The 72,089-nt window shown below is 34.1% G+C and overlaps 6 protein-coding genes and 2 long non-coding RNA genes across 14 annotated transcripts; 4 read left to right on the forward strand and 4 right to left on the reverse strand.

The window, feature by feature from the left end:
- Positions 1–7,371: 7,371 nt before the first annotated feature.
- On the forward strand, positions 7,372–9,291 carry LOC131599931 (F-box/kelch-repeat protein At3g23880-like). Of its 2 annotated transcripts, XM_058872171.1 has the most exons (2): positions 7,372–8,541; positions 8,618–8,782. In XM_058872171.1, exons 1-2 carry the CDS (start codon positions 7,537–7,539, stop codon positions 8,630–8,632), a joined length of 1,020 nt encoding a protein of 339 aa, XP_058728154.1. In that variant the 5' UTR covers positions 7,372–7,536; the 3' UTR covers positions 8,633–8,782. The 2 variants fall into 2 exon arrangements, with proteins under 2 accessions (XP_058728154.1, XP_058728152.1); XM_058872169.1 differs by having other exon boundaries at positions 7,372–9,291.
- Positions 9,292–24,973: 15,682 nt separating this feature from the next.
- LOC131599932 (F-box/kelch-repeat protein At3g23880-like) lies at positions 24,974–27,382 on the forward strand. The gene has a single exon (XM_058872172.1). It carries the CDS (start codon positions 25,132–25,134, stop codon positions 26,191–26,193), a length of 1,062 nt encoding a protein of 353 aa, XP_058728155.1. The 5' UTR covers positions 24,974–25,131; the 3' UTR covers positions 26,194–27,382.
- A 2,697-nt stretch (positions 27,383–30,079) lies between these two features.
- On the forward strand, positions 30,080–31,595 carry LOC131595491 (F-box/kelch-repeat protein At3g23880-like). Its single transcript, XM_058867842.1, has one exon. The coding sequence runs from the start codon at positions 30,209–30,211 to the stop codon at positions 31,406–31,408; it is 1,200 nt and encodes a 399-aa protein (XP_058723825.1). The 5' UTR covers positions 30,080–30,208; the 3' UTR covers positions 31,409–31,595.
- A 4,339-nt stretch (positions 31,596–35,934) lies between these two features.
- LOC131595495 (WD repeat-containing protein 55-like) lies at positions 35,935–42,369 on the reverse strand. 6 transcript variants are annotated; one of them, XM_058867847.1, is made up of 14 exons: positions 42,174–42,369; positions 41,619–41,715; positions 41,463–41,504; positions 41,232–41,296; positions 41,007–41,094; positions 40,832–40,904; positions 40,484–40,590; positions 39,698–39,740; positions 39,535–39,591; positions 38,684–38,760; positions 38,473–38,521; positions 38,321–38,367; positions 37,896–38,214; positions 35,978–36,070 (listed from the first exon to the last, which is right to left on the reverse strand). In XM_058867847.1, exons 2-13 carry the CDS (start codon positions 41,711–41,713, stop codon positions 37,986–37,988), a joined length of 972 nt encoding a protein of 323 aa, XP_058723830.1. In that variant the 5' UTR covers positions 41,714–41,715; positions 42,174–42,369; the 3' UTR covers positions 35,978–36,070; positions 37,896–37,985. The 6 variants fall into 6 exon arrangements, with proteins under 6 accessions (XP_058723832.1, XP_058723833.1, XP_058723830.1 ...); XM_058867849.1 differs by having other exon boundaries at positions 35,935–36,070; positions 37,896–37,951; positions 41,619–42,363; XM_058867846.1 differs by having other exon boundaries at positions 41,619–42,368.
- Positions 42,370–42,750: 381 nt separating this feature from the next.
- LOC131598070 (uncharacterized) lies at positions 42,751–43,440 on the forward strand. The gene has a single exon (XM_058870708.1). The coding sequence runs from the start codon at positions 42,751–42,753 to the stop codon at positions 43,438–43,440; it is 690 nt and encodes a 229-aa protein (XP_058726691.1).
- A 1,083-nt stretch (positions 43,441–44,523) lies between these two features.
- LOC131595497 (uncharacterized) lies at positions 44,524–46,429 on the reverse strand. The gene is made up of 3 exons (XR_009281902.1): positions 45,901–46,429; positions 45,528–45,811; positions 44,524–45,133 (listed from the first exon to the last, which is right to left on the reverse strand). It is a non-coding gene; the product is annotated as an uncharacterized LOC131595497 (long non-coding RNA).
- An 8,104-nt stretch (positions 46,430–54,533) lies between these two features.
- LOC131595496 (uncharacterized) lies at positions 54,534–56,273 on the reverse strand. Its single transcript, XR_009281901.1, has 3 exons — positions 55,737–56,273; positions 55,364–55,647; positions 54,534–54,969 (listed from the first exon to the last, which is right to left on the reverse strand). It is a non-coding gene; the product is annotated as an uncharacterized LOC131595496 (long non-coding RNA).
- Positions 56,274–64,598: 8,325 nt separating this feature from the next.
- Positions 64,599–67,650, reverse strand: LOC131595492 (indole-3-glycerol phosphate synthase, chloroplastic-like). The gene is made up of 10 exons (XM_058867843.1): positions 67,269–67,650; positions 66,790–67,050; positions 66,535–66,711; positions 65,910–65,984; positions 65,767–65,811; positions 65,503–65,667; positions 65,293–65,371; positions 65,106–65,188; positions 64,952–65,020; positions 64,599–64,811 (listed from the first exon to the last, which is right to left on the reverse strand). The coding sequence occupies exons 1-10, from the start codon at positions 67,404–67,406 to the stop codon at positions 64,728–64,730; spliced, it is 1,176 nt and encodes a 391-aa protein (XP_058723826.1). The 5' UTR covers positions 67,407–67,650; the 3' UTR covers positions 64,599–64,727.
- Positions 67,651–72,089: the final 4,439 nt, after the last annotated feature.

The following is a 72,089-nucleotide window of genomic DNA, read 5'->3' on the forward strand; positions in this document are numbered from 1 at the left end:
AATAGCCTCAAAACCACCGTATACGACTACTTGCCACTGTGAGCAAACCCTCACTACCAAAGCGTGTTATACCCCAACTACGACCTTTGAGTCTCCTTGCCCTTGCAGAAGGAACATTCACACATCACACCTGTGTTTTTTACTAATACAACATTGCTAATGAATGTTATAGAAATATTCAATATAATGCATCAATTTTTAATTAAATGAAAATAATTATTTTAAATCCTTACATGATACACTTTTTAATTAAAAATGCATCAATTTTGTATTTTTTTTATTGTACTCATTTATTCATCATAACTCTTTAATTTTTATTTGAAAATAAATTCTTTTAATTTTTAATAAGTAGTTCGTGTTGGAATTAAACTCAAACCTTTGAGTAACACCTTATCACTATACAATGACAATGAAAAAGAGAGAATTTGGGGAAAAGGTGAATTATGGTTTACGAAAATAAAAGGAAGAAGAAGAAGATTTTCTGCAGAGTTTCTTTCTGCCCACAAATTGTGGAAAACCTTTTATTCACTTGCAACTGCAAATTCTGTGAATACAAGTTGTAATCAAAATAGGGGTTTCTCCCTATTTTTATAGTTTTAGGTTTGCTTTCTTCCTAAGTCAAGGCCCAAAACATAAAAGCCCAAAATACCTATTTTAGACCCAAATTGAAATAATGTGTAAAGCTAATTGCTTCGACAGCTATATACAATTCGACAAACTAAGCTCTTCGACATGCCTTGTGTCAAGTAACATCATTCTTTGACACAAGAAATTATAATTTAACACACCATTTAATTCATTATGTCTAAGTTATATACATTCATCATAGCTCTCAGTCTTCTGAATATTTCGACCTGCACACCTTTCGTCATGATATCTGCAATCTGATTCTCAGTTATGCGGTGTTCTAGATTCATCTTCCCTTTAGCTACCTGCTCTTGAAGAGAATGGAACCTTATTTTGATGTGCTTGCTTCTGTCATATGATATCGGATTCTTCTCCAGATTGATAGCTGACATGTTGTCGATCTTCATGGTAATTGATCCATAATTTTGTGTTGTAATCTCTTCGACCAAGTTCACCATCCATGTTGCTTCACATTCGCAAATAGAAGAAGCTATGTACTCTGCTTCACACGATGATAGTGCCACTATTGGTTCTTTTCTCGAACTCCAAGCAATTGGTGCTCCACCTAGCATAAACACATAATTTGATGTGGATTTTTTATCCTCAACATCACTTCACCAACTCGAATCAGTGTAATCCACTAACTTGCATTCTTTTCCCTTATCAGCTGCAGGTAACAAAATACCATAGTCGAGAGTTCCTTTCAAATACCTTAGTATCCTCTTCATCACTACTAGATGTGATACCTTTGGCTTCTGCATGATTGTACTTACCAGACTCACATTATATGCTAAGTCAGACCTTGTATGACAAAGGTATCTAAATGACCCAATAAGTATTTTGTACTGGGTTGGATCGACACCATCTCATCTGATTCTTTCGAGAGTTGCAGTTTTGGTTCTATAGGTGTCGAAGTCGAGTTGCACTCTTCCATCTCAAATCTCTTGAGAATTTCACTTGCATATCTTCTTTGATGCATCATCAAACCTCTACTACTCTTGTAGAATTTGATGCTAAGGAAATATGAAATGTCGCCCAGATCAGATATTTCAAATTCCTTGCTAAGTTCACCTTTGAAGTCTTCGATCTCCTTCTTGCAGCTACCTGTTATCAACAAGTCATCGACATAGATACATAGTACAAGCAATTCACTCTTGCTTCTTCTTATACGTACTCCATGCTCAGTTGTGCATTTCACAAATTCCTTCCCTCTTAGGAAACTGTCGATCTTCTTATTACAAACTCTTGGAGCTTGCTTAAGTCCATACAGGACTTTATGCAGTCTGTACACCTTTATCTCTTCGCCATGTTTCACAAATCCAATAGGTTGTGAAACATAGACTTCTTCGTCTAAGGGTCCATTCAGGAATGTACATTTAACATCCCTCTGACACATATGCCAATTGTTCATGTTCGCCAGACTAACAACCAACCTGATTGTTTCGATCCTGGAAATAGGTCAAAAACTTCATCGAAGTCGATTCCTTCCTTCTGAAGAAATCCTTTTGCCACAAACCTTTCATTGTGGCGAATCACTTCCCCTTTGGGATTACACATCAAATTCTATACCCACTTCACATCAATTTCCTTCTTGCCTTCAGACAATTTGACAAGTGACCAAGTGTTGTTATCTTTGATTGATGGACTTCAATTCTTCATTCATTATTTTCATCCACTTCGAATCCTTCAATGCCTCAGCCGCATTGACAGGTTCAATATATGCTTAGAAAGCATAATGTACTAGCTCACCATCATCATCGACCACATCATCTGATGTAATCACACATTCTTGCAACCTTGCAAGCATGTGTCTTGTTCTCTAAGGTATGCTCGGGCCTGCATCACCCATGACTTCTTCTTTTCAAACTTCTTCTCTTTCCGCTTCCATAGTTGGTTTTTCACATAAGATTCTCACTGAATACTTCTTGACATTCTCAGTCTAATCCTATTCCTTAAGCTCATATATGATCACGTCCCTGCTGGTTACTACTTGCTTGTTCACTGGGTCGAACAACTTGTATCCTCAAATCGAATGATATCCTATTAGGATCATTTGACTCGACTTGTCATCAAGTTTTCTTCTCAATTGATCTGGCACATGTCTATGTGTTATATATCTAAATACCTTCAGATGACTCAATCTAGGCTTCACACCAGACCAACATTCTTTTGGCGTAATTCCTTCTAGCTTCTTCGTCAGACATTTGTTCAAAGTGTATGTTGTCGTCGACACAACTTCACCCAAAAACTCTTTAGGTAAATTCTTGTCTTTCAACATACTTCTCACCATATTCATGATGGTTCAATTCTTCCTTTCTGCAATTCCATTCTGCTGTGGAGTGTAGGGTGGAACCACCTCATGTAAAATCTCTTCTTTCTCACATAACATGTTGAAGTCTTTCGACATATATTCTCCACCACCATCAGTTCTCAGAACCTTGAGCTTTCGCCCATTTTGTCTTTCGACCATGGATTTAAACTTGGAAAATACCTCGATCACTTCACTTTTCTTCTTGATCAGGTAAGTCCACAGTTTTCTACTAAATTCATCTATGAATGTAACAAAGCATTTGTTACCTCCATTTGAATCCACCTGGATTGGACCACATACATCATAGTATATGACTTCAAGGATTGCCTTCGATTTTTTTCCTGCATCCTTGCTGAAGTTGTTCTTGTGCTACTTCGCCTGCACACATTCCTCACACACTTCTCTTGGAATATCGATATCTGGTAACCCTGAAACCATATTTCTTCTTTTTAACGCTCTGATGTTATTGAAGTTGAGATGGCTTAGTCGATAGTGCCATATCCATTCATATATACTAGCTGCAGTTGCAAGACACCTATGCTCCATCACATTAAGTTAAATCTTGAAGGTTCTATTTTGAGACATGGGCGTCTTCAAGATTAACTTCCCACTTGCATCGATAACTCTCATCATTTTGTCTTTGATCAACACCTTGTAGTTCTTTTCGACTAACTACCTAATGTTGAGCAAATTTCTCTTCATTCCTAGTATGTACAACACATTTGAAATTGACGACCTCTTGTCATCTTTCCTTATTAGGACGTCTCTAATACCTTCAACTGCTAGAGTATTGTCATTTGCGAATTTCACCATGTTCTTCATTGAGGGCTTTACATTGACAACCCAATCTTTCGTTCTAGACATGTATTATGAGCATCCTGAGTCCAAGTACCATTGATCCTTGAATCTCACTTCATCTCTTGTTGTGACCATCAACAACATCTCTTTTTGTTCATGTTTTGCAAACTTTGCATCACTTTCTTGATTCTTATGCTTTTCTGGACAATCACTATAATGGTGGCCACACTTCTGACAATTGAAACCTTGAATGTGACTCTTGTCAGGTTTTTTACCACCACCTCTTCCTCTACCTGCAACACCACCTTTTTGGTTGCTTTGGTACGAGGGTTTTCTCTGATTCGACCAACTTTCTGCTTGATGATTTTGACCAGTCAAATTGTTGTATCCACCTCTACCTTTATTTACATTCCAACTTCCTCTGCCTTTCTTTTCTTTTGATGACTGAGCCTACAAAGCCACATCGCTCTTTGACTTACCTGTAGTTCTTTCAACCATTATTTATTCATGAGATTCAAGCGCCCCTTGAAGCTCTTCTTTTGTCAATTTCGACAAATCTTTCGATTTTTCTATGGCTACCACTATATGGTCGAGCTTAGGAGCTAAAGATCTCAATATCTTTGCAACAATTGATCTTGATGTCAACACTTCTCCACATACCTTGATTTGATGCACCAGTTTCGTAATTCTAGTGAAGAAATCAATTATGCTTTCACTTTCTTCCATCTGAAGCAATTCATATGTTCTTTTGTGAGTTTGTAACATCACCTCTTTCACCTTTTCTGCACCTCCAAAAGACTTTTCAAGAATCTCCCAAGCTTATTTTGCAGATTCTACATCACTAACCTTTTCAAAATTATCTAGACTCAGGCATTGATGAATTATAAAGAGAGTTTATAATTTTTCTTCTTCTATTCTTTGTGTGCAGTTTCTTATTCATCCGTCGTGCCTTCTGCAAGCGGTTATAACCCTTCTTTCACAAGATCCCAAAGATCTTGACAACAAAACACAACCTTCATCTACTTGCATTAATTCTCATAGTTATATACTTTCAGAATTGGAAGACTTGCAGGAAAATGCCCATTCGGATGATTCATTGCCATCGCCATTCTCTTGCCTTGAATCGTTTAACCGGAGCTCTAGATACCAGATGTTAGAATTAAACTCAAACCTTTGAATAATTCCTTATCACTACACAATGACAATAAAATAAAGGGAATTTGGGGAAAAGGTGAATTATGGTTTACAAAAATAAAAGGGAAGAAGATGATTTTCTGCAGAGTTTCTTTTTGTCCACAAACTGTGGAAAACCTTTTATTCACTTGCAACAGCAAATTCTGTAAATACAAATTGTAATCAAAATATGAGTTACTCCCTCTATTTATAGTTTTAGATTTGTTTTCTCCCTAAGCCAAAACCCAAAACATAAATGCTCAAAATACCTATTTTTAGATCCAAATCGAAATAGTACGTGAAGCTAACTGCTTTGACACTCTGATAGCTACACACAACTAGACAGTCTAAACTTTTCGACACGCCTTGTGTCAAGCAACATCTTGCTTCGACACAAGGAATTACAATTTAACGTAATGTCAGTAATTAGTGTACTAATTTTCAAAAAAATAAAAATACTAAAATGTTGTTTAAAAGAAAAAAAAAATCAAGAAATCAAACTCATATAACCATATGATTATTGTTTTCAATCTTGAACCTTATCAATCGAGACTATAACAGTCAGAAATCAGTATATAATATTCAATGTTTTTGAGTTATATAAAACTCTAAAATTATCAAATTTAAATTCAAATATTTAAAGATTAAAAAATTATTAACAATTTATTTTTAACCAAAATGTCAATAAAAGTAAACTTTAAAGATAAATTATTTTGAAGATATAAATCAAATGAATTATAACGGACATTTATATAATTTTTTTCTAACAAAATAATAATAAAAAAACAGTTTTTCATAGATAAATTTTGTGTCTCCAATTTCAGTCAAAACTACTTTAGAGTTTTTAACAAAAACAAGAATAATAAATTGTGAAAAGTGTTGAGAATAAATGCAATTGTGAGTGTGGATAAAAGTCCTACATTGAAAATACATGTGGTGACTTAAATATATATAAGTGGAAGAACTCACTAACCTATCACCTTAAGATTTTAGGTGGAGAAGTGGTGTGTCTCCCACAAAGGTGTGTTGCTCAAGTGGAATGTCCCAAAAATTAACAATACTCCTGAACTCGACCCTCCCCTGATTGTTGCGCTAACTAATGGTATCATGAACCTTTAGTTCGAAAAAGAGACCGGCTTACTTGTATCGAAAGTATCTCTACATGGTCGTTGGTATGTGTTCCGCATGTGCGCAGAGTGTCCCGTGTGTCCATCGGCGGTACAAGTGTAAGTGGAAGAGGAGTTTCCACTTGAGGGAGAGCATTGTGGACTCACACTTGAGGGGGAGTGTTGAAAATAATGCAAGTGTGAGTATGGATAATAGTCCCATATTGGAAATGCATGTGGTGACTTGAGCATATATAAGCGAGAGAACCCACACACCTATCACCTTAAGGTTTTAGGTGGAGAAGTGGTATGTCTCCCACAAAAGTGATGCTCAAGCGGAATGTCTCGAAAATTAACAATGCTCCCGAACTCGACCCTCCTCCGATTGTTGCGCTAAAAAAAATATTTAAATGGAATTTAGAAAATTGAATAAGAAAAAACAGAAAGTAGAAAAATATTATAACTTAGAGAGATGTACATTAGAAAATTATTGAACTTAAAGAGAGAAAGAGAGAAGGAATGCATCAAATAAAAAATAATAAACAATTAAAAGAGTTAAATGCATATTATATTTTTAGGTGAATGTATTAATAGGTGTATGTATGATTATATGAATTAACATAACTAATATATCATTTTCTCAATGACATGGACACATGGTTAATGAAATACAATGGACGGATTTTGATTGATAAGTGTTTGAATAAAAGAATTTTAACGGGTACTCTTCAAATTTCATCTGTAACTTCTATTTTTTTTATTATTTCAAAAATTTTAAATATTTTTTTATTTTTTTATTTTACTAGAAATTTTAAAATATACTAAAATTTTATGTGATTTATTAGAAATTTTTAATTTTGGATAATACTATATATATATATATATATATATATATATATATATATATATCAAAAATGCATTATCGAATTTTTTAAAATATTTAAAAATTTTGAAAAAATCTAATATTTCTTTAAAATTTCAGATAATCACAAAAATAAATTTCAATTCTTTTTAATAAAAGCATAAAAATAATAGTACCATCACAGGTTAATTTCTTTTTGGATAACTTTACCAATTTTTTTATGTGGGTAATGAAGTCATCACCTCTTCATTTTTTTTAAAGGCAAAAGAAGTATTATATAATTTAAACATAGGCAAGACATAAGACAAATGCATATTATATTTTGAATGGGTATCTCTGTATAATTACATGAATGAATTAATATACTAGTTATTTGATATATCATTTTCTCAATGACATGTTTAGCCAAATACAATAGGCAGATTTTGATTGATGACTGTTGGTTTTTTTAAAAGGCAAAGCATAAGACATATTTGAAACAAAATTACAACCCACCAAACGTACCAAAATCTGTTACAAATCTATAACAAACACCTCAACTTACACTACTATATTGAGAAATAACCCACCTGAAGGTAATCCATACAACTGCTTCACAATCCAATTCGTTTGCTAATTAGTATTCATTTGCTAGTTTCTACTAAAACACTTGGGAAGGAATGGCGCTAAGTATAAGTAGTGAGGCTGATGAAGTAAACGACGTCTTTTTATTTGATCTACTATTAAAGGAAACAACCGCCGCTAAGCATTTGAACTCCTTCATCGAAACCCCAACTTCACCATCACTATCTTCCTCTGACACTCCTGAAGATTCCCTGCATACGGCCCCACTTCCCACTCTTCCATTCGAGATTGTGGTAGAAATTCTCTCCAGGCTTTCAGTGAAGTTCCTCATGCAACTCCAATGCGTCTGCAAGTCCTGGAAATCTCTAATCTCTAATCCTAAATTTGCCAAGAAGCACTTTTTCTCGTCAACTACGGCTCAACGTCTCATAAACGCCTTTAGGCCTTTCTCACGCGAGATGGTCCTCATGACTTACCCTATCTCCTCTGTCTTCACAGAAGTGACCGCCACCGCCATACAACTAGAGTACCCTTTAAAAGATAGAATCTACTGTGATTTAATGGTTGGCTCTTGCCACGGCATCCTCTGCTTTCATCTCGATCAAAGTCTCGTTCTTTTATGGAATCCTTCTGTTAGAAAATTTACAATATTGCCCTATTTAGAAGTGAGACGTCTCACAACTTACCACTTTACCTTTGGCTATGATCACTTTAGTGACAGTTACAAGGTTGTTGCTGTTTGTTATGATTTTGATGAAGAAGAAGAAGAAGAAGAGGAGGAAGAAGAAGAAGAAGAAGAAGGAGAAGAAGAAGAAGAAGAAGAAGAAGAAGAAGAAGAAGAAGAAGAAGAAGAAGACTATGTTATCCATGGTGTTAGTAAGATCTATGAAACTCAAGTAAAAGTTCATACTTTAGGAACCACTTCTTGGAGAATAATTCCGGGCTTCCCTCCTAATAGTGTCCTTATGGATTATTCAGGAAATTTCGTCAATGGAACTATTAACTGGTTAGCAAAAAGACAAGATTCTTCGCACTTCATTGTTTCTCTTGATTTTGAGAAGGAATCTTATGGAGGGATTTTGTTGCCTGATTTTGGAGAGGTAGTTACAGTTAATTTAAACTTAGGGGTGTTTAAGGATTGTTTGTGCATATTTTCTCATAATGATAATTTTTCAGAAGTTTGGCTTATGAAGGAGTTTGGAAATGAAGAATCTTGGACTAAATTGTTTTGTCTTCCTCACGCATGGGATTTTGGACATTGGCCATATGTTTCTGCACTTTATGTTTATGAGGAGAGTCAAGTGCTATTGGATTTTGAGCCTAAGTTGGTTATTTACAATTTTATAGATGGTACTTTTAAGGATCCTGGTATTCAAAAGATGGATCGTTGGATAACTTCAGCGGTCTATCATGAGAGTTTGATATCACCTTGTTTTTAAATAATAGTTATGTATGGAGAATTCATCTATTGAATTCTTCAAATCCCTAAAATTGCAACTTTTATGTTGATTTCCATTTGTGTTAAGTATTTTATGTTTACTAGTCACTTCATGGTTTGTTGTTTAATTATTGGTAGATGGATATTGCCGCATGAGAAATTGCTATGTTAGGTTTAATTTATTTGTTAGTTATTTTCTTATCTATGTCATTATATGTTTGCTGATTTGGTTTTATGAGATTGGAATCAAGTGTTATGTTTGGTCACTTGTATGTTTGTCAAAAAATTAGTTGATGGCTACACAAGTTTCTGATAAAGCATTGTCACTGAGATGTCTGTAAGTAGTCTCTTGATTTTGTTCAGAACAATTTTCTACCATGGAATTTTAAACTTTTCATAGAACACTTGTGATAATTTGTAAGTCATTATGGTAAACAAAGTTTATCTCAAGTCATGATCACTTAAATAACGAAGTCCATCTCATGTCAATATACATACATAAAAAGCAAGTAGCAAAGTACTACAATCGTCACCTTTTCTTAATTTAAAATTGATTTAGTTTATATTTATAAATTGATTATAAAATCTATTCTTTAGAAATTTTGGACTTCAAAACTCTTTCACAAGTGCGTATGTATATTAACGATTCTAAATTAATTTATATAGACTTAACTATACATTTGATTTTTCAATGAATTTCAATATTTTTTATGAATTAAAATGTTAAAATTAGAATTTTTTATATCTAAACAAATTTATAATAATTTCAAAACAAATTATTTTTTAATGTGTATTGGTCAAAAAGTACCAGTGTATAAATTATGCAAGGACATGAAGACTCAGATGCCTTTATAGGTATATAACACAATTAGGTAGTGAGGGCTTGCGCACGGCGGCGAGAAGCCTCGTGCGGTGGTTTTGAGGTTGTTTAAGGGACTAGCTCACGTGAGGTGATAGACCATGTTGATGGTCGGCTGCTAGGTTACAGGCGGGCGGTAAGATTAATAGTGTGTTAGGGTTATAGGGAATGTAATGCTCTTTGAGTACTAGAGATTGTGTATGACTCAGAGTCCCTTTTTTAGGGGTGATGTATTTATAGAGGTCTCTAGGACTTAGGATTCCCTCGAAAAAGGTCATCGCCCACTTAATCAAATAGAAGATTAGTTGCATCCCTATTTTCAAGGGAGACATGAGTCAGTAATGACCATGTCTTTTTCTTTACCCAAGACACGTCTTGTCCCATGTTTCCCGTTTTGGCGAGGGAAGACTCAAGGGCGAGTGATACCTCTCTCAGGGTGGCCTTTCATCGTGCTGCTTGTAAGGCTCCAAATTCGTTTAATTTATTTAATTGAATTTTAATTGTTGTTATTTAATTAATTGAGTGATTAAATTACCTTTTAATTATTTATTTTGGTGATGTGTTATGTGATTTTGGGGGGTTTATTAGAATTTAGTAGAATTTTATTCGATTAAAATAATATGATACTAATTAAATAAATAGAAATAGTATGTTTATGAGATATTGGATGGAAATTAGGATATTGGGAAAATATGGGGTAATGAGGTGAGAAATAGAAGTAAGTTGGGTCAAGGTGGAATAACTAAAAATATCAAAATTAAGTTAATAATATTTTGGGAGCATATCAAGTGAGAGCATATTTTAAATGAGAGATGAGAGAAAAAAATATCAACCATTGGATTCATCAAGATAGAGAAATTAATAGCCTCATTAATGTATTAACATTCTCTCTCTTGATGAATCCAATGGTTGATATTTCTTCCTCTCATCTCTCATTTAAAAATGCTCTCACTTGATATGCTACCATATAGAAAATGTGAGGGGAGCCAAATTGTCAGTACGTAAAAATTGTGTAATTTGAGACAAGAGGCAAGTGTTAGAGAAGGAAAGCAAATGCTTGAGGGAGAATAAGAAAACCATAGCTAAACTTGTTTAGCTGCTGCAAATTCAGGTAAAGGGGAGCAAACTATTATAATCCATGTGTTATTGCATGAAGGGTATAGAGGAATCCTCACCCTTCTCCAGGATTTTCTTCGTTGTTGCATTTTATGAGTTATTGAATGTGATTATGTGTAAACTATGTTAATTGCTATGTTTGATGTGTAAATTTGTGTTTTGAGTATTGTTGTAATTTATATATGATATGTTGCTGTGAATCTGAGTATTGTTGTCACCATGGATATGTTTTGGTTTCATGAACATAACCGTAAATTCATGATTATTTGATGAAATTGAGTGTTAGATGATGCATATGTGATGTTTTAATGGTTGTATAATGTGTTTCTATTATTTTCTATGCGAACTGGGTGTTTAGGAGTCCAAATCGGAGTTTCGAATGAGCTCTCATGTATGAAAATGTAGTTTTTTCCTTCTGCAACAGCATGACGGTCGTCACGGGCGTGACGGTCGTCACGAGCATGACACACTGTTCATCACGTGTCTGGGTAAGTTGACGGTCGTCAACGTGTTGACGAAGAGACTGTCATGATCTCTAGGACATGACGAGTTGGGGGACGGCTGTCACCTTGGTGACGAGCTATTTAAAACACCCCAGTTTTTATTAAATTAATTTTTGTTGTTATGATTTATATGTATTTGTAGGTGTGGTAATTAAGTGATTAAGTGGTGTAAGGGTGTGTGACCTTTGTGGTAGGATTGTGGAGAGATTTGAATATTTGTTGGGATTAATTAGAATGACTAGAAAATTAGTATTTTAGTTAATTAAATAAAAAAGAGAAAATAGGAGTAATTGGTAGAAATATTTTATTATTAGATTAAATAATTAAAATCAAATAGAAAAAAATAAGGGCAAAGTAGAGATTTTTGTAGTGAGTGAGGATAGAAGGGAAAAAAGATAAATTAGGGAATTTTTGTCATTATAAAAAGAGGAGTTAGAAGAATTAGAGAATCTTTTTTCCAATACATGAAATAGGATTGAGAGAAGAAGAGCAAAAGACTAGAAGAGCAAGGGCTAGGAGAGAAGAACACAAAAATGACTAAGGATTTGCTGTAAATTGAGATAATGGAAGATATTACTCTAAATAAGGTGCCAACTGCATGAATGGGTAGGGAGAATGCCTTAATCTCCATTAGATTTTTCCCTTTATTTGCAATGGATTGAATGGTTGAATATGATGAATATGAATGTGGGATAATGTTATTAAGGGTTTGTTATTATGTTGGAAATTAGTGTACAAGAATATGTGCATAATTTTGTTTTTGGATTGTGATTGATTGAAACTCAATTGTCGAGTTTTAAAGGTTTTAGGCATAACCTTGAAACAATGAATTTGATGATTAAATTGTTTTAAAACTGTGAATTAATTTGAGATAGTTAGAGTATTGCATAGCTTGTAATATTACGAGCGTCTGACTTTTTACGTAATCGAAAACGGAAGTCTGGAAGGCCTCTAACGGTGAAAAAGGTAGAATTTTGCAGCGGTTTATAGCGTCGCGAAAAAGGTGGTGTTAGCTACAATGACAGTCCAATCATCGCTGATTAGGCTGATTTTGTTAAAATTTTGTTTTTACCATAAATTTTTGTCACGATATGTATGGTTATGTAGAGAACCATTATGGATATATAATGATGAGTTAGGGATATCATGAATTTATATGAATAAATATTGTGTGATATTCGTGTATTGGTAATATGTTTGAGTTGAGATGTGTAGTTTTGGTATAGAATCCACTATGTTGTTGTTGTGCAGGAATACTGCTTTGGAGATATTTTGAGTGTTGTTTATTAATTATGTGAGAATAATTAGTTGTTGCAAATTGATGATGAGTTGCGCATATTTTATGATAATTTAGTGATGATTGATTATGAACTTTTGTCGTGGATGTGGAATAATAATTTGATGGAGGGTTATTATGTTGTTGTCAATGTGTGTTATTTACGGTCAGTGTGGTTATTGTTATGTTGCATTGGCTTGTATGAAATGCATCATATGTCGTTGTTGTGAATGATGCTAGTTCATGAATGATGCCAATGGAAATCCCTTAAATTAGGGAGTATGCGGATGGTAGCAGCTGGTGACCGTTCAAGACAGTCATAATGGATGTAGGTATTGAGGGATTGCTTGTGCATATTTTCTCATGTTGATACATTTTCTGATGTCTGGCTTATGAAGGAGTATGGAAATAAAGATTCTTGGACTAAATTGTTTCGTCTTCCTTTCACTAGAATTATTATTGATTCTTTGCATGTTTCTGCACTTTGTGTTTCTCATGATGATCAAGTGCTATTTGGTATTCAGCGAGAAGATTTGATTGTTTACAATTCTAGAGATGGAACCTTAAAGGTTCCCGTTATTCAAAACATAGAAAAATGGATGGATTTAGAAGTCTACCATGAGAGTTTGATATCACCTTGCTTTTAAATACTAACATGTATGTTAGATCCTATGTTATGCCACTTGTGTATCAAGAATCCATCTACTGGATTCTTTAACTCCCTCATTTCAACTTTTATGTTGATTTCCATTTATCTTATGTATTTTATGTTTACTAGTCCCTTCATGGTTTATTGTTTAGTTATTGGTAAATGAAATTTGCAGCATGAGAAATTGCTATGTTAGGTTTAATTTATTTGTTAGTTAGAGTTTTTTGTTGCTTCTTTTACAATTCATTTCATTATATGGTTACTAATTTGGTTTTCTAAGATTAGAATCTAGTGTTATGTTTACTCATTTGTATGTTTGTCAAAAAAATTGTCGACAGCTACACAAGTTTCATAATATGTTTGCGACAAGGCATTGTTGCTGAGATCTTTGAAGCAATGCGAAGTTTCTTTGAAGTCTAGTTATAGAGTTCTATTTTATGCCAAAAGTAAAGAATCTTCAGCATCATTCCTCCACCATCCCAATGGTAATATACTTCCTCTCATTCTCTCTAACTAAATTTTTTCTTTTTTCTTCTATTTCAGAAATTCCTATGCACAAATTGAATTTCTTTGTGTATTATGCTTTTGACCCAAAATTGAACCCTATTATGGAAATTGCTAGATTCAAGAGCTGAAACTTTAGTTTTATTCCACTGAATTTTTATCCACTTTATCTCATGAAGTTATTGATAATAGGAATTAGGTCCATGTCTTCTGCAAATTATGTTAAGTAATATTTGAATCAAGGGTGGTTGATTTGAGGATTTTACTAAAATGTCTAAATCTAAACAATCTATAGTTTGTTGTCTCATTCTATCTGCATATGGTTTCTCAACGAGGGACGTGTTACTTGGTCTGTGATTTCTCATTTTTTATGTATTCTTGGTTTTCTTGTTAGTACCGATCACCTCCATACATTTTTCTTCTCAAACAGTTTGATGTTTAAGTTTATTTGATTTTGTGGTACCTCTTAATATCAAATACATTTCCATATATATTAGATACAATATTAGTACATGTTTATTTGATTATGATACCAATAGGACTTAAGTGTCATATGCTCAGTTGGGATCACTACTTAAAACCACTTAAGCCATTATGACTTTATGTGGATGTAGGTAGGGGTCATGATCATGATCAGGAAAAAGGCTTCCCTGTGTGTTGTGAAGTGTGGAATATTATTTAGTATTATACCCTTGGTGGAATATATTATATGTTTGCTTGCTCTGTTGTTAAGCATTTTTGTTCTCTTTGAAATAAGTGTTATGTTTTTTATTTTGTGACTAATTACAATATAAAGTGCACTAGATGGGTTTGCTTTTCCTTTACAAAGTGTGTTTTGAGTTAATGAGTTGCACTTTCTATTACCACTTTCTTTGGGGTGTAATGTATGTTAGCTTATTTGGGAAGCAGTAGATATGGTAAATACTAAATAGTATCACGCTGTGAAATTTTCTTAAGTAGAGTTTCTTTTCTCCGGAATTTTTCTTTACCCGCCTCCCTATGGGGGTCACCCCCAGCGAAATCCCCCATTTGCCCCTGCTTCGGAGATGCATCTCCGAAGTATTTTTTTCCAGATTTTTTTAGACTTCGGAAATGCATTTCCGAAAACACCAAAAAATTGGTGTTTTCGGAGATGCATTTCCGAAATGCATGAAAATTCAAAAAATACGTTATTTTTTACAATCAGGTAATATTTCGTAAGTTCCTTTCCGAAAATAAATCTGCATATACAATTTTCCCTCCTTCACTATTTCATCATTTTTCTCCACAACTCTTCCAAACCCTCTCCAAAACTTAATCAATCTCAATCCATTTTCCATCTCAAAATCAAGTTTCAAATTGTTGATCACGTTAAAGGGAACATAGAAAGCTACAATTTGAGGTAAACATCTCTTATTTTATCCCCTATTTCACTACATTGATTGAAGAAATTTCTGCTGAAAACTGCGATGGTTCGGAAGTACATTTTCGAAATAAGTTACCTAACAAATTTCGGAAATGTACTTCCGAAATAAGCCCTGGCAGTAAAAAAACAGTTTTGGCCAATTTTGCTAATTTTTGCATATGTTAGGTATGGTTCATCCGGACAACATTGTCGACGATGACGTAGTAGTTCCGGAAGTTGTCAACGTCAATAACGATCCGATTATCGGCGTTAAATCTATGATAAATGCGGTTGATGTGCGACAACAATTTACAAATGATCGGAGCTTCGGTAGTCGTGAACAATTGCTTGATTGGGTTCGTAACGAAGCTAGTAAACTTGGATTCAGAATTTTTATTTTAAGGTCCGACAATGGAAATAGTAGACGGAAAGCTTTTGTCATTTTGAATTGCGAGCGAGGTGGGAGTTATGTACAAATAAACCGGGTGTTAAAACACGAAGACACGGGATCGAGAAAGTGTGGGTGTCCGTTTAAGTTGCGCGCGACTCGGAGGGTTGATGATTTGTGGCGTTTAACCGTCATTTATGGAATTCATAATCATGTCTTTGATGATTTGTGACATTTTTTGGACTCATCCCGAAAGTATCAATACATATATAATATAAGTATGTTTTATGTTGTCATTGCCTATTTTATGCCTATTTTGAATGGTTTTGGTATTGTTACACAAAACAGGATGCAATGCACAAAATTTGAAATTTGCCTCTGTTTCTGCATAATTCGAAAATGAACTTCCGAAATATACATGTTTTCAGACCAATTTCGGAAGTTCATTTCCGAAACTTCCACTGAATGCAGGATAAGGTTTGTTGGGCCATTATTACTCCAATAAGTCTATAAATACAACACACTCTTCTTCATCCTCTTCACACCACAAAACACAAATGACACAAACCTACCCCCACCTAGCATTCGTCTACTTCACCAGCGGCTACCCAATGTCGTTCCAATTCCGCTTCTAGTGCGACACGCCTTTTACGGACTTGATAACGTCGCTCAACACGCTATTGCAATATCCGGAAAATCGAAAGGTTGTCAAGCTCGAGTACCGTTCGCCATCGCTTAACGATGACAGAGACGTTGAGTTCACACCTTTTGAGATCAAGAACGACAAAGATTTAGCGGTTTTGTGGACAACTTTTGACCGATTTTCTTCAAAGGGTCCGATCGAGTTGGATGCGAAACTTCAAAGATCGAGGGTCGACGTTATCAAAATGTTGACTAATCCTCACCTACCCGTGTTTAACAATATGTAACTTTAATCTTATGTAACGTGATCGATTTTAGGGGTGATCGTATCCGAACCAATCCAAAAGGAAAACCGCAAACCGAACCAATCCAAACCGAAAACCGCAAAAACCGCGTTTGGTTTGGATGGTTTTGGATGATTTTTTGGCCAAACCGCACGGTTCGGTTCGGTTTGCGGTTTTCATTTCACAAAACCGAACCAAACCGCATATTTAACTAAAATTTTGAATTTATATAATTAATTTATTATATTTCCAATCCAATTGCAATATTATACACTCACGTCACGTGACTCACTATTCCTTCATTCTTCCTTCCTATTCAACATTTCAACTTCATTCTCTGATTTCTCTCTCACTCATTCTAGAGAAGCATTTGGTGTATATGTAGTACTGATAATATTTAGTCCTGAAATTGTAATGTTGTATTAATATTTAGAACTGAAGTTATTTGATACTTGTATATGTAGTATGTAGTTTATTAGTATGAAAAACTGTATATAGTATGTAGTATGAATAACTAAAGTTATATTAGGAATTTAGTATGTAGTATATGTAAAATACATAATATGCTACTGTAAAATAGATGATACACTTATATGGTAGTTATTTTGATGTAAAATACATGTATGGAAGAATGAATTATTTTGGTGTAATTAGTATGAAAAACTTCTTTTTAATGGTACTGTAATATATGTAATATATGTATGGAAGAATGAATTATTTTCTTTTTTTATTTTAGTACATTTATTTTATGGTGTAAACCGCAGCCCACCGAACGAATCCTAACCGCATTGGTTTGGTTTGGTTTGGTTTGGATGACTTTTTGAAAATTAACCGAACCAAACCGAACCGCATGTATTTTTATCTCGCGGTTAGGATGACTTTTATGCTCAAAACCGAACCAAACCGCACCGCGAACACCCCTAATCGATGTAATCTTCATCCGTTAAATAAATTGAATCGTTGTTGTTTGTTATTTTTCTTCTGTCCAGACCTTATTTCGGAAGTACATTTCCGAATTCTTTCAAGAGGGTGAATTCGGAGATGCACTTCCGAATTCACTCATTTTCTAGAAGAAAAAAAACATTATTTCGGAGGTACATTTCCAAAATCATTTTTTTTTTCATAAAAAAAAACACGTTTTCGGAAATACATTTCCGAAACAGGGGGTATTTTGGAGATTTCACCAAGAGTGACCAAGAAGGTAAGGAGGTGGGTAAAGAAATTCTCTTTCTCCGGAGTTTTGGTCCACTGTGTAAAGAATCTTCTTTTACTATTGTAACTTATCTTCAAAAGACCCCTCTTGTGAGATTTGTTACACTTAAAAATATTTTTGTTTGCTCTTCTTCCAGAATACTAATATATAATGTGCATTTGTGTTTAATATTGTCCAATTTAATAATACTATATAATCAAATGACAACTTGTTAAAATTCTTAAAAATTGTATATTAAAAAAGTTGAAAGTTATTTATAAAAAAAAAATTGAATCTTCACCTCAACAATAATTTATAGTATTACAAATTCTCATCATGGCAACAAAGTGTGTGTTTGAATTGGCAGATTTTCACATAATTGAATATAATTGAATTTGGTATAATTGAATTTGGTATAATTGATTTGAATACGTTTTTATAAAAGTGGGTTGAATAATAAATTTCAGTCTAAAAGTCACGTTTAAATTCAGAAGTTACAAATTGTAGCTTCAAATAGAATTAATTCTAAAAGCATAATCAATTCTACTTTAAAATAATCAAATACTTCAAAATCATTTCAGAATCAATTCTACACTTTTAGAATTGCTTTTGGCCCTTTCAAAAGTAAATTCAAACATGTTAAAAGTTTGACTCATGTCACGATTACTTGAAATAACAAAGTTTATTCATTTCACTGTATAAAAAAAAGCAAGTAAAGCACTGGATGATAAAATAATGGACTAGAATATTATTGATAGTTTGAATCCAAATTACCAATAGTCAAAGAGTTATAAATTGTCAGTTCTTCTTCCCACCCCTTAGTGTGTAGAACCACCCTTAAGAAACTCGAAAATACTTTTAGAATAATACATATGCTAATTTTAGAATGTTCCCATGCACACTAAAATATTTTTTAAAAGAGTCACCTCTGTTTTGCTAAAAAAATAGTACATAATTAACCCCCGTATTTATGACAATGAGATGTGAATGAAGTGATAAGTATAGAAGATTTATCCGAAAGTTGAAACTGGATGACATTGGTTTGGGGAAATGTTAGTGTCCTTTTAAGTTATGATGGTACATTAAGGCGAATAATACATGGACATTTAATGTGGCTTATGGTATACATAATCATGATTTGTGTTAAAAGTTAGTGGGTGACATTGAAGATAAACCCAAAAACATACTTGCAATTTTGAAACATAAAAGACCTCATATTGTCTCAAATATTAAGCAAGTATACAATATTCATGCCCAAAACAACTAGGCAATAAAAGGTCCAAGAACTAAAATGAAACAACTATTAAAGATTTTGGATGATGATTATTATGTATCTAGGTACAAAGTGTATGAGGATGGAGAAATCGTTTGAGATATATTTTGGACTCATCTCAATTAATTCATCAAGTTGTTAAATACATTTCCCACTTTTCTCATAATTGATTCAATATATAAGACCAACAAATACATGTTTCCACTTCTAGAAATTATTGGTGTTACTTCTATGGAGATGACTTTTTCAAATGTGTTTGCATTTTAGGAATGTGAAAAAGAGAACAATATTACTTGGACTTTGGAAATGTGTCAGACTATGTTGAAGGACCAATAAAACATGCCACAAGTAATTGCCACCAATCACTATATTGCACTGATGAATTTGGTTGCAAATGTGTTTCCTACATCATATGCATTACTTTGCAGGTATCGCATGACAAAAAAATGTGAGAAGTATATTTAAGCCGGCGGTAGGAATCAAACGAATCAAGGGTGAAGATGGGAAAATGATCAAAGATGATGTGATATTGAAAAGCATAATGGATGCTTGGAATCAGAGCCGACCCAACACATCTTGAGGCCTAAGGCGAAGCTTTAAGTTAAATATTTTAATATAACAAAAATATTCTAGATTAATATATTTTAATTTTAGATTTCTTAAAATGTAAAATCATTAAATTATTTTAATCAATTTTAATTAATATTTTTTCAGTGATAATAAAATAAATATATCTAAACACTTTTCTTATCATTTAAAAAAATCGTAATCGAAAAAACAATACCAAATTTCTTTAAATAAAACTTAATTGAAGTATTCTTTTTATGTAGGAGAACTTAAAAGTTTATTATTTATAAGAATGACTTTTAACAGGATTGTTTTTTAGAGCATGCAAAGCGAGTTATCGCACAGGGCTCAAAAATTTTCATGGTTAAGTCGTGGTTAAAAAGAGCCTAAAAATATTGATTGTAGTTAAACAAAAACAAAATAGAGCTTCTTTATTTTCTGCAGTTAAACTATAATAAACCTACACATAATTTCCGAAAATTTAAAACATTATTAATTTTTAAATTAACTAATTATACAATACATATTTTAAACTGTTGTTATTATTAATATTTTTTAATAGATTTAATTATTTGACTAGCTTATAAAATAATTTTAAATATCAATTACTGTCAACCAATCACGACCTTGTTAAGCGCCAAGTCATACTGTAAATTTTAAGTTACTGATATGATATGGCAGAATAAATTGTTTCTATTGGATAACAGTGTAAAAAAAATTTACATAGTCAGTGCACTACCTTTTTACTATATATACTCCCTCCGTTTTTTATTATAAGTCGTTTTGGAAAAAAAATTGTATTTAAATATAAGTCGCTTTACAATTCCAATGAATAATTAATGCTACTTTTCCTATTATATCCTTAAATATTTATTATTCTCTCTCCTTTCAATTATATAAATTTATCTTCCATATGTCATTAATGAAGGATAATTTTGTAAAAAGTTTCATAATTTCTCATTTTCATACAACAATTATTATTTTTCTTAAACTGTGTGAAAAGTCTAAAACGACTTATAATAAAAAATGGAGGGAGTATATATCAAAACAATGAGGTCCTAGGCGGTTGTCTTGCTGGCCTACTCATAGGGTCGGCCCTGCTTGGAATGTTATAATAAATTCTTCTACGAAAAAGTTACATGTGGAATCTATAATACATTACTGGAGGATGTGTGAGAAATATCTAAATTTCTTTAAATATGTTGAAAGTATAATTCTAGACCAAATGAAGGAGAAGATTGTTTGTTCTTGAATCGATCAGGTTCGACACTTTTGAAATACAACACCTAATAGAGTTGAATGTGCTCCTGCTACATTGAAGAATTGGTTGGGAAATAGTAAAGGTGATTTATGTAAATGTTGGTACTTTGTGAACCCAATAATCAACTCAACAAAACAATTTTGAATTTACAAAAAAGTTTATCAAAACATGTCAATTGCACAATCACGAATTTAAAAATTTGCAATTGAAAATAAATGAGAGAGATAGAGAGAGGGAGGGAGAGAGAGAGGACACAAGGATTTATTTAGGCAGTTCACCAACCGTCCTCACTATGACAACGTCTTCCCCTATTTCCAAATGGAATTGAGATATCTATCTTACTTCGCAAAATTTGTTTACAAGAGAAAAGTAGCAACACAATCCTACAGATCCAACGCTTGATGTTGATTGTAACTCTTTCTCTTCCCTTGATCTTGAGATCGATCAAGTAACCCGGTAATACCAATTGATCCTCTAGTTACCGCTACTTTTTTTTATCGAACCGACGTTCTTCAAAGCTTTCACTCAGCCGAATCCAATTGAGAATTATCGTGACCCAAGATTTCCAAACGATCATCCGGTTACCGTTACTCCTTCGACAAAACTACATTCTTTGAAGCTTTCACTCGGCTAAATCCAAATTGCAAAATCTTGTGTAAAACCCCCAAATCAACACCTTGATCTTGGAGGACAAACCCTAGCTGGTTTTTTCCAAATGAAACCCCCAATGATTCTCAACCCAATTTACAATTTAACAACCTAAATTGGACGTTATCAAATTTGAATCAACATGGCACCCAACAAGAATGATTATGTGTAATTGTTGTGTGTATGAATAAATGAGAGATTGAAGATAAAGAGAACTATTTGTATGTTTATGTTTTCATTATGTTTGAAATGATGCATGTATGAGGTATTTATATGTGTGCAAGTTAGAGGAAAAAAACTATAGGTTTAGAAAAAATACAAAACTTCAAAAAAATTTACACATGTGTTAACACATGTAAGTCATGTGTCAATTTATTTTGACACATGTTGACCTATATAGGTCATGTGTCGACTCATAGAGGCAGGGCCGGCCCTAGGGGTAGGCTAGCAAGGTTACCGCCTAGGGCCTCATTTTTTTGATATCTATATAGTTCTATTTAATTGATATTTAAAATTATTTTATAAGATAATCAAATAATTAAATATATTAAAAAATAATAATAATAACAACAGTTTAAAGTTTAAAATATGTATTGTATAATTAGTTAATTTAAAAATTAGTAATGTTTTAAATTTTCGGAGATTATGTGTAGGTTTATTATAGTTTAACTGCAGAAAATAAAGAAGCTCTATTTTATTTTTTGTTTAACTATAATCAATATTTTTAGGCTCTTTTTAACCACGACTTAACCATGAATTTTTTTGAACCATGTGCAATAACTCGCTTTGCATGCTCTCAAAGACAATTCTGTTAAAAGTCATTCTTATAAATAATAAACTTTTAAGTTCTCCTACATAAAAAAAATACTTCAATTAAGTTTTTTTTAAAGAAATTTGGTAATGTTTTTTCGATTACGATTTTTTTAAATGATAAGAAAAGTGTTTAGATATATTTATTTTATTATCACTGAAGAATATTAATTAAAATTGATTAAAATAATTTAATGATTTTACATTTTAAGAAATAAAAAATTAAAATATATTAATCTAAAATATTTTTATTATATTAAAATATTTAACTTAAAGCTTCGCCTCAGGCATGTGTTGGGCTGGCCTTGCATAGAAGAAGATTTTCTTTGATGTGTTGACCTGAAAACTATCATGTGTCGACACATGCATTATAGAGCCTATATGCTTTAAAAATCATCTGCGTGTGTCGACTCATAAGTCGTATGTGTGACTAATAGAAGAAAATGTTCTTCTATGTGTCAACCTAAAAGCCATCATGTGTCGACACATGCAAAAAAAAAGCTACAGGCTTTAAAAATCATCCACGTGTGTCGACTCATAAAACGTATGTGTCGACACATAGACTTATTTTTCACATAAAATATTAGTTTTAATGCATAAATCTTTTCTAAACACATTCTAAGTTTCCTAATTCTAAGATGCATATTAAGACTCAGAGAATACCATCCAATATACAAAAATGCTAAAATTGTCCTAATTTTGACATCATGCAAAATATCTCTAATAGAAAAGTGAACTCACAAGCCTGTCCATCATCAAAGATTTGTTAATGAATCTGTTCGCAAAGAATAATTCATGAAGCCAAGAGCTAAGGAAAGTGTTGTTATGAAGGAAATTGTTGAAGAAGTGAACAAAACTGTCAAGGATGAAGTTATGAAAAAGAATGTAATTGTTGATGATGGGAATGTATGTAATACTCAATATATTTTGGGAAAGCATAGTGACTAATCCCAAAAAGAAAGCAAAAAATGTCTTGGTAATACTATCTTAATCCTTTGTTACATGATTAATTTTATTATTTTTCAATCTCATTGTTAATAACTCAATGTAGTTTTTATATGTTTTGAAGCACTTTCCCAAAAACATAATCAAACATTGTATCAGGCCTAAGTTGTAGGAGATAAAAATGTATGATCTTGAATCTAAGAAAACTTACAACTACTGCTGCATTCATACCGCTAAAAGGAACAATGCTGAAAAGTTTATTGGACGTGATTGATATGAATTCGCCAAAACAAAGAAGCTTCGTTAGGGGAATGTTTTTGGCATTTGGGATCCGCCGTTTTTTCAAGAATTGTTTATGTTCGTTTGAGGGGGAATTAAGGGTTGGTGTTATAAGTATTCTTTTTGGGTTTAAACTTTAAAGTTTATTTGTTTTAAACTCAATTCTGAATATTTTAAATATGTTTGGACTATTGTAATCATATGAAATTTTTGGAATGTTTAATTTATGTAACATTTTGGTTGTTTTGGGTTGTAGTACAATGTTAACACTTTAACCATATGCTAACATTTTAACCATATATCAAATATGGTATATAATTATGGTTGGTTATTTAAAAATTTGTTTTGAATCTATATATGACAAACAAAAGCACTTGCACAAACATATCATGTCATAAAACCATCCCCGTGCGTCCGCACACATGTTTATTACTAGTTTGTGGTAAAGACTCTAATAAATTCGTGCAACGCACATGTCATATATCAACAAGTTTTTATATAATCACAAAACTTCATCACATTCAAACATACTCCCTCTGTCCCACATATTATAAGATAAATTTACTTTTTAGATTCATTGAATAATTAATGTATCTAATCTATATATAGACCAAATACATTAATTATTCAATGAATCTAAAAAATGAATTTCTCTTATAAAATGGGATGGAGAGAGTATTATCATATCAAAATACAAAGTTCCTAGAAATCGAAATAATAATAATAATAATAATAATGATAAATTATAATTTGGTCCTCTTATATGTCTTTCTCACGAATTGAGTCTCCCTATTTTATTTTTAAATAGTTTTGGTCAAAAAAGCACAAAAGTGTAAAAAAATTTAAGCAACATACTCATTTTGGTCTCTTAATTTTATTCTTAGATTTAGATTGGTTCCTTAATTTTTTTTCGTGTTACTTTGATCTCTTAACTTCTAAAACGTTTCATTTTAATCCTTTTTATGTAATTAGAGACGAATTTATCAATTACAAAGTTTTTTCGTCGCTAATTAAATAAAAAAACTAAGATGAAACATTTTAAAAATTAAAAAAACAAGTTGACATGAAAAATAGTTAAAGAATCAATCTAAACACAAGGTATAATTAAGAGATCAATATAAATATTTTGTCAAAACTTTAATATATATATATATATATATATATATATATATATATATATATATATATATATATATATATATATATATATATATATATATATATATATATATATATATATATATATATATATATATATATATATATCACTTTTTGGATGACGTGACTAAGAATAACTCATTTTTTATCATCACGTCATTTTGTGAACTAATTATTAATTGATTTTTTATAGAATAAATTAAGCGGGTTGGATTAGAATATATCTAATATTTTTTAAATAAAATTTATTAAAAACATATTTTATAAAATATTATTATAAAAACTATAAAAAATTTAATTAAAATATAAAGAAAAATATTAATTTATAAAAAAAATAGATGGATAAATCTGTCCGGCGGACTAAGTTTTTTATGCTGCGGGCAGCATCTCTGTCACCCCTCCTTTACACTCATCTCCTCAACCGGGAATGAATGAGGGAAGAAACAATCGGCGCCAAGCATTTTAGTACTCCTTCGAAACCCTAACTTCACCATTACCATCTTCCTCCGACTCGATGCCGCTTCCCACTCTTCCATTCGATATTGTAGTGGAAATTCTCTCTAGGCTTCCTGTGAGGTTCCTCATGCAACTCCAATGCGTCTGCAAATCCTGGAAGTCTCTAATCTCCGATCCCAAATTCGCGAAAAAACACCTTCGCCACGCGAGTCAGAGCCTCATCTTAACCCTCAGGAAACCCTCACGCGATTTCGTTCTAATAGCTAACCCTCTCTCCTCCGTTTTCACAGAAGCGCCCACCACAGCCCTACAGCTAGAGTACCCGGTAAATAAACAAAACCATCACATTTTCATTGTTGGATCTTGTCACGGCATCCTTTGTTTCCGTTTTTCAGATATGCTTTTTTTGTGGAATCCTTCAATTAGAAAATTTAAGAAATTGCCCTCTTTGGATGAGGAATATACCACACCACACGGATTTTTCTTTGGCTATGATAATTTGAGTGACACTTACAAGGTTATTGTCCTTTGTTGTGAATCTATTCTTAGAGATTTCAAATTTCAAGTAAATGTTCTTACTTTGGGAACCACTTCTTGGAGAACACTTCAAGTAAATGATAATTTGAAAAATAGTCTCATTATGGATAAATCAGGAAAATTCGTTAGTGGGGCTATTAATTGGTTAACATATAGACATAAACATTCTTCATGGGTCATTCTTTCACTTGACTTGGAGAAGGAGTTTTATAGAGAGCTACCGCAGCCTGATTATGGAGGGGTAAATGTTGTTGATTTCAACTTAGATGTTTTGAGGGATTGTTTGTGCATATTGTCTCATGCCCATACTTTTTCAGATGTGTGGCTTATGAAGGAGTATGGAAATAAAGATTCTTGGACTAAATTGTTTCGTCTTCCTCACACCAGAAATCTTGGTTCTTGCCCTCATGTTTCGGCAATTTATGTTTCTCATGATGATCAAGTGCTATTTGATATTCAGCGAGAAGAGTTGGTTGTTTACAATTCTAGAGATGGTACTTTTAAGGATCCCGGTATTCAGAACATGGGTGGCTGGGTGGATTCAGAAGTCTACCATGAGAGTTTGATATCACCTTGCTTTTAAATACTAACATGTATGTGCGATGCTATGTTATGTCCCTTGTGTATCAAGAATCCATCTACTGGATTCTTCAACTCCCTCATTGCAACTTTTATGTTGATTTCCATTTGTGTTATGTATTTTATGTTTACTGGTCCCTTCATGGTTTATTGTTTAGTTATTGGTAGATGGAATTTGCAGCATGAGACATTGTTGTGTTACGTTTAATATATTTGTTAGTTAGAGTTTTATTTGTTAGTTCGTTTACAGTGCATTTCATTATATGGTTAATGGCTACAAGGCATTGTTGCCGGGATGTTTGAAGCAATGTGAAGTTTCTTTTGTCTCTAGTTATAGAGTGCTATTTTATGCCAAAAGCAAAGAATCATTATTCTAGAATTTCTGCATCATTCCTCTCCACCATCCCAACGGTAATATATTTACTCTCATTTTGTCTCACTAAATTTTTTTTTGTTTTCTTCTATTTCACAATAGCTTTCTATGCATAGGTTTGATTTCATTGTGTATCGGTGCTTTGGTCCCAAACTTGAACCCTTTTGTGGGAATTACAATATTCAATAGTTGAAATTGTAATTTTATTCAAATGAATATTGATCCACTAAAGCACGGACACTTCTAAAACAACCCCGACACCGTTAATAATTTGAAAAAATGAATAAATTAAATGTAATTGCAAGTGTCGGTGCAGGTGTCTGTCATCGACACGGACACGCCTGATTTCAGAGGAGTCGATGCTTCATATTCCACTTTTATCTCATGAAAGTATAGAAAGTAGGATATAGGTTCATGACTTCTGAAAATTATGACTAGTACTTGAATTAGTGGTGGTTGATTTGAGAATTTTAGTGAAATGTCCAAGTCTAAACCATCTATAGTTTGTTGTTACATGGTTGCTCAAAGATAGAGACATGTAACTCTGGTTTTTGCTCTCTTTTTTCATTGTATTTTCTGGTATCCTTGGTCTCTTTATTAGTACCCCACCAACACCATCCATCTTTCTTCTCAATTAGTTTGATGTTTAGTCTATTTGATTTTAGTCGCACCTCTTAAAATCAAATATATTTCATTGTGTTAGATACAATATTTATACATGTTTCTTAGCTGTGAAGACAAAACTTTTAGATTTGGATACCAATAGACCTTAAACGTCATGTGCTGAGTTGGGATCACTGCTTGAAAACGCTTTTTATTATAAGCTAGAATTGCTTCCAGGGTTTATTCATGTTTTTGGTGTTAAAAGTTACCCTCATTTTTGTCTTCTGGCAGTGTTAGTTCTTTTACTGAGAATTTCATATATGGTTAGTCATTTGGTTTTCTAAGATTGGAGTCAAGTGTTATGCCTAGTAACTTGTATATTTGTCAAAATTTCGGTTGATGGCTACACAAGTTTCATAATGTGCGCGACAAGGCATTATCACTGGGATGTCTAAAGCAACGTAATGTTTTTTTGACCTTTAGTTATAGAGTGTTATTTTTATATCAAAAGCAAAGAATCGTTATTCTTGAATCTTCTGCATCATTCCTTCACTATCTCAAATACATAACTTAAAATTAGATGAAATATATTACCGATGAAAATAAGATAAAAATAATTGAATAAATGTTTGTCATTGATGTAAATACGGGAATAAATATATTATCGATGAAAATAAGATACTAATATGTATTATTTATTAAATTTATATAATAATTTAGTAATGTTTGGATAAATGTTTCATTATATGAGGAAAATATATATCGTTGATCCACGTATTTTTTAAGAGTAATGTTATATAATAAAAATCATTTGAATAAGAAAGACAAGAATGTATACTTGTCATTGTTTTAGAGGATTATTTTAAATTTATTTTAAGTTTAATTTCTTTTTTAATATGAATAATGAGGTATTGGTAGTAATAAATGGTTGGGAATTAATTCTTGTCTCTCTTGCTTTCATACTTTTTTAGTAACAAAAAATTTTCTTTTTTTAAACGATGTTATTTTTATATATGAGAGTAAATTTACTATTTATTCAAATATTTTTGTAAACAATACTTTGACAAAATTAATATTTATATACGGATAAAAAATTTATTATTGATTTAAATATTTTAATATACGAATTTTTTTTATTATATATATATATATATATATATATATATATATATATATATATATATATAATCTTTTATTAAAAATAAATATATTATGTTAACAAATTCGGGTACGAAACCACAACATTGTTACTATTTTAATCTAATAGTTTGCGGTAATAAGCAACTTTTACTATTTTCACTCTTATTAAGAAATCCTAGTTTTGTTTAAAATTTGAGTTGTAAGGACTAAATTGTCCTCATACAGCATTAAATGAAACACATAAAAGAGGTGGACCACAAGTACACGTTTCCTGTAATAGATTACTTTTATGACTAAAGTAATTGATTGCATTAACACTAGAACAGTACAACTAGTAATAAATTAATGGGTCATGTTAACGAGTGCCCCAGGGGCACTCTTTAAGCATTCTAAATAAAGAAAATATTCTTTCAAAAGTTCACCATTTCAATTTTCGATGCATTAATTACGCATATTTCCAAAAAAAACTTACTTTTTAAAGCTATTAAAGAGTGCTCCTGGCGCACTTGTTAGCATTTCCCTAAATTAATTTTTGAGTGAAGACCCATTTTGCTCCCTCACAAATATTACATGAGTCAAATTAGTCCTTCACAATAAGATAGACCCAATTTAATCCCTTATATAAGTCCTTCTGTTAATATTTTTTCAAACCGGTTTTTTCCTAGTTTTAAACCGTGACTGGATTGCCACGTTGGATTTTATTTTATTTTCATTTTTAAAATTTTTATTTTTAATTTCATTTTTAAACAATTATAAATTAATAATATAAAAAAGCCAAAATTGTTTCTTATAAGGAGTTGAACTCAGACACATGTGGTTAATCTTAAACAATTCTAAATTTAAAATAAAAAATACAAAATTTGTATCAATATGGTCTTGAACCTAAGTCTCTTCAGATTAAATGACAGTCAATTTAATAAAATAGAAATTGATTTGTCTATTTGTAAATGATATTCACTTTACTAACAATAGAAATTGATTTGTCTAGTTGTTATTGATAGTCACTTTACTAACCGTAGAAATTGATTTGTCTAGTTGTAAATGATAATCACTTTATTAACAATAGAAATTGATTTATCTAGTTGTAAATGATAGTCACTTTACTAACAATAGAAATTGATTTGTCTTGTTGTAAATAATAGTCACCTTCCTAACAATATAAATTGATTTTTCTAGTTGTAAATGATAGTCACTTTATTAATGATAGAAACTGATTTGTCTAGTTGTAAAGTGAAAATCATTTAACTTGAAAGAACTTGGATTTGAGACCTCATAGACAAAAATTTATGTATAAAATTTGTTAATATTAGTAGAAATCATGAAAATTACTTATTTAAAAATTACTTTATAAGAAATAATTTTGGCTTTTTTGATATTATTTATTGATAACAGTTTAAAAATGAAATTAAAAATAAAAATTAATTTAGTATTTAAAAAATAAAAAATAAAAAAATCCAACGTGTCAGTCCAGACACGGTTTAAAAGTATGAAAAGAACCGGTTTAAAAGTAGGAAAAAACCGATTTGAGAAAAATATTAGCAGAAGGACTAATATGATCCGGTTAAATTTTGTAAGGGATTAAGTTAGGTCAATTTTTTTGTGAGGGACTAATTTGACTCGTATAATATTTGTGAGGGACCAAAATGGGTCTTCACTCTTAATTTTTTATATGATTGCAACTTTTAAGGAAGATGACATTTGCACGTTAGATACTCCAATTTATAAAATGTAGCTTCAATAACTTTACATATTCTTAACAAATTTGGAGGGTTGAAAATTTTGGTGGTAATATTTCCCGGTTAAAATTTTTTATTTCCGTCCTTAATTTTTTACTCAGTCATCTATAAATTTAAAAATAAAACTAACATCAAATGGAATATAGTTTTTCACTACTCGGGAAGGAATGACTCTAAGTAGCGAGGCTGATGAAGGAGACAATGTCTTTCCGTCTGATTCACTGACGGAAGAAACAACCGCCGTCAAGCATTTGAACTCCTCCATCGAAACCCCAACTTCACTATCACTAATGTCACTTCCCACTCTTCCATTCGAGATTGTGGTAGAAATTCTCTCTAGGCTTCCCGTGAAGTTCCTCCTGCAACTCCAATGTGTCTGCAAGTCCTGGAAGTCTCTAATCTCCGATCCCAAATTCGCCAAGAAGCACCTTCGCCATGCTAGTCAGAGCCTCATCTTAACCCTCAATAATCCCGATTTCGTCCTCATAGCTAACCCTATCGCATCCGTTTTCACACAAGTGACCACCATCACCACCATACAGCTAGAGTACCCTGTCAAAAAGCAAAACCATTCCGCTTTCATTGTTGGATCTTGTCACGGCATCCTCTGCTTCGCTTTCTCAAAAGATGTAGGTCTAGCTTTTTTGTGGAATCCTTCCATTAGAAAATTTACGATATTGCCCTCTTTGGAATGGGGATATCTCACATCATACTTTTTTTCCTTTGGCTACGATGATTTCAGTGACACTTACAAGGTTGTTGCCGTTTGTTATGAACCTATTTTTATTGATGGTGTTTTTAGCCATTGCGAAAATCTAGTAAAAGTTCATACTTTGGGAACCACTTCTTGGACAAGAATTCAGGACTTCCCTCATAATACTCTCATTCGGGAAGAATCAGGAAAATTTGCTAGTGGAGCTATTAATTGGTTAACATATATGCATACACGTTCTTCATGGGTCATTCTTTCACTTGATTTGGAGAAGGAGTTTTATAGAGACCTACCACAGCCTGATTATGGAGGAGTAAATGTGGTTAGTTTCAACTTAGAGGTTTTGAGGGAATGCTTGTGCATATTTTCTCATACGGAAACTTATACAGATGTTTGGCTTATGAAGGAGTATGGAAATAAAGATTCTTGGACTAAATTGTTCCGTCTTCCTTTCACTAGAATTATTATTGATTCTTTGCATGTTTCTGCACTTTATGTTTCTCATGATGATCAAGTGCTATTTGGTGTTCAGCGAGAAGATTTGATTGTTTACAATTCTAGAGATGGTACTTTTAAGGATCCCATTATTCAAAACATAGAAAAATGGATGGATTTAGAAGTCTACCATGAGAGTTTGATATCACCTTGCTTTTAAATACTAACATGGAGTATGTTAGATCCTATGTTATGCCACTTGTGTATCAAGAATCCATCTACTGGATTCTTTAACTCCCTCATTGCAACTTTTATGTTGATTTCCTTTTGTGTTATGTATTTTATGTTTACTGGTACCTTCATGGTTTGTTGTTGATATGTGAAATTTGCAGCTTGAGAGATTGCTATGTTAGGTCTAATTTATTTGTTAGTTAGAGTTTTTTGTTGGGTCTTTTCCAATGCATTTCATTATATGGTTACTGATTTGGTTTTCTAAGTTTGGAATCAAGTGGTATGCCCGGTCACTTGTATGTTTGTCAAATTTTCTGTTGATGGCTACACAAGTTTCATAATGTGTGCGACAAGGCGTTGTCATTGGGATGTATGAAGCAACCTAATGTTTCTTTCACATGTAGTTATAAAGTGCTACTTTTACACCAAAAGCAAAGAATTGTTAATCTTAAATCTTCTGCATCATTCCTTCACCATCTCAATGATAATATGTTTCCTCTCATAATTTTCTTTTTCTGTTTTTTGTTTACTTTAGTTTTCAGAATAGCTCTCTCTATGCACAGATGGGATTTCACAGTGTATTGGATCTATCGATGCTTTTGTCGCAAACTTGAACCCTATTGTGGGAATTACTTGATTCAATAGCCGAAGCTATAATTTTATTCCAGGGAATATTTATTCACTTTATGTAGGTTGCAGTTTTTTTACTTTTCCATTCGACTTGCTTGTTCTTGTTACTTGTTCTTGGTGATAATCATGAGATTAGAAAGCTTCTGTTTTGTGCTTTGATTTTTCTTCTGAAGAAGGGTGATACTGTTTTAGATTTGTAGTGTTATTGAAAGAGCTAGCTAGGTTTGAGAGGTGGGTACTAAAGTGATAAAATGCCTTGTAACATAGCATAACATTAACACAATAAAACCAGCCATAAAGTGATTTTATCCAAACCTGAAAATGCAGCTCTTACTAATACTAAAATCCTAGTAACTCACTTTGATTATGACAAGTACACTTGCAAATCCAAGTAAGGCATTGCTAAGTTTAAATTTAAATGATCCTAAGTAAGGTGGGGTTGGTAATGTTAATGAAAGTATGAAACATTGTTGATAGCTCATTTAGTGAAACCACCGATTTTGTTTTGTGTGTTGAGAAGGAGGATTTTATGGTGTGAGAATTTGGGTGGGTGGCTTTGCTGTTCTCATTTTGGAAATGATTTGTTTTGCGAATGCTTTGCTACGTTCGAAATCGTTCCATAGTAGAGTTATTGGTGGTGGTGAGGTTGGGAAAAGTGAGGCTGAGATTGTTTTGTAGTTAAGGATTGTTAAGGCTTGTGATGTGTTTGGTTTTCTTCCTCTAACACCAATTGAGAGCCAGTAGTTTTTGTTGGGGTCTTGATCTGTTGTGAGAAATACTGATTAGGTTTCACCTGAGTAGATTAGATGTTTATGTCAGCAACTGAGAATGGGTGCATGTAGTTTCCATCTACTTCCACTACAATAAGTTTGTGAATCTACAAGAAGAGAAATAAATAATGAAATTATATGGTGATACTGTTATAGACTTATAATTATAACTTTAGTGTTATTGAAAGAGCAAGCTAGGTTTTGCATTGTGTCCTGTTTCCTCTGAAATGGAGTGTCCATGATTTGAATTGCATTTTGATGCTAAACCTTAGTTTATTCTAGTTGTTGAATCATGTTGGAATGTTCTTGCTGTTTGAGTGCATCAGTTGAGTTCATTCAATAAGCTTGGTTATCATTTTGCTGCCCAGTTTTTTTACTGTTTATCTTGTGGCCATCTTTTCCATAAAGTTTGTTTGGAGAAGGTTGGGCTTTTGGAACCTTACTGACATGTCCACTTTGTAGGACTCCTTTAATTGCTGAAGATGATGCATCTTGCTTTTGATGAGCAATGATTAAAGTAAGCACAAATATCAAATAGAGAACTTCATGTACAGTGTATTATAGCATGTATATCTGTGACAATTTTTGATGTTCCTATGTATCCGACTTCTTTATAGCTTTCTTAGTGCTTTGCCTTTTATAATGTAGAGTTACCATATGAGGTTTGGACCTTCTATACAGATTAGGTCACTTTCCTTACTATGATAGTTATTTTCTTTTTGTTTTATACGTATTCATGTTTTGTGTGTTTTACTCTTATACTGTTGTATGCACACATTAATATGGATGCCTTTGTTACAAATTTGTCTTCTTAGAACTCAATCAAGTGTAGATATCTACTCGAATAAGCGAAAGAACAACACAAGAAAATGGTTCCTGTCATTTATAAATTAAGACTAGTCCAATCCTTCCAATGAAAAATAGGCTTAAGAGACATGAAATTTTGAATGCATTGGGGTTAGTTGTTGCAGCTGTAATGTTACTTATTTACATAAGTGATTAGTTGGTTTGTGGTCTTATAAAAATCTCAAATTTTATTTTTAGTTTCTCAATATTTTCTTTAAAGAATTGTTCTTCTAAAATTTTTCATTCACATTTTTGGTCCTTGCAAGATAACTTAGGTCTTACTTCAATGGACATTGGATAACTTAGGTCTTACTTCAAGGAGGAAGAATAATGTTTTTGGTTGTCTTGATGTTTGAGTATGACATCGAATACATATCTAAAGGAAGCATCAAATCACATGAACTAGCGAATTTTCTAGAATAGTTCAATTTGCCAATGGGCGAGTAGTCTCCACCCAATAGTTGGTATCTCTAACGTGAATAGAAGCGACACATGAATAGTGCTAGAAGGACCACATAAGTTGTTGATCGAGCAATTGTTGAAGTTCCAATTCAAAGCCAACAACAATTAAGTTGAATGTGAAGTTTGTTCGCTGACAGAGCCCTCGCCTAGAGGTAGGCACATCAACTCTAAAAGTCAAAGTGATTTACAAAAAATTTGCAACAAAAAATTCTATGCTTTTTATTATTGTAATTTTGATCCTTTTATTTTTTAATTTTTTTCAACATTCGAGTTTTTCATCTTTTATTTTTATTTTTTTTTAAATGCTAGTCCTATTTTCAATTTAAGGTTAAATTTTAATGACATACATATCACTTAAGATAGATCATTGTTTATCACATTTGCATATACTCTAATTTATTGTTTTATTAATAATTTATGATTAATTTTGTTTTATTAATTATAAATTATTAGGGGTGACAAAATGGAGTTGTCCCGCGGGAAAAGTCCGTTTTACCCGCACTTTTTCGCAGGATAGGGCAAGGTTTTAGACCCACTCTCTTTAATGTGTCCGCCCTGTCCCGCCCCGCTCTCTTAAAATTATTATATGTATAAAAATAAAATAACATTTTAAAAAAAGATTAAATATGTTTTTGGTCCTTTTAAATATCTCAAATTTCTTTTTCAGTCCCTCAATATTTTCTTTAAATAATGGTTCTTCTAAAAATTTTAATTTTAACTTTTGGTTCCGCCTACTAAAATCGTCGCTAAGTAAAAAAACCGTCGCTAATTCTCTTGTTAAATTGTAAAAACCGTCGCTAAGTTGCGAGAGAGACTAATAGTTAAAATTAAAGTTTTAACAGGACCATTATTTGAAGAAAATATTTTGGAGAACTAATAACAAAAATTGAAATATTTAGAAAGACTAAAAATATATTTAACCCTCTAAATAAAGTTAGTATGACTTTTTAATGAATTTTTTTCAGAACTTGTTTTTCAATTGAATATCATTTTTTTATAAATTTAAAGAATAAATTACATATAAAATAATAAAAATTAAATTCAAAGGCACATGGGAATTCAACCCCCTGCCCTTATTTATATTTATCGGTAAGAAGAAGCATGGCAATAGAGATTTTTTTTACAGTCAAAGTCTTCTCTTAACTCTTTCAAAAGAATCATTTTGATCCTCTTTTATCCAACTAGCGACAAATTTAACCCTCTTTTATCTAAACTAATTTAACGACTATTTTTTAAATTTTTTGGCACTAATAAGGTACCATAAGGTATCTCCAAGACAACGTACTAATTTAACAAGAAAGTGACACCTTAAAATTGAGGATGCTTGTAGATAAGAACATCACACTTGCAAGTGTTCTTGGTAGATTATGAAAAAAGTTGCATTCAAATGTCCTATAAATCTGCAAAGAAGTTGTTTGAATCACCTACAGAATGACCGTTACTTGCATTCTTTGTCTTGTTCCCTGCAAATGTATCAGCAAAAAGTGAATTCCAAAAACCATATCATCTTTGTCTTGGCTCTACATATAAGCAGCCGCTTGTTAAAAAGCATCCCTCAATATAAACTTTATTTCAAATTATAAAATAGTGCACCCCTATTTAATACTATTAATATCTTGGATGATGAAAAATATAAGTTGAATTGAACATATCTATATACAAAAGAAAAATGGTATTCTAAAACTATTTGTACACAAAATAGATACATATGATAAAATACATACTTCTAGTTCTATTTAAGTGAGAAAATTGTAAAATGAGCTTATAATAAGAAACATAGATAGTATATGAGCCAATCATAGCTTACCTTTAGTAGATTTAGAAGGATTGTTATCTACATCCATCTCATCTTCGTCGTCACTATCGACATCATTGCCACCCACTCCATTTTCATTTCTCTGTGTGCTTCTAGAACCTTGCAGTATATTATCCAAGTCCCATAGCTGCACAAAAAGGAAAAAATGTTGGATGATCAGACAACTAAAGTTATCAGCGTACAAAATAATAAAGTACAGACACACACGTTCCACCCACCCACATTGTGATGAAGGGCATCTTAACGGTTTGGCAATCAACATTTTGAGCCAACCAGTAGGTATAATTGTTTTTTTTTTTTCTTTAAAGGTTCTTTATGACCATAAAGTATGGACCATATGATGAACTAATATGCTAACATAACCATCTTATTATGTGTTTTTTTGTTGAAGTTGGTATTTGTGAGTTTGTTTGAAGTCCCACATTGATTAGGTTCCCGGACTGTTGGGTGTATAAATATATGAGGACAACCTCACCTTTTAAGCTAGTTTTTGAGGTTGAGATCCAAGCATATTTAGGACTGCAATGTGGGCGTTTGGCCCATGCCTGTGAGTTTGTTTGAAGTCCCACATTGCTTAGGTTCCCGGACTGTTGGGTGTATAAATATGTGAGGCTAGCTTTTGAGGTTGAGATCCAAGCATTTTTTAACTTTATCCATCATATGTATGCAGAAAATTGTAATTTGTGTCATAATCCCATCCAAACATAATAAGACATGATAACATATATGTCATTATAGGCACAACATTCTGTATCTTTCACACAGCTCGTGTAAGTTTGCATTTGTCCGTATTTGCATACCATTTCAGGATTTTGCAAGTAATTGCATGCCATCACTTATCCACATTTCAGTTACGGACGAAATTAGTTATTTCTTCACAAAATCCTAACCATTTTGATGCAGGAACAAAACTTTTTAAATTGTGGGGGCAATAATCATATAAATCTTAGTGGGACTCCAAATTACTAATCTTTAGTATATCATATATGGTGGAAAACTAATGTTTGTTCATCAAGAAAGATCAAAATTCTAGTGGGGGTAAAAATTGCCCCAATGTCTAACATGGATAAAATCCACCCTCGCTTCTAGCCACCTTTATGTTTGAATAGTATTTTAGAACAATGTTATGAAGCCCTAATTGTATTAATCTCGTTGTGTGCCTAGGCGTCTAGGTCTCACATCCAAAGTTGCAAAATCAGTATCTCGCATGGTAATTTATTCTCTTACTGGCCCAACTGTTGCTTGTTCAAGCACCGAAGTGGAATATTTAATCTTGGTCTCTGCTCAGGCTGAAATCCCCTATAGGATCCAAACAAGACTTGCTTTTTGGTCTCTGCTGAGGCTGAAATCCTCTAGGATCCAAACATGGCTTGCTTTTAACACCCGTGTGATTTATTGCATTTGTGATAATCTCAGTAGTCACCCTAAGCCTCAATCCAGTCTTACACTCCCGTCAAACACATGGAACCTTTGTGCGTGAAAAGGTACAAAGGTTTAGAATGGTACTGACATTTTTTCGAATTACATTCATGAACACTTGGGCTGTAAACATTGGACAAGAACTAATATTGGTACATGTCAAAATACTTGTTACTTATGATTTGTTTACAGCAGAATCGGTTGTGCTGTTAACTGCAAGTTAAAACTCGGCGACTGTTATTCAGTTACTTAGACCTAACATTGTGCATTTTAATAAAACTCATCTCTGTCTACTGAAACTCAGAATATCATACTGCATTTTCAGACCACTCTCTGAACTCTCTTTCTCTTCTCCATCAATATCTAACTTACTTTTCTCATTTTCTGCCCCGGCACTTACAAACCACACTAAAATGACCATAAAATAGCTTACAATAACGATCATGAAAATGAGTGCCTAGAATAAATGGTGCAAAAATAAAGGCAGGTGTGGAGTCAATTCCTATGATTTTTTGGGAAATTAAGAAAAATACCTTTAACATTTGATCATGTCCAATACTTCCAAGAAACTTTCTATCATGAGAGAATGCTACGAGATCAAAGAAAATCACAAGTCAAACTAACTAGGAACCACAAACAAGATAAAAATTTGGTAACATTCTAAAATGTAGACTAGTGCCAGCGCACACAATAGTGAGGCTAAACAGAAAATATGAAGGCCAAATAAGCTGCAAAAACTGCAAGCATGAAATTACAAAATCAACAATTAAGAAATTGAGGTTTGGAACAATAGGTTTAACCCTTGGGCCAAAACAGCCGCATCTAATTCTGTTCGGCAATATTCCAACCAAGCTGAACATAAAAACAGAGTATATATAAATGAGACAAAGAGCAAAGGAAAAGATTGTAACAATATTCAAACAAGAGATGCAATGATCTAAAACTGCTTAAGACTCACTTGATCATCCCATTCTCCGATCCAGTAATAATCCTATCTTCATCAAGCTAAGATAATGATAAATTACTTGATTAAAATGCCTATGATGGTAAAATGAATAAATAAAAAAGGCATATTAAAACTGAAATAATCATGTTAAGCTATCCACTCACCTTTAACATGGTATCAATAGAGTTTGAAGAGAGATCAACGAATCGATCACTGGAATTTAACCATTTGTAAGAATATATTAGTCAAAGGGGGAAGAACAAGTAATAATATAATAGAAAGACAACATCCAATGATTTCATCCAATGATATCTTTACTTCATATAAGTAAAATGATTTCCACCATGTAATAATGGTATAATCAACACCATGTACCTGCAATCTTTGAAGCAACCCCATGAATACAATAACAGGATTCCAGTTTGTGATCCGCAAACAACTTTTCTACCATTCTGATATAACAGCCCAAAAATGCAAACATTAGCCATGTGCGTGTTTTAATAGATGACATTTGTGTGTCAAATACAGTGTACCATTAAGTACAAGGGTAACAAATAAAGACATTAGAAAAGTGAATGCTAAGTCATGCAATTAAATAATTAAAAGTTGTTTTTAGTATAAAAAACACTTTGATATTTTGCAGTATCTGGCAAAACCGCAAAAGTATGACTATGAAGTACTTTGACTTTGAGTGACAGCAGAAATGGAAAATATGAAGTTAATAAAAAGTAAAGATTAGAGCCTGTTTCATTTGCAAAAATATTTCATGTCTTCATTTCTAAATTTCTAATAGGACAAGACTTAAGGATAAATGAAATAGTGTAGAGTGTATATTAAGGAAATTATATGAACCACATAAGAACCTTCCAGGACTGTATCAATTGAATAAGAGGTAATACAATGGATGGAGAGGATTCTCCTTGCAACAATGGGAAGTAAAGGCTAACAGAATGATAATCCCACTGTGGAAATATCCCCTACTGAGTTTAGAATTGCTAACTCCATAGCCCCAAATGTTGTATAGAAAACAACAAAAAACTCTGATGATTTATAAATAAAAAAGAGCAATTTTTGTAATTAAAAGTGTAAATAGAAAATGAAAATAAAAAACCTTTTCCCAAACCAAATGACGTTTCATACTTCTACCATGAAGCAACAACGTAGCACAATAAACAATTCATATTTGGAGTTTCTTAAGGGTATGTGATACAATGATTATGTGATACCTTCATTAAAACAACAGACAATAGCTCGTCTTCAGAAAATTCAGATTGGGCTTGGACCTGTTAGTAAACCAGGAAAAAGATGGGTAAAAATTCTAGAATTGATAAAGAGCGTTTATTGGTTTATGTTTCAAAAGGAACCATAAACCACATATAAGCAACTTACTTTATTTCGTCGAAGATTGCAATCAGAAAGAGTCCCGTCTCCACTTAATAACAAGGAAAAAAAAACATTTTAGACTGCACTGATAAGTCACAGAAAGTAAAATTTGAAAAACATTATTCATGATGTGTGTTGTAAGGAACTGTTAAAGGTGATACATTCTATATAGGAAGTTTAAAACTAAAACACAAATATAATAAGTATGGAACAAGTAATATTTTTGCAAATTTCAGTTCCCAAAGGTCGCACCAAAAATACAAAGCAACTTAATAATTTACATAGCATGTCCCTCTATGCATTCTAGTAAATTAACTTTGCTGGAAAAAAGTCACTGTTAATTAAACATATGAAAACAATTGAAGTATTTGTCAGTTCTAAGGTCGCTCGCTAAAAGGGGAAAACCAGCTATTAAGCAAATCTATGGTTGTCTAATTTATTTGACATACTACACCAACTTTTAAAGCAGTTGCTATCAGCCGCAGTAAGTTTTTCTCTAGTTTCTATTTGACAAAACCAGTATGAAAATAACATGATAGGAAAACAAATATCTAAATGAATTTCAGAGCTAAAATATATGGTTGTCTTGCTGGTATTGCTTCTTTTAAATGCAACTCTGGCTATGTATGGGTACACTAACAAGAAGATTTAGCAAATTACAAATTAATATAGCATCCCCTTCACCAAAAAGTTGAAAAAACATTTATACGATCACTACCTAGTGGCAACTAGGGTAATATTTTCTATCCATTCATATTGTCAGGAAGGTGGAAAAAGTTACTGAATGACTACCTTGTTGCCAATAGTTTCATTGCATCAGATGAAAATGTTATGTCTGAAATGTAATCTTCATGGGCTTCAAATGAATTGCAACAAGAACGTTCTCTGGTATCCCAAACCTACGAGACGTGAACACCGAATGAAAAGAATTGAGGTAACAACGATTGTATGATCTTTTCCATAAATCAAAATTTATGAGTTGGGAAAAAATGGTGAAGGTTGGAAAATAAATAGTGAGTAACTTATTGTTTAAAAGTGAATGAATATATGTGCCAAAAGTTATCAATACGTTCCACAGTATAATCTAGAATTCAGAGCAAAAGCAAATGCTACCAACGTGAAATGAAACTGACAAGTTACCTTAATACAACCATCATCATCTCCAGAAGCAACAGTTGACTCCGTCAAGTTTATCAATCTATTGATCGCAGCCCTGCACAAAACAAAAAACCACAGAAATCACAAAGCTATCAGCACAAAAGTGATTTTTTAAGCCAAATCATGACAAATGAAGCATAGCAGCCAATCAACTCACTCATGGGCATTATCAAGTCGGGCAATGGTAGATCCAGATTCCACATCTGTAGCCAGTATCGAGAAATCGGGAGAACCCGTCAACAGCGCTAAAACACAAACATTACAATAAGCATTTCAAAGTCAAAATCATCCAAATGAAATCATCAATAACATAAACAGAATAATGATAAAATATATATTAAAAAAAAGGAAGAGGAGGACCAAACGCAATACAGTGCATTACCACGTCCACCATTGATGAATCGAGCAGCTCTGCAAGACTCGGTATGGGCATGAACTTCTAACACCCTGGAATTCAAACAAAAATAATAATCACAATGTTTGGACTACAAGCATGAGCTAACGTAATAGTGATGACAAATAACAAATTGGAAACAACGTAAAGCCAAAATTCACATGCGTTTTTAGTATCCAAAAAATATTAAAAGAAAAGGAGTTCAGAATTTACTTATACCTCACAGGATCACTATTAGTGTTATCAGCGCTATAACGGTATCTGCAAGACACGTGATTCACTATAATCATTAATTAATTACTACAAATGCAACAAAAATAACAATAACTAACAACATTGTTGCTTTATGGAAAAATAAAATGGAGAGTAACTTACAAGTTAAGGTCACCATCTATGAGTCCTGTTGCAACGAGATTATCGGATGGGTGAAAATCAATGTCAAATGCAAGTTTCCCCAAATTGATTTCCATTCCTGTAAACAACACACCAGAAGAGAATAATAAAATATGTATGTGCCTAAACTACATTAGGAATTCACTCTTCAAATAAATGTCTTCCCTATGATCTGAGCCTTCACACACACACTTCAGGTCCTTAAACCCTAACTAAACCCTATGACCCAATTTGTTGATGCTTTCTCAATTCTTATGATAACATAAGCACTTATGTGACAACATATCTTATATTGAAAACAGTTCGATGTTAAACACTTAGATGATAAGCGCTTTTACTATAAGCACTTAATCTAGGTAGTTAATCATGGACGCTGACTGCTACAGCGAATCAAGATGCGGAGCACTTTACTGCCGTGGCTGCCTCAGATGCATTTCACGAGAACAGCACTTGTGCAAATAGCTGCCGTCGCGGAGTTTCGTGCCCGCAACATAAGAAGAAGAAGAAAAAATTAAGAAAAAAATTGGACAAAGAAACCTGAAGAATCACAGTAGACTGAGGAGGAGAAAGAAGATATGAAAAACTACAGAATAACAAGTTATACTAAAAAGTTTAACTAAATCTTTTTAGAGTTTTCCTTGTAAGTTCGAGTGCAATTCCATTTAAGTCTTTGATTCTCGAGATTCAAATCAAGAAGAACTATTTTTAGCGTCAAAATATTCTGTAGGTTGTAACTCCGAAACTTTATGCTATATTTTGAATCAGCATGATCAGTATCCATTGTTGTTTTTCATCTTCAACACTCACCTTCACCAACTTAAAAATCTTGCATCATCAATATCATTTTTTATTCTAAATCTCCAACTTTTTAGTGCAACAAATCAAAGGGAGCAAGAGAAGATTGAATTTCAGGTAAAGATTCAACTTTGTCCATCACATTGTTCACATTAATCATCAATTTTTTGTAAAAAAAAAAAGGTAATGTTGCTTCTTAGGTACAGCTCCGGAACGTGTTAACAATTCCGGGTGTACATCTCTGGAACATGTTTGTGCTGTTATTTTACATCAGTTTTTTTAAATTTTTTTGTTATTTTTGTTATTGTTACAAATAGTTATGGTGCATCCCGATAATATCTCAAAAGAATTAGTTTCTACAAACGATGTTTCTCAGAATGTTCAAGGGGTTGTCGTAAAGTCGATAGATGTCGACGGTGACTTTATTAACAAGCAAGAGTTTGATGATCGTGATAGCATGCTCACATGGATTCGTAAGACTGCAACTATACTTAGTTTTAGTGTGGTTATAGGAAGATCGGATAATGGGTTGGAAAGAAGAAACGTTTTTGTAACAATGTTGTATGAAAGAAGCGGGAAATACTGGACTCCTCTACGGAAGTTTAAAAGAGACGACATGCGTAGTAGAAAATGTGAATGTCCTTTTAAAATTCGTGGTTACATGTTGGCTACCAAGAAGTGGAAATTTACTGTTATTTGTGGTTTGCATAACCATGAATTGTGCTCAAAGTTACAAGGTCATCATAGTGTATGTCGACTCAAACCGGAAGAGAAGACATGTATTAGTGACATGACCTTGAATCTTATCCAACCGAAAAATATACTTGTCACATTGAAACAGAAGGAACCCAACAATATATCAAATATAAGGCAAGTGTATAACATTTGGTACCGCGCTAACAAGGCGATTAAGGGAGATAAAAGTGAGGTGCAACAACTGTTGAAATTATTGGATGATAACATTTACGTTTCCCGATACAGAACTTGCGACGATGGAGTTACGGTCTGAGATATTTTTTGGACTCATTCGGATTCGACAAAGTTGTTCAACACGTTCTCGACAGTGCTCATTCTTGATTCTACCTACAAGACCAACTAGTATGCACTTCCATTATTTGAGATGGTTGGTGTTACATTTACCGAGAAGACATATTATGTTGGTTTTGCTTTTTTGGAGTGTGAAAAAGAGGACAATTTCACATGGACATTAAAGGTGTTTCGGTCACTCTTGAAGGAACAAGTTGAGATGCCTAAGGCAATCGTTACAGACCGCGATACCACGTTGATGAATGCGGTGGCAAAGGTATTTCCTTCTTCTAATGCATTACTTTGTAGATATTACATAACAACGAATGTGAGAAGTCGGGTTAAACCTGCGGTAGGGACGAAACAAGTAGAGGCCGAAGGTGGAAAATTGGTGAAGGCAGGTGCGATTGTTGAAAAAATAATGGATGCATGGAATCGTATACTAAATTCTTCCACAAAAGAATTATATGCCGATTTTGTTATTCAATTTCGGAAAGTGTGTGAAAAGTATCTTGCTTTATTGAAATATGTTGAAAGCATCATTCTTGATCAGGTGAAGGAAAATATGATATGTGCGTAGACTGATAATATCGGACACCTGGGAATACAACCACTAACAGAGTTGAGTCGGCCCATACTAGTTTGAAAAATTGGTTGGGTAATAGTAGGGGGACTTTGTTGCACCCCAAAATTTGCCCATCTATTTATTTTTAATTGGCTTATTACTTTAACATCATTTGCATTTTAGGTCATCGATAAAATCATGCACTCATCAATAATTTGAAAATATGATTGAAGACTTTGGATGCAAGGGTTCCTTTGATTTTCCTAATAACTATGCGTATGCTGAATAAGAGCCATTCTCTGACTCTATTTATCTGGTTCTATCTTTTACCAATTTAAGAGGTCCATACAATCGAGTGAGGTACAAGAAATGAATCATGGATTATGTAACAAGGTGATAATGAGTTCATTTATCTTTTGTTATGCATATCAAGTACAAAGTATCACAGATTTGAGATTGGATCAAGATATGAATGTGGAACTCAGATTTAATTATTATGGAGTATAAGTTTGACTCAAAGATCTTCATTCAAGATTCATACAAATGTCATTGGTGATTTAAGAAAATTCTATCAAATTCCCTGTGCAAGATTCGTTTAGGGTTGGCTTCTTCAAATTCATTATCATCATTACAAGCTTCATCCATCTCAAAGTTCAAACAAAATACCAATACATGTTTATACAACTCCATTTCATCCTTCATTATCCATATCATTACAAAAAAAGACTAATTGTTCATACATTCCAATCCAAACATTATTTTGTAAACTCTTTACAAAATACAATCCATCCTCAATCCATTCAACAACCATTCAAATATCCACTTCCTAACATTCAAATTATACATATTCATCCAAATCTATTTAAATACAAAAAGTTGTTCTAAATATAGATCCTCGCAACCAAGCCTTAGTTCCATTCTTGTCCCGTCTTCGAGTTTTAATCACCAAGCCTTAAGCTCCCATGATTCACGAACCTTGTCCTCCATGAGCTAATGCCAAGTTTGTAGACTTCCATGCCATTAAACCTGCAGCCGATCCAAACAGATATAAACCACTCCTCACAGAATTCAATTTCCATCCAAAACCTGCATAATCAAATTCAGATCATCCCTGCACACATGAAATACAAAACCGATTTCAGTTCACAATTAATCAATCCTACATCAATACACACACAGTTTTGCATCATCCTATTTAAACCAATTACCATATAACCTGTACATATATACACCAGCATGATTCATAGAAAACAGCCTTGCAGCAATTCAGCATCACAAGAAAAAGAGAAAACAGAATCCAACAGTTCACTAATTCTTCTTTATAACTACCTTTTGCTAACCAATTTGCTTTCAACCTAGCTAACGTTTCTAACAGTTATAACCCTAACCAACCTAACTGATTCGGTTACAACCCTAACACCTCTAACAGAATTCCCAAAACCTTTAAAACCAAAACTAACAGAAATATAACAAACTTCTAACTGCAAAATGAGGAGCTAACTAACCTTCATTGCTATAAAATCAGGACCTCCACCTTCATTCAGCTCTCTCCACCATTTTTCATCTTCACTTCACTTCTCACTCTCTCCCTTCTCCCTTCATCGCTCTCCACCAATTCTTCAATCTTCACTCTCCACTTTCTTCCACCATTTTTTGTTCTTCATTCACTTCCATCATTCTCCCGATTCTCTTCACTCGTCTCTTCTGCCATTCTTCTCTGCTCCCATTCACCATAGCCATTTTTCACAACCTCCCTTCATCACCACCAATTCTTCAAAAGAAAAAAACTCTGTAGAGTAAAAAGAATTCGGAATCAGATCAGGGTTATAACCTGATAACAGAAGAGAAAAAAGAAGCGATAATAGATATGCAACAAACCTTTCCTCGGAACTTCATTGCTCATCTTCACTACGAAATCACCGAGAAAAGTTCTCGACGCCAATTCTCCATCGCTCATCTTCACAACACCGATGCATTCTTCAATCTCTGAACCTTCTCCATCGTCAACCTTCACCGATTCCTTAACCGTCAAATCTTCACCACTTCAAGATTCTGCATAATCCTTATTCAACTCTGAAAATCGCACAATCGTCATCTCTGCAACGACATTCAACAAACGGTTCTGCGAACAACAACACAAAGAAGAAGGAGAAACCGAAGAAGAATCAAGAAGAAGATAAAAGCAAGAGTTTGAGGGTTGTGAATCCCATTTCGATTTGAGGCATCTTTTCGAGCGTTTCGTATGAGAATCGGAGAGGTGAAGGCGTGTGGTGGTGACTGGTCACGGTATCGTTCAAGATTGCGTCGCCGGAGAAGGGAAGAAAACACCGTTTGAAAACGAGAAAGAGAAGGTCTGAGACGAAGGGATTGGGAACGCCGCAGCCAAGGTAACCCTAATTTCACATTCTTCTTTTATTATCCTTTTAGTAATTAAAATTGTTTATTCTAATAAATTCTGAATACTAATAATGATTGGATCAAACAATAATTAATCCTTGGGCCGAAATCACTGTTCATACCCCATCATTAGGCCCATCACACCATCGTTTTTGACATTAGAGATTCTGAAACAAAAAAGCCTTTGCTGGGCTAATACCTTGCGCCCAGTCTTCTATTCACCACCACTAATTTCCATTGACACCCCATTTCCTTTTATTTTTCATTAATAGATTTAGGTTTTTAATTAGATTTCTTCCTATTTCTTTTAAATAATAAAAATGCTTATTTTTAGACCTTAATACTAATTTTTGACATATAAAAATAAGGGTTATTACCATTTTGCCCCCTGCCATATAGGCGACTTTTGGTTTACCCCCCTGTAAATTTTTTTTTTGTAAAACTAACCTTGCCAAATGAAGATTCTGTCATTTTAGACCTCGCCAGCAAATGGCACATGCCATTTGCATATGTGGCATGCTGATTGTGTAATTCTTTTATTTTTTTAATTTTTTAAAATTCAAATATGCTGACATGTAATTATATTTTTTATTTTTTATTATTTTTAATTCCACGTCATATTTATTTTTTTAAAAAAAAAATTAAATTTTTTTTATTTTTATTTAACATAATATTTTATTTTATTTTTTATTTATTTTAACGTAATATATATATATATATATATATATATATATATATTATTTATTTATTTTAATATTATTTAAATTCAAAACACATAAATATTGAAAAAAATACCTGCGGATTTACCTACGGATTTTAAAATACATGCGGATTTACCTGCGGATTTTAAAATACCTGCAGATTTACCTGCGGATTTTAAAATACCTGCGGATTTACCTACGGATTTTAAAATACCTGCGGATTTACCTACGGATTTTAAAATACCTGCAGATTTACCTGCGGATTTACCTACGGATTTTAAAATACCTGCGGATTTACCTACGGATTTTAAAATACCTGCGGATTTACCTATGGATTTTAAAATACCTGCGAATTTACCTACGGATTTTAAAATACCTGCGGATTTACCTACGGATTTACCTGCGGTATTTTAAAATACCTGCGGATTTACCTACGGATTTACCTGCGGTATTTTAAAATACCTGCGGATTTACCTACGGGTTTTAAAATACCTGCGGATTTACCTACAAATTTTTTTTAAAAAAATAAAATTAAAAAAAAATAAAAAAGTAAAAAATATATATATATTTTTTTTAAAAAAAATATTTAAAAAAAATTTTTTTGAAAAAAAATTTTAAAAAAAAAGAAAATCCACGTGGAAATAAAAAAAAAATCAAAATAAAAAAAATAATTCCACGTCAGCTTAGCTGAAATTAAAAAAAAAAAAAAAAAATGCCACTAAGCACGCCACATAGGCTTTGGGCGTGTGCCATTTTCCTCCAAGGTCTAAAAAAACAGAATCTTGAAATGGCAAGGTTACTTTTACAAAAAAAAATTTTACAGGGGGGTAAACCAAAAGTCGCCTATATGGCAGGGGGCAAAAATGGTAATAACCCTAAAAATAATCAATAAAAATATTAGTTTTTAGGCTATTTGTTTTTTAGTCTTTTTACTTGATTTGTAATCCAATTCATCTCATAAAAATCAATATAAAAATAGTAGTATTTTACTTCATTTTTGCACTATGTTTTTGACTTGCTACTTCATGTTTTGTGTATAATTTTGTACCATTGTATCCTTACTCAATTTTGCTCATGATGTGACTTTAATTTTTCATGTCTCCTTAACTCCTAATCTTAGGTAGAAACCATGATAACATTAGGTAGAAATTCCCTTCATACTTAGACTAGTTTCTTTTCTTTTTACAACATAAAACATCTAACAAATATCAAATAAAATCCCCTTTAAAAAATACAAAGAAAATACTTAAAACATTAATAATCAAAGTGAAAATTCTTAAAAAGGGAATGGAAGCTTGAACGTCCCTTGCTTAAGGGAATGTTCGAGTGCTTGGATCTCCCTTGCTTAAGGGTACCATTCAGGCGTAAGTTCCCAACTTCTAAAAAACACAAACCAAAGAGTAACTCGAGTTTCCCTTGCTTAAGGGATTTCCTCGAAACACTCAAAATCTCTCTTCTCTCTCTTGCCTCTGAGGCATTCTTTCTCTTGCCTTCAGGGAATTCTTTCCCTTAAACGGACACGTTGCTTCCTTTCGATCGCAGACTGGTAACGCATAAGACTCCACTCAACGAGCTGCTATCCTGACGCTAGATTGCGAATGTAACTCCGTCCACTAAAAAACACAAAAACAAACAAAAACTAAAGAGCCGAACTACGGCGCTCTGATTCCTGAAAAGGATACGTAGGCATTAGGTCGCGGGGCCTAAGCGAGCACAATTATTTATAAACCTTTTTTTCCCCGTGTTTCTTTTCTTTCATTTGCATGCATTCCCTTAGTAATTAAGCTTTAGATTTATACACCCTTTAGATAGCAACAAACATAGGTGGATACCATCGAGTACGATGGGCGTGAGGGGTGCTAGTACCTTCCCCTCACGTAACCGACTCCCGTACCCTATCTCTGGTCGAAAGACCTCGTTCTTATTCACCTTAGGTTTTCTGATATTCCTTTCCCTCTATGGGATAAATATATTGGTGGCGACTCTGTTCATTTTCGCGAGCTTGCGACAGGTGGCGACTCTGCTGGGGATGTGATAGACTTGTGCTGGTCCATTCTTAGCGAGTCGATCCTAGCTTGTGTTTGTTTTCTTTTCTTTGGGTGTTTATTTATTGCTTTATTGCTTTATTACTTTATTGCTTTATTGCTTTATTTCTTTATGCATCGCATTTTATTTTCATATACTATGATTATTATTCTGCTGTCTGTTGGGATGGGATGTTTCTGATTTGAGGTAAAAGGCCCAATACCCAGGCCAGAGTGTTACTTAGGCTACCTAGGACAGAGTGGATAGTCATGACGCCAACAGAATGTCAGGTTCTGTTGATTGCGATCATGAGACCCACGACCAGTTGAGTTTCAAATGGGATACCATTGTTGGCATGTATTTGCAACAATGATGGTGTCTCAGGAGAACTGTTAACGCTGGAGACCTTTTGACCTATTTTGTACTAGATCACACCTTTGAGAGGGGTTGGGAAATTTTGTTTTGCAGGAAAACATGCCTCCATCCCACCCTATACCCGTTCGGACTATCTATCATAATCAACGTCGAACCTCTGAATCTGGAGGGTTCAACCTTATGTGACTTATGCAAAGGTTATCTATCATGAATCAACGTCGAACCTCTGAATCTGGAGGATTTGACCAACTTTGACTTATACAGAAGTTCTACATCAATTATCTATCAGAATCAACGTCGAACCTCTGAATCTGGAGGGTTCGACCATCTTTGACTTATGCACCGCCTATTTATCAAGAAAGCAACGTCGAACCTCTGAATCTGGAGGATTCGACCATATCTTATCGACCATGAGAAGTTATTATCACAAGAGGCCTTGATCCTTGATCCTGATTTATGCTGCATTTGCATCATCATTAACATTTTTGCATCCATGCATATGCATCCATGGTTACCAAGACTCCTACGTTCTTCCTCTCCATCAGATCAGACAAGGAAATTCCTCCACACCGATATCTGACAAGAGCTCACCGACAAAGAATCATGGGGAATTACAAAAAAAATCAAGCTACTATCTAAGGACCCCACGCCTCCTCATGAGGGTACCTTCCACCAAAGGAGCCTAAAGACTTTGTGTTTGTCAGAGAACATTTCATTTGCATTAGAATAAGGCCAAGCTTGCCATTGTATAGATTTCTTTAGTATCTTCAATTGTATTACTTTTGTTGTTATCAAGTACTTCTCATTGTAAGAAACTCATTCTGTTTGAATAAATAAAAATAATGCAATATACATGTTTTTCTCAAATCATTTCATCTTTGTCATTATGTTCATTGATATTCAACTCATTTTGTCTTAAGCAACTAAAGAAGGAGAATGATGAAAATAAAAAACACATGAACTACTAATTGTATGCTTTTGGAACAAAGATCCTGCTGACGATGTACAGGCATTGTTTCGATTCCTAAACACCGGAGTTATAAGGGAGTGAAACCTTCGTCAACCCTTTTGAGCCTAAGGAGTAGTAGTTTCTTTTCAAAAAATACAAAACCCTCAATCTTAACCAGGGGCAGGGTAGTCTTCAGCCAGTGCGACCGAGTGCTCAACTTTCAGGTATTCCATTAGAGGATCAATCATATTCTGTCTCTCACAACAAAAGGAGGAGAGCACAATCCACAATGGATGTCTCCCATTCACTAAGAAGAAGGTAGTCACAACCTTTTCATCAAGTCAATCACCAAAGTCATACAACTTGTTCCCGAACGAGACAAAAAGAATGAAAAGAAAGCTAAAAAAAAAGAAACGATAGCCCGCTAAGTCAAAAGAAAAAAGAAAAAGCTTTGAAGCAAATGACTTAGGCAAAAATTAGGGCATAGCCCGCTGGACGACGAAAACCAAAATCAAGAGAAATTTTTGTCCAGGCAAAAGTTAGGGAAAGCAAAAAGCAAAAGAAGAATCCTCCGAGGGACAAGTTTTTATGACCATCAACAAAAGCACCAAAGGGTGGCTGCCACCTCCATCAAAGTCACAAAGGATCCTCATCCATCACAATCCTCCCTGAAAGGCGAATACTCGTGTCGAACTAGCTGAACGTAGGACTGGAGAACATCACGAAGAAGGGGTGGGTTAAGTAGAACTTGAGCCTTTATCCTTGCTTCTCAAACCGTGAACCCGACCACGTTACAACCCTAAAAAGTCCTAATTGAAGCTGGGTTCGTTCCGAAAGCATACAAACTGTAAAATCATGTCAAACTGACTCTTAATGTTGCTTGTCACTTGTGTTAGTATCCGTACAACATTTTGACAAATAAAAACTTTTCTCTTGAGATTAACATGTGCATTGCATTCTCATTATCTTTTCCAAAATAGATTTGTCTCTAATCAGAAAGTAAGTACTTGATACCAAGGAAAGTTCAACATTGAAATCCCATTGAGTAGTCTTACAAAGGCAAAGGTTGGTCATCCGCCGAGCAAATATCTCAAGCATCCATTTTGTGGAAGAGTTCATTTCAATCTGGAGCATTCATTCCATGATCAACACTGGGGCAGACCATTATAAATCTCCATGATTCAAGCATATCAAAGTTCTATCTCAAAAATTATACACGTTGGGGCAAGCTAGTAACATTTCATTACTTCATCTTCAATCAAGTGTCAGATATCAAGATAAGTGTCGAGGAGTCGAGCCAAACACCTCACCTTCACAAATTCTATCATTCAGGTAACAACCTTCCTGCAAGGAACCCTCCATTCACTCCTAGTATTATGGAAACAATCATTCCATTCATAGTCATGCATGCGTCATGCATACCATTGCATTCTCATTGGCATATCTCCCTCAATGATCCAATCATCAATAAAGCAAGGGCATCCACCCTATCTTGAATCAAGCAGAGTTCAGAACTCCACCTAATCTATTCCCCACACAAAGCAGAAACCCTGACCATCAATCAGTACACTGCATATAGAATTCATAGCATTGCATCTCCAGAAGTACATAAAATCAAACATTGCATACGAAGCATAAGCCAAGTTACTCATCAGATGAGGTCCCTACAGAGCAAGCAATTGATATTCCACTAGATCATTCAGAGTTACCATTGTGGTGCCATCTCCCAAAGTCAATCATGTTCATCTTTCTTCAACCCAGAGTTGATGTTTTTTGTGTTCAACTCAGAGTTGATTTTCCTTTCATTTTTTAACCCCGAGTTAATTATCTTTTCCCACTCAACCCAGAGTTGACGGTTATCTCTTGTCTTTTCCCATTCAACCCAGAGTTGACGGTCACCTTTTATCTTTCCCACTCAACCCAGAGTTGACGGTTATCCCCTTTTCAACCCAGAGTTGATGTTTTTGTGTTCGACCAAGAGTTGATTTCCCTTTCATCTTTTAACCCCGAGTTAATTATCTTTTCCCTCTCAACCCAGAGTTGATGGTTACCTTTTATTCAACCCATAGTTGATCCATTTCTTTTCCCACTCAACCCAGAGTTGACGGTTATCCTTATTTCAACCCAGAGTTGATCACTTCCTTTTCCCTCTCACCCAGAGTTGACGGATACTTCTTATTGATTCCTTTTCCCACTCAACCCAGAGTTGACGGTTATCCTTTATCCTTTTCCCACTCAACCCAGAGTTGACGGTTATCCCCTTTTCAACCCAGAGTTGATGTTTTTTTTTGTTCAACCCAGAGTTGATTTTCCTTCCATCTTTTAACCCCGAGTTAATTATCCTTTCCTTTTCCCACTCGACCCAGAGTTGACGGTTATCTTTCATCCTTTTCCCACTCAACCCAGAGTTGACAGTTATCTTGTTCTCTTCCCCACTCAACCCAGAGTTGACGGTTATCTTTTCTTATTTCCCACTCAACCCAGAGTTGACGGTTATCTTTTGTCTTTTTCCACTCAACCCAGAGTTGACGGTTATCTTATTTCTCTTTCCCACTCAACCCAGAGTTGACGGTTATCTCTTGTTTCTTTCTCCTCTCAACCCAGAGTTGACGATCGTCTTTTATTCAACCTAGAGTTGATCCTTGCCTTTTTCCCATGCAACCCAGAGTTGACGGTTATCTCTTGTTTCTTTTCCCACTCAACCAAGAGTTGACGGCTATCTTTTCTCTTTTCCACTCAACTCAGAGTTGACGGTTATCTCTTGTCTTTTTCCACTCAACCCAGAGTTGACGGTTATCTTTTATTCAACCCAGAGTTGATCCTTGTCTTTCTTTCTCACTCAACCCAGAGTTGACGGTTATCTTTTATTCAACCCAGAGTTGATCCTTATCTTTCTTTCCCACTCAACCCAGAGTTGACGGTCACCCTTTGTTCAATTCAGAATTAACTTCTTTTCTCTTTCCCACTCAACCCAGAGTTGACGGTTATCTTTTATTCAACCCAGAGTTGATCTTTTTCCCACTCAACCCAGAGTTGACAGTCATCTTTTATTCAACCCAGAGTTGATCTTTTTCCCTCTCAATCCAGAGTTGACGGTTATCTGTTATTCAACCTAGAGTTGATCTCTTTCCCACTCAACCCAGAGTTGACGGTTATCCTTTTTCAATCCAGAGTTGATGTCTATCTCTTGTTTTCAACCCAGAGTTGATGTTTTTATTTTCGTTCTCAATCCAAAATTGATATTTACCTCTTATTCAACCCAGAATTGACATCCCTTTATTCCTCAACCCAGAGTTGACTTGCTTCTCGACCCAGAGTCGATGTCTATCTCATGTTAGCATGCTTAACCCAGAGTTAATGCCTTTTTCACCCCAAGGAATTCAATATCTCATCAGGCAAATTTTCAGGTTCACTTAGTATTTAATCTTCTTCTACCTCGAATGCTCGAAAGGCTAGCGCCAATCTCACCTTCAGGTTTAAGACGATTAAATAGGGGCAGCTGTTGCACCCCAAAATTTGTCCATCTATTTATTCTTAATTGGCTTATTACTTTAACATCATTTGCATTTTAGGTCATCGATAAAATCATGCACTCATCAATAATTTGAAAATATGATTGAAGACTTTGGATGCAAGGGTTCCTTTGATTTTCTTAATAACTATGCGTATGCTGAATAAGAGCCATTCTCTGACTCTATTTATCTGGTTCTATCTTTTACCAATTTAAGAGGTCCATACAATCGAGTGAGGTACAAGAAATGAATCATGGATTATGTAACAAGGTGATAATGAGTTCATTTATCTTTTGTTATGCATATCAAGTACAAAGTATCACAGATTTGAGATTCGATCAAGATATGAATGTGGAACTCAGATTTAATTATTATGGAGTATAAGTTTGACTCAAAGATCTTCATTCAAGATTCATACAAATGTCATTGGTGATTTAAGAAAATTCTATCAAATTCCCTGTGCAAGATTCGTTTAGGGTTGGCTTCTTCAAATTCATTATCATCATTACAAGCTTCATCCATCTCAAAGTTCAAACAAAATACCAATACATGTTTATACAACTCCATTTCATCCTTCATTATCCATATCATTACAAAAAAAGACTAATTGTTCATACATTCCAATCCAAACATTATTTTGTAAACTCTTTACAAAATACAATCCATCCTCAATCCATTCAACAACCATTCAAATATCCACTTCCTAACATTCAAATTATACATATTCATCCAAATCTACTTAAATACAAAAAGTTGTTCTAAATATAGATCCTCGCAACCAAGCCTTAGTTCCATTCTTGTCCCGTCTTCGAGTTTTAATCACCAAGCCTTAAGCTCCCATGATTCACGAACCTTGTCCTCCATGAGCTAATGCCAAGTTTGTAGACTTCCATGCCATTAAACCTGCAGCTGATCCAAACAGATATAAACCACTCCTCACAGAATTCAATTTCCATCCAAAACCTGCATAATCAAATTCAGATCATCCCTGCACACATGGAATACAAAACCGATTTCAGTTCACAATTAATCAATCCTACATCAATACACACACAGTTTTGCATCATCCTATTTAAACCAATTACCATATAACCTGTACATATATACACCAGCATGATTCATAGAAAACAGCCTTGCAGCAATTCAGCATCACAAGAAAAAGAGAAAACCGAATCCAACAGTTCACTAATTCATCTTTATAACTACCTTTCGCTAACCAATTTGCTTTCAACCTAGCTAACGTTTCTAACAGTTATAACCCTAACCAACCTAACTGATTCGGTTACAACCCTAACACCTCTAACAGAATTCCCAAAACCTTTAAAACCAAAACTAACAGAAATATAACAAACTTCTAACTGCAAAATGAGGAGCTAACTAACCTTCATTGCTATAAAATCAGGACCTCCACCTTCATTCAGCTCTCTCCACCATTTTTCATCTTCACTTCACTTCTCACTCTCTCCCTTCTCCCTTCATCGCTCTCCACCAATTCTTCAATCTTCACTCTCCACTTTCTTCCACCATTTTTTGTTCTTCATTCACTTCCATCATTCTCCCGATTCTCTTCACTCGTCTCTTCTGCCATTCTTCTCTGCTCCCATTCACCATAGCCATTTTTCACAACCTCCCTTCATCACCACCAATTCTTCAAAAGAAAAAAACTCTGTAGAGTAAAAAGAATTCGGAATCAGATCAGGGTTATAACTTGATAACAGAAGAGAAAAAAGAAGCGATAATAGATATGCAACAAACCTTTCCTCGGAACTTCATTGCTCATCTTCACTATGAAATCACCGAGAAAAGTTCTCGACGCCAATTCTCTATCGCTCATCTTCACAACACCGATGCATTCTTCAATCTCTGAACCTTCTCCATCGTCAACCTTCACCGATTCCTTAACCGTCAAATCTTCACCACTTCAATATTCTGCATAATCCTTATTCAACTCTGAAAATCGCACAATCGTCATCTCTGCAACGACATTCAACAAACGGTTCTGCGAACAACAACGCAAAGAAGAAGGAGAAACCGAAGAAGAATCAAGAAGAAGATAGAAGCAAGAGTTTGAGGGTTGTGAATCCCATTTCAATTTGAGGCATCTTTTCGAGCATTTCGTATGAGAATCGGAGAGGTGAAGGCGTGTGGTGGTGACTGGTCACGGTATCGTTCAAGATTGCGTCGCCGGAGAAGGGAAGAAAACACCGTTTGAAAACGAGAAAGAGAAGGTCTGAGACGAAGGGATTGGGAACGCCGCAGCCAAGGTAACCCTAATTTCACATTCTTCTTTTATTATCCTTTTAGTAATTAAAATTGTTTATTCTAATAAATTCTGAATACTAATAATGATTGGATCAAACAATAATTAATCCTTGGGCCGAAATCACTGTTCATACCCCATCACTAGGCCCATCACACCATCGTTTTTGACATAAGAGATTCTGAAACAAAAAAGCCTTTGCTGGGCTAATACCCTGCGCCCAGTCTTCTATTCACCACCACTAATTTCCATTGACACCCCATTTCCTTTTATTTTTCATTAATAGATTTAGGTTTTTAATTAGATTTCTTCCTATTTCTTTTAAATAATAAAAATGCTTATTTTTAGACCTTAATACTAATTTTTGACATATAAAAATAATCAATAAAAATATTAGTTTTTAGGCTATTTGTTTTTTAGTCTTTTTACTTGATTTGTAATCCAATTCATCTCATAAAAATCAATATAAAAATAGTAGTATTTTACTTCATTTTTGCACTATGTTTTTGACTTGCTACTTCATGCTTTGTGTATAATTTTGTACCATTGTATCCTTACTCAATTTTGCTCATGATGTGACTTTAATTTTTCATGTCTCCTTAACTCCTAATCTTAGGTAGAAACCATGATAACATTAGGTAGAAATTCCCTTCATACTTAGACTAGTTTCTTTTCTTTTTACAACATAAAACATCTAACAAATATCAAATAAAATCCCCTTTAAAAAATACAAAGAAAATACTTAAAACATTAATAATCAAAGTGAAAATTCTTAAAAAGGGAATGGAAGCTTGAACGTCCCTTGCTTAAGGGAATGTTCGAGTGCTTGGATCTCCCTTGCTTAAGGGTACCATTCAGGCGTAAGTTCCCAACTTCTAAAAAACACAAACCAAAGAGTAACTCGAGTTTCCCTTGCTTAAGGGATTTCCTCGAAACACTCAAAATCTCTCTTCTCTCTCTTGCCTCTGAGGCATTCTTTCTCTTGCCTTCAGGGCATTCTTTCCCTTAAACGGACACGTTGCTTCCTTTCGATCGCAGACTGGTAACGCATAAGACTCCACTCAACGAGCTGCTATCCTGACGCTAGATTGCGAATGTAACTCCGTCCACTAAAAAACACAAAAACAAACAAAAACTAAAGAGCCGAACTACGGCGCTCTGATTCCTGAAAAGGATACGTAGGCATTAGGTCGCGGGGCCTAAGCGAGCACAATTATTTATAAACCTTTTTTCCCCGTGTTTCTTTTCTTTCATTTGCATGCATTCCCTTAGTAATTAAGCTTTAGATTTATACACCCTTTAGATAGCAACAAACATAGGTGGATACCATCGAGTACGATGGGCGTGAGGGGTGCTAGTACCTTCCCCTCACGTAACCGACTCCCGTACCCTATCTCTGGTCGAAAGACCTCGTTCTTATTCACCTTAGGTTTTCTGATATTCCTTTCCCTCTATGGGATAAATATATTGGTGACCTCGTTGCATGGAAGGAGGTAAGCCGAATATTTCTATTTTGAGCAAATTGGAAGCGATACAAGAGAGATTCTCAAAGTGTCATGAAAGGAGCCTGCATAAGCAAATTGTCTCCGACCCCGATTCCAGCAAAGATTCCATTCATCGACGAGATGCTAGTTTTTATGCACAAATACATCGAGCAGATCGTCAATGTTGAGGGGGACTATAATTGCGGTTACCGGGCCGTTTTGGCTTTGCTTGGTAATGGAGAGGATAGTCATGCGCTTGTCCGTCATCAACTTATCCAAGAGTTGATGACGCATAAAGAATCGTACATGAGGTTGTATGGAGAGAAAGATAAATTTGAAGCGGTTTATGAATCTCTTGTTCCTTGTTTGAGCGGTCACACATTGGTGTCAAAATGGATGAGATTCTCATAAATGGGACATTTTATTGCATGTGCGTATGATAGGGTATGCATTGACTTAACGTGATACGAGTTTTCATAAACCTTTTTTCCGCTCCGCACCACCTAGAAATCCAAATGATCACATCATGTGTATTGAATGGCTTGCAAAATCAAGTCATTTTGTAGAAGTTTACTTGAAACATGAATGCCTCATACCACCTACATCACCAGAATGGGCGACTCATTCTACCGCAAATGTCGAGACGTGGTCGGATCTTTTTGTTGATAGGATGCATGAATTCAAAAGATTGAACAACATTTAAAAGGAATCGAATGCGGAAAAGTCTAAGATTGAACCACCAATAGATTTAGTCGGCGATACGTGTTTTGATTTGTTTTGAATTTTGGAAGTGTAACATACTCACTTTTTAACCTTGCAATATAATCAATTTTGTGCATTTCAATATACTCACTTTCCTTATTATTTTGTTCTGCATTAAAAATGTAACTGTAACACCCCATTTTCTACCCGGTAATTATAATAACATCAAACTGCGGAAAATTTTAAACATCAAACATGAGTCATTACATTTTCAACTTAAAACTACAAACAACCTGTATTTCATTCATCTTTGATACATAGCATTCGGCATCTACAACTTTAAAATTATAATTCATACACAAGTTTATTCAACTAGATCAAACTTCAACTTATAATTATTTCTAAACTTTTATTCAACTAAAAACAACTTAAAACAACAGTAATTACCTCTTATTATTCAATCTTGGATTTTCAACAACTATAATAATAACACGACAACAAGACAGCAAATACAATCATGATCCCATCCCGAGTGCTATGTATCATAGCAAGACACCAACTCGACTAACAACAACTAAAAACTTCATAGAGTCACTTCAAACTTCCACCGCTATCTTGAGTATCTGTCTGTTTCCCATGGTAGGGCAAACATCAGCAGAAGGGGTGAGATATCAAAAAATATAAACAAAAGTATGATAATTAATATATTAGATCAGATCATACAATTATCACCACTTTCAAACAATAGTTATAATAACAACTAGAAACAACAGTTATAACAACAACTTTAGCAACAATTTGTAACAACAATTATAACAACCATCAACAACAACAATTATCACAATAATTACAATAATTATTTCACAACTCAAACCAACACAATTTATATCAACAGCAACTCATAACAACATTAACTTCACAACGACTCAAAATGCGACACAACTATGCAAATGCATGTGATACCATTTGGAGCAGAACTCTCAACTTAAACAGATGTCAGGTTATCGAGGCATTTCAACAAGGCATAAGCCTTCAACGTGGTGCCATGAAGGCCAACTTAAACAGGTGCCATCAAGGCCAACTTAAACAATGCAATGTATTCCATGCAACATCAACGACAGCGACAATCAGAACAACAATAATGAAAACAACAACTTGAACATGCAACAAATTGCATCAACTCAATCCTACATTGGTCATCAGACCTACAACTCAAACATGTCCATAAATCGAGACAATTCAACCGCACCTACAAATCAACTTATTCGACATAATTATAACAAAACAAATCAACCAAAAATATCTACCAATATACACGACCGACTCCGACAATTTTCAATTAATTTCAGTTAACTAATTATACCGCTTAAATCTACTAATTCGGCTAACCGGTACTATTTTCAACATAATCCTGCTAATTAATCAAGACTTCATGTTATTTGATTCCTACTGATTCAACTTCATCACGCCATGCTAAATTCATATTTCTGCTACACTAATTAACCTATTAATTATTTGCTAAACTGCCACTCTGTTATTCCAAATTACTACTTGTTATTAAAATACCAATTAAGCTGATTTACTGTGTCCTACTAAAATACACTATGTTATCTACTAATCTAGTGACTCGTATTATAAAAGTAATATTATATAAGTATCATACTTCCAATTCACCAAGTTACTAAAATAAGTTCCAAACATGTTACTTAAATTATGACAGGAAATCACATACGTGTGCAGGGCCCACCAAACAGAGACCAACGTCTCAAAAACTCCCCCTTGCACCCAAAGGCGCTCGTCTCCCCTCCTTCTACCCAGAGGCGCCCGTCTCCCCTCCTTCTACCCAGAGGCGTCCGTCTCCCTTCCTTAGACCATGGGGGCGGTCGTCTCCCTCTCCCTTGTGGGGTCCACCCCTTTCCTTTTGAACCTAGGACGTTCGTCTCCTCGTAATCTCTTTTTCATCTTCAACTGCACCGTACCCATTCCTCTGATCAACCAACAACTTCAGCTAGTATACGATTAAATTCCCTCACCGCAACAATTTAATATTCAACTATAACCATACGATCAATCGATCAACAATACCAATATATTTCCAACCCATCACAACAACAACAATTCTCAATCGAGAATAACAATTCAGCAGACAACTATTATTAATGAAATCAACAATTTAACAAAGAAACAGATCACCCGAAAATAACAACAAATCCATGGCACATAATCATACAATCCCAATCCCACATACTAACTATCATATTCCCGATTATATAATTCGAACCCCACCTTTACCTTGTATTGGAGATCGCCTCTAAAATCCGATTGAGTGCAAGCCTTTGTCTTTTCCCAGAAATCCACGATCAATTCCTCCGCTGCCAAAGCCTCGTTCCTCTTCGTCGGCAACTTCGTTTCATGATCTATTCTCCTAAAAGTCAAAACCTTAATTTCCACAGAAACCTAATTCCATATATTCTCCTTATAATCCAATAAATCAAATAATAATAATAAAGTTACTATTATTTCTTAATGGGCCTACTAATTGTACACCATCATATTGTTCACCATCATATTGCTATACACATCACACCACCACTAAACCAATTTAAATGATAATATTATTACTAATATTATTTCTTCAACAAAAATCAACTTTATTAATTCTTCGATTAACCGACTAAATAATCAAATTCCTCGTCTTATAATATCACTAATAAATCCAACTTCGATCGAATTTCTATATTAAATCCTTTAATAATTTATTTAAATAATTAAATAAATTTCTGGGGGTTACAGTAATAGCGAAAGTTTTGTAGAGGTATCTACGAAAGGTTCTTAAGTTGCAGTTCCATGAAATTTTTCGTATATATACCTCCGGAACCAATATATCTGGGGTCTTTCCGTGGATATATATACGGAAAAAAGTGTGACAGAAAATGGGTGGTCCATATTCACCTAGGTTTTCTATAAATTTAGGGGTTCTTATGTTGTCTTTAGCACAAACACAAAAATGTCTTAATATGATATCAACATCTGTCGGTAAGTCGCAAGTGTCTCCTACTCCGATGGAAAAACACTAGGGCAAACGTTCAAACTCAACGATTGCACCTCACTCGATAATATCATTGACAAAATTCACTATCGCCTATCTTACGGAGACAAACGAAATATTGTGAAGCTCAAGTATCGTTCACCTTCAGTTGACAACGAAGGGAACATCGTTTACAAAAACTTTGAGCTCAAGAACCGAGAGGATGTTTTGGCGATGCAGCAAACGTTATTTCGGTTTCAAAGAGAAAATCTCGTTCGAGTTGGTAGCGACGGTACGAAGAACGTTCGAGAAAATCTTAGAGATGTGCAAGCGTCCACGAGGATATTGAAATGTAATATTTAATTTTTTGTTGAAATCATCAATGTAATGTCGATTTTATTTTATGAATGTTGTTTTTATCGTTGCAATGTTGATTTTTTAGTTTTCTGTTTCTGGGTTTCTTCTGTAAATATAGATACAGACATATTCCATAGATGTAGCTCCGGAATATTTTGACGTTGAGTTAAAAAAAGGTGCGCCGGAAGATACATCTTCGAAAGTAGAGGGTATTTTTGAAAACGCACATGGTGCCTAAGAACTTCAAGGGGTGGGGTAAGAAATTCTTTTTTTTTACAAGGGAAAAGAAAAATAAATTCTATAGGAATATAAAGCCTTATTAAAATATGCTTGTAACAGAGTGATGATGTTCTGTAAAGGACTCTCATTATCAATTTTATGTTTTTGTTCGATAGTCTACACAAAGTATTTCTCTCCTAAAAAATATGAAAAAATATAAAATAGTTGAACTCGTTATTTTTTTAGAGAAAACTTCTTTAATATTGTGAAGAATCACGACATAAAGATGTCAAACATTAATTGATTCAGAGATATGTTTCATAATAGAATTGGAGTCAGAATTACATATAAGGTCTTTGATGTCAAATTCTCAAACCATCCGCATTACATGATATAGTGTGCTCACTAGGAGTGTGCAAAATATTGAGATTTTATCCTGACACCCCCACCTTGACCTGACTCACCCACATATTTTCATAATGGCAAAAAGGCCCTTGTCAAAATTTAATAAAAAAAAGCGAACGATAAATCTGGTAGTGCAATTGAAAAATTAGAAATAAATTTAAAAATTGTAGCGTATTTTAAAAAGTTTGATATGCATTTTTACCGATTTTAAAAAAAAAATTAACATTGGATTTTTTGATACCACTCTATTCCTAGGAGTTTGATAAAATGAAATTGAACTCATACCATTCTATTCCACTGTGTTGTAAAGATTTGCTATTAAACAAAAGATTTCGCCATAGATTTTTAGTATCATCAAATAAACGAAACAGAATAGACAGAAGCAATGCAATAGTGGAATAAAATGGAGTAAAATGAAGATTTCATTTCATCGTTTGAGTCTTTTAGGACAAAACAAGACTAATTCTTTATTCTGTCCAAGTCCGAGGAAAATAAATATGATGATAAGTGATGAAATGGAATGGTATTCATACCACTCCGTTGTAAAAATTTGGTATCATCAAATAAAGGAAAAAGAAGTAAAATGGAATAAAGAGGAACAAAATGGAGCAAAATGAAGATTTCATTCCATGTTTGAGTCTTTTAGGATAAAACAAGACTAATTCTTTATTTCGCCCAAACAGAGGAAAAGAAATGTGATAGTAAATGATGAAATAGAATAGAATCCATACCACTTCATTCCGCTCCGCTCTTTTCGATTTTAATTCATTCAAACAATAGGACTTCATTCCGCTTCGTTCCATCACATTCTATAATCCAAAAATACCCTAAGCCAAAAATTGACACCAAAATCAATACTACGCAAATATCAAAGTGTTTGCCCTCTTAGTATCCACTGCAATAGCCTCTTTTAGAGATTATCCAAATTCAAAAGGGTTATTTCCTCACATTCATCAAAGGGAACACCATAGTATCTCATCCCCGCAATTATTCCTTTCAAAACATGAGAGGAGACTAAGCTTCCAAAGAGTTGAACCATTGTGGCCCCATAAAATCGGACGAGAAAGAGCTCTTGTAGCATCTAAGACAATGGGGCTCAGAGGAGTACCAACTTCCTACTCATAAGAACTATATCCAAAAACGATTTATCGCAGGACACCAGGCTGGTTCTTGAGCCGACCTACAGTAGCTTTTAACAACCTGGGAGAAGGAAGGACGATTCTCTTTTTCAAACCTAGGGAGGATGTCTCTCAGCTTATAGTCATCTAACCAAATATCTGATAGTCACCTTAGTAAAACATTTACATTGTCAACTCTTATGAACCTAACCAAACCAAACACCTTCCCATGTTTTTCCGTTTACCCAGCAAAAACACATCTTCCACCGACCCACACCTAAAAAGTTTGAAAAGTAGAATGATGTACAATCATGTTGAAAAGATCCCATATATCACATATCCCGAGAGCCTACTCAAATTGATAGTTTTAGGCTCCATTAACAAAGTTAAAAGGTACTCCCTCCGTCTCATAATAAATGTCTTATTTGAGCTCTGCACGATTCTTAAGAAAATAATTATATGTGTTGATTTTAATGATAAAATTAGTATTATTTACTAAAATATCTTTATTTATTATAAGTAGTAGAGTAATTGAAAAACGTGGAAGTTACTCCCACTAGTCCTTATTATAAGAGAAACTTTTCTTTTAAGATTCATCTAATGACTAATGTATTTGATCCATATATAGGTCAAATACATTGATCCTTCCATGAATTTAAAAAGAGAATTTTCTCTTATAATAAGAACCAGAGGGAGTAATAAATAAGGATATAGTAGTGGAAAAAAAATAATAAATGCTGTATTAGTATTCTAAAGAGACATTTATTTTGAAACATAGAAAAAGTGCAAATGAGACATTTATTATGAGACGGACGATACCACAACGCCACAAACAGCCGGTCCATGTAGGGGAGAAGAAAAAACTAAGCTTATCAGTTATCATGGTTGTGTGCTATGAGGATCATCAGGCAGAGAATTTGAGAGGACCACTCAATAGATCAGAATCATGTTTATCAAAAGAATGATAGTTGGATAGAAATAACCACCAATGTAATCATTGCTTCCAATGCTAAAGAAATTATTTTGATAATTTTGTACAAGCAATTGTAAAAGCCAAAGGCATCTTATTATAATCTGTACTGAAAAACTGTCAACATAAAAAGATATTTTGGTATATGTTTGCAGCTAACAAAATTTTGATGATAACTTTATCTGTTATGTAAATTTGTCAATTCAAACAGATATATCTTTGCCAAACAGATTGCTAATACCCTTTCCAGGATCACTCTGTTTCACAATAGACTCTCCCACCAAAACCTGCAGAAAATATAAAAGAATTTAATTTTGATATTCTGTCAACGTTAAGTTGTGCTTAAGCTACTTTTCAGATTATTTTCATAAGCTCTCTGAGATGACTTATGAAAACAGATAATAGAAGTGAAATTCTCAATACTTACAGCTCTAACTCCTGCTTCTTGTACATAGGCAATATCTTCAGGAGTGAACAAACCAGATTCTCCTACCATCTAAACAAATCATATAATTGTCAGTTTAAAATAAAAATTTCTTTGAAGTAAGTTAAAATGGAATAACAATTCTTTGAACACCTACAATTATGTTTCTCTCACGGATTATTTTGCCTCGCTCTCCTTCAAGAAGCTTCTTCGTGGTGCTGATATCTAACTCAAATGTTTCTGCAACCACACAAAAATTAGAAGCCACGATTGATGACTCAGATCCTTAAGTTGAAGTATTCAGATATTGACACACACAACAGAATAGGGTAGATATAAAATACCAAGATTGCGATTGTTGATGCCTATAAGCTCAACACCCTCTATTCCAAGAACACGGTCAAATTCCCTCTCATCGTGCACCTACATTAAAACAAAAAAAAAATGGAATAAACTCTTACTCAACTAGGTTCAGAAACAAATTTTTATTTTTTAGCATCAAGTATCAAAAATCGCAAATATGCTTTATTCATGCCGGACGTCAATGACCTTACCTCAACAAGAGCGGTTAGTCCAAGTATTTTGCATATCTTAATCATGTACTTGATGTCAAGATCAGGCAAAATAGCGGCAATTAGAAGGACTGCATCTGCACCTTTAGATCGAGCATAGTAGAGTTGCCAAGCATCTATGATGAATTCTTTGCATAACAAAGGGCACTGCACATTTTTTTCTAGTGTTATCAGCATGACTTACATGAAGCATTGGATGGTAGAATAAATCTTATATGAAGGACTAATGCAATTCATTAAGCAAACCTTTACTCCAGCATTTCTTATCAACTCAAGATTTTCAAAGCTTCCCTGGACCAAAAAAGCCAAGTTCAAGTTAGAGTTGGTTAGCATTTAGCAGCGCTCAATTTGTAAGGAGCTTTTAACGAATTTAAAGTTAGTTAGTTTACCTTAAAGTACTTTTCATCTGTCAGAACACTTAGACATGCTGCTCCACCTTTCTCATAAGATTGAGCAATTTCAACCTGTATGAGAGAATCCATTAAAAAGTGTCGTACACCGTGAAGAAAAGAAATAAAAACTGACAACGGTGTTGGATAAGTTGCTTGAAGGGTTTGGTTTGGTAGGTGAAGTGATACAAAAGTACAATGAGACCAAAATACTCGACTTAATAACATCTTAATAATTAAAAAAAAACATAACAGTTAAATAGTCTAGCCTAACTCTAACCAACAAGATGCTATGAGGTTTGTGTTGTCAATCGGTGATGGCAGAAACTAGTGGTTTGTTCAAATTTTGCTACGCTACAGTGCTATAACGCAAATTTGGCCACTATTTGATAATACTCTATACTAAAATTATGCATCACGGAACAATGGCGATTTTTTAAAATCCCACTACCATGTAGTACTATAGCCAATATTCAACAACACTGGATGGGACGCACCATTGGAGCCAACACAAACATTTCCCACATGATATAAGTAAGAATTTCAGAATAATAACAAATGAAGTAGAAAGATAGTTGTTATGTTATATCCTTAAAAATCATAATGGAAAACAAAACAAACTTACTGGATCGAAGTTTTCTCTCAAAATGCCTCTACTTGGTGAAGCCTTTTTGACTTCAGCAATCAATCCAGGCAATCCAGTTCGTTCATTAGCCGCCCTTAGAGCCCCAATAAAATCTCTAACAGGAGGTGCATTTCCAAGGGCCTTATAAACCATACCAAGGGATTTTCTTTCTTTTAGCTGAAAACCAAACAGTTAATCACATTAAACACATCACTAAAAACTTAATAGAGTCACAAAGAAAATAAAATATAATACCTGTGCAACTTCTTTGTCCTTGTTCCACACAATCTCTTCCAAGATGTTACGCGGTGTATTTCCCTCGTTCTGCAATAGGAATTGAAAAGGTCCTACATAATGAGAAGGGGGTCCAGTTGGTGGCCTTCTCCTTATTTTGATACCTTGGGTAGCAGCAACCTCGTTATGAAACATTCCTACTTCCCATTCCTTTACTTTGAGAGCTTCAACCACAGATTCACCAGATGTGGCTGTTGTAGCTGAAGCTTCATTCGGGTCCATCTAATCGAAAACACGAAATAATCCCAAAAACATAAAATCAAACCATAATAAATGCATCAAATTGAACACAAAACCCTAAACTCCAATTGAATAGATATATCAGTCAAAATTCAACTAAACTAACACCCCAAAAGAAAAAGTAAACGACCCGTTTAAATGTAGAAGCGAAAACAATAAAATGATAGAAAAAGAGAGAAAATTTGAAAGAAAAAGTTGACCTGTGCTCGAACAGAAACAGTAAAAAGGGAGTTTTTTCTGTAAGTGTTGAGTTGAGTAGGAGGAATTGTGGCAGTGGGCTTGGATGAGAAGGAAGGAAAGGTGTAAAAGTGAGCCTTAAGAGAAATCAAGGATTCCATTGAAATCGTGGTTCTGGGTTGTGTTGTGTTGTGTTAGAATTTACATGCGGTCAATGAGAGAAGGGGGAGAACGAGTGGACTTGGATAGACGGTGATTGGTTGAAGAACGAAGAGAGACAGCAGGCAGAAGACAGCGGCGGTGATGAAGATGGTCGGTGGACGAACCTTCCCGTCGTTGGTGAGTGGTGGTATGGTGGAAGGGATGAGAGAGATAGAGTGAAGTTTGAATAAAAGAGAGGTTGAGACTATGAGTGGCAGAGTTGCAATTTTAAAATTAAAGTGGGAGTATATTAGTAGTTTCATTTCTTACATGAGTTTTGCCACATCACTTTTATAGTTAAATTTGGGATATCTTAAATATTTTGTGAATGAAGAAACACTGTAATGGTAATACAGAGGATGTGTTGCTCATAATCTCATATGTTGTTGGCAGGTAGGAGAGCTCTTGGCTGATACAGAAAGTGGACCGGACCAGCATGACACAGTTGTAAATTTCAACATTTATGTCACTATGATCAAATCTGCATTCCATTATTTATGATTTTTCATTGCATAAGTTGTTATGACGGGTAGTACATTCTGTAGATATGTTAGATTTCACCTTAAGAGACTGGTATTTTTTCCACCTTAAATTTATTCTGTATCTATATTTAAATTAGAGAAATGATATTATAAAAATAGGTGTTCCATAAAGTGTCTTTGTTCAAAAACTTGGATAAAAAACTCACGAATGCGTGATTCCAATTATATTATCTCTCCAGTCAAATTAACATTTCACATTTCTTAAAATTCCATTTTATAAGTGTCATTTGAGTTAGAGATATGGATGTTTTGAATTAATATACCAATTATATTATCTCTCCAGTCAAATTAACATTTCACATTTCTTAAAATTCCATTTTATAAGTGTCATTTGAGTTAGAGATATGGATGTTTTGAATCAATATATTAATGAGAAAAACATGTTTTGCTTTTGTAAGTGTGATTCAAATCACATGAAAGTTTGATTCAAATCATTAAGGTTTTCATTCTAATCACATATATGGTTGATTTGAATAATGATTGAACTTTAGATTTTGTATTTAGGTTCTCGTTGTGTGATTTAAATCATAGACTTTATTGATTTGAATCACTGACTCAAATCATGAAGTGTAAATTCTGGGTTTTAAGTTTTTGATTCGAGTCAGTGTAACACCCCAAATCTACCCCGCAATAAAGAGGAATACCAGAGTACAAAATTTCAAGCAAATAGAACATAACGATTCGGAGCGTCACATTTTAAACAACAAAATCACATACATATATCATGCTCAATCACTTATATACATAACACACATGTAGGAGAACAATATCGAAATCATTAATCATTGTCAGCCAATCAAGTACTTGCATCGCAGCGGAAAATCATATGTCAACAACAATACAACTCATAATATCACGGCCAAACAAGGCACGATACATCTAAAAAGTCTCAGCATAATATAAGGACAAGGTTTAACAAGGATAAACACAAGAAACCAATACATAAACAAGTAATCCAACGTTCCCCGAGTGCTACGTATCAGAGCATCGACACACACCGACTCGAGCTATAGGTACACGACTACTCCGCGTCATTACCTGCACGTTACCAACGGAGGGTAACATTCAAACAGAAAGGGTGAGATATCATTCATTATAAAGAAGCGTATGATAATATTCAAAGCGGAGAAATAATCATACATCGGTCACCACTTCCCAACATATATCACTTACTACTATTCACATCATTCAACATCTTACCGACAATAATAATATCAATCTCAATTAAGGCATACATAGTCATTTATCACATATGCTCAACGAAACAACCATCAAATTGACACAAGATAACATTCATGTTATGCACACGCAAATATTCAAATACGACTCATCATACGACTTTACTTATGCAACTCGAACAATGCAAATGCATGTGGTACCATTGGAGTAAAACTCCCGTCTCAAACAATTGCCATTGGGTCGTCTCAAACATTCGCCACAAGGGCCATCTCAAACATTTGCCACTAGGGCCGTCTCAAACAATGCAATGAATGTGACTCAATGATGCACATTCATAATCACACTTAACGACATAATCGACTCGAACAACACAATCCACGTAAACGACATGATCAACTTAAACGACATAATCAATTCCGGATATCCAATGTCAACAAAATCCAATTCAAGAAGATTCCAAGAGTATTCAAAGTTATACTAAGCATATTCTACGAAAAGACATCAATTAGGGCTTCACGTAGGTTCAAACGGCACTTAAAAAGGAGTTACGGTTCAAAAGATACAGCATTTCAAAGTTTAGAAAAAGTTCTGCAAAACAGGGTTCGCGGCGCCAACACGGTTCGCGGCGCGAATTGAGTGAACCAAATAATCCTAAGCTTCTGCCAAGCAGTTCGCGGCGCCAACAAGGGGTCGCGGCGCGAACTGAGCGAATCCAAAAATCTCCAACTTTCTGCCAAGCAGTTCGCGGCGCCAACAAGGGGTTGCGGCGCGAACTGAGCAGATCCAGAACTTCCAAAGTTTCTGCCAAGGGGTTCGCGGCGCGCACAAGGGTTCGCGGCGCGAACTGGCGATTTTCATAAAACCCCAAACACAGAAAACAGCATACGAAACCCATCCCAAAATCCCTAAACTCAACCCAATCAAGTTGGAAAACATCAAACATCACGAACAACCACAGAATACATGGTATCAACACAAATACAACACATATTATGGGTCTTATAACATCATAACATCATCAAACATCAATTAAACACATTTCAAATCATCAAATCAAGCATTTGTTCATAGACCCTAACATCTCTACACACAACTTCCATGGACGCAACATACAATTAAATCCCACTCAAAACATCATCATACATCCCTTTAGCATGAAAGAATCCCACCCTTACCTTAGGTTTGGATTGAAGACAACTCTAGCTTCAATATTGAGATTCCCCTCTTTCTCTTCACTCTACTCTTCTCTTCTTTCACCAAAACCCCAAAATGAACTTCTAATTTCTATTTCCTCTAAAACTCTTGTTTTAGTTAAACCCTTACTATCTTAAATTACTAATGGGCTCTAACTAACACCCCTCACTTACTAATACCAACTTAGGCCCAATAATCAACAACACCTACTATCTTATATTATTTACTAACAATCCCCAAATAAAACAACATAAAATCAATTAAACATATAATTAACACATAATGCACAATTAATTCACATAAATAAATAATTAAAGAAAAACGGTCGTTACAACTCTCCCCCACTTAGAATATTTTCGTCCTTGAAAATTACCTCAATCGAATAACTCAGGATACGACTCGCGCATCTTGCTCTCCAATTCCCACGTCATACTTTCACCGGTAATTCCCGACCAAACGACCTTCACCAAAGCAATCTCTTTGCCTCTAAGCGTCTTCGTCTCGCGATCCTCAATCCTTATAGGCATAGTCTCCACCGCGAGATTATCCCGCACTTGCACATCGTCCATATGAATCACATGCGAAGGATCCGAAACATACTTTCGAAGTTGCGACACATGAAACACGTCATGCAAATTCGAAAGATTAGGCGGTAAGGCCACTCTATACGCCATATTCCCAACTCTCTCAGAAATCTGATATGTTCCGATAAAACGAGAAGTTAGCTTCTTCGACTTCAAGGCTCTTCCCACACCAGTCGTTGGCGTAACTCTTAGAAATACATGGTCACCAGCTTGGAATTCTAAATCCTTCCTCCTCTTATCATGGTAACTCTTCTGCCTACTCTGAGAAGCCTTCATCTTCTCACGGATCAACTTAACCTTCTCGGTAGTCTCTCGCACAATCTCAGGTCCAAGTACTACACTCTCGCCAGATTCATGCCAACACAACGGAGTCCTACATCTCCGACCATACAACGCCTCAAAAGGTGCCATCCCAATACTCGAATGGTAACTATTGTTGTATGTGAACTCTATCAATGGAAGATAAGTATCCCACGTACCTCCCTGCTCAAGAACACGAGATCTCAACAAATCCTCCAAAGATTGAATCGTTCTCTCCGTTTGACCATCGGTTTGAGGATGATACGCCGAACTCAACCTCAACTTAGAACCCAACGCCTCTTGCAAATTCTTCCAAAAATCTGAAGTGAACCTCGGATCTCTATCCGAAACAATACACAAAGGAACACCATGCAACTTCACAATCACACGGACATAAATTTCTGCCAACTTCGAAACCGGATAAGTGATGTTAATAGGTATGAAATGAGCCGACTTCGTAAGCCTATCAACAATCACCCAAATCGAATCATGCCCTCTCACGATATTCGGCAAACTTGTCACAAAATCCATGGAAATGCTATCCCATTTCCGTTCCAGGACTTCCAACGGTTGCATTAAACCAACAGGCTTCTGATGTTCAACCTTCGACTTCTGACAAGTCAAACATGCGTACACAAACTGAGCTATGTCACGCTTCATTCCAGGCCACCAAAACAAATTCTTCAAATCTTGGTACATCTTCGTAGCTCCGGGATGAATACTCAGATTACTCCTATGACCTTCCTCAAGAATAGATCTTTTCAAATCCACATTATTAGGAATACAAATCCGATCACGATACCTCAACACACCATGCGCATCTAACTTAAAATCACCATTCTCA

This window comes from Vicia villosa, linkage group LG4 (assembly GCF_029867415.1).
Source record: "Vicia villosa cultivar HV-30 ecotype Madison, WI linkage group LG4, Vvil1.0, whole genome shotgun sequence".
Taxonomy (NCBI): domain Eukaryota; kingdom Viridiplantae; phylum Streptophyta; class Magnoliopsida; order Fabales; family Fabaceae; genus Vicia; species Vicia villosa.

Bases quoted from the DNA above. Each gene is read 5' to 3' on its own strand.
- LOC131599931 (XM_058872169.1), top strand. From the start codon at position 7,537: ATGGCGCTAAGTATAAGTAGTGAGGCTGATGAAGTAAACGACGTCTTT.
- LOC131599932 (XM_058872172.1), top strand. From the start codon at position 25,132: ATGCCGCTTCCCACTCTTCCATTCGATATTGTAGTGGAAATTCTCTCT.
- LOC131595491 (XM_058867842.1), top strand. From the start codon at position 30,209: ATGACTCTAAGTAGCGAGGCTGATGAAGGAGACAATGTCTTTCCGTCT.
- LOC131595495 (XM_058867847.1), bottom strand. From the start codon at position 41,713: ATGGAAATCAATTTGGGGAAACTTGCATTTGACATTGATTTTCACCCA. The intron at 39,592-39,697 runs GTAAGTTGCTTA...GTTTACTAACAG, and splicing joins GCAATCTTCGACGAAATAAA to GTCCAAGCCCAATCTGAATT. The intron at 38,522-38,683 runs GTACATGGTGTT...GTTAAATTCCAG, and splicing joins GGTTGCTTCAAAGATTGCAG to TGATCGATTCGTTGATCTCT.
- LOC131598070 (XM_058870708.1), top strand. From the start codon at position 42,751: ATGGTGCATCCCGATAATATCTCAAAAGAATTAGTTTCTACAAACGAT.
- LOC131595492 (XM_058867843.1), bottom strand. From the start codon at position 67,406: ATGGAATCCTTGATTTCTCTTAAGGCTCACTTTTACACCTTTCCTTCC. The intron at 65,812-65,909 runs GTAAACTAACTA...TTTTTGGTCCAG, and splicing joins CAGATGAAAAGTACTTTAAG to GGAAGCTTTGAAAATCTTGA. The intron at 65,021-65,105 runs GTAGGTGTTCAA...TGATTTGTTTAG, and splicing joins TCCGTGAGAGAAACATAATT to ATGGTAGGAGAATCTGGTTT.